This window comes from Solanum stenotomum, chromosome 7, assembly GCF_019186545.1.
Source record: "Solanum stenotomum isolate F172 chromosome 7, ASM1918654v1, whole genome shotgun sequence".
Classification (NCBI taxonomy): Eukaryota; Viridiplantae; Streptophyta; class Magnoliopsida; order Solanales; family Solanaceae; genus Solanum; species Solanum stenotomum.
Window position 1 is genome coordinate 59,644,981 of NC_064288.1, and position 72,089 is coordinate 59,717,069.

Genomic DNA, 72,089 nt, shown 5'->3' on the forward strand with positions numbered 1-72,089 from the left:
AATGTTCTGAAATTATAATTCATTGACTTAAAAGACTAAATAAATCAAAACATAAGTTTGTCACAGTAAAACAACCAAAACAAAGTAAAAATAAATTATGTCTTTTTTGAGCAGGGTAATTTGAACATGTCTTCTTGTTGTGTCCCTCCCGAAGACATGTACTGCACATATCCTTAGACCTCTTGAATTTCACATTAGCAAAAACTTTCCAGCGTTCAAGTTGTGGTCTCCCTACAATTTTTTTTGAACCAGACGATAATAATTTATGCTCCGACACTTTTTGAATTGCATACTTTTCTGTTCCATCATAAATTATTGTGTTAGTATTATAGGATACAAAAGTACAAATAAATTTTATACATATGTTATATCAGTATACAAATTTCATACCATTTTTATGCATACTTTTTATATCTATTTCATGTCAAAAGTAAACACTGATTCATTCCAGATTCATGCCAAAAAGAATACAAAATCATACAATTTATAACTGGTAATTGTCTTTTCTTAAGTATACCAATTTCATCCCACTATTATGCACAATTTCATACCAATATGATGCCAAAAATGAAAATTGAATCATACCAGATTCGTGCCATAAAAATTATAAATTTTTATACAAATTTGATCTTACTATTATACAAATTTCATACAAAATTTACGTCAATTTTTATACCAAAGTCATATAAAAAAATCAATAATGGTTCATACAAAGAATGAAGAAATTTAGTTGTAGACATTTTAAATCAATATTTATTCACAAATTAATCAGTAAAAACATTATACAAAATTCATATTTAATCAGTATTCATTCGCAAAATTTATTGCATTTTCCAGTAACCTTTTCCCATATCAAAATTTTAACTTTTTATTTATATATAATTAGAAAATATTCATTCACAAATTCATCGCATTGTCACTGAATAGAAAAAAATACACAGTATTATTTATATAGCCAACACAAAAAAAAATCTAAATAAACACTAACCTGAAGAATCTCATCGACCACCATACTTTATTAGTATTGATAAAGATACCTTCCATGACAATATGAACTAATTTTTTTTCCTAATAGAACAAAATGAAAACGAAGCAGAGAGAATATTGAAAGAAAGAGAAAGTTACAAATACTGTAAAAAAAAACTGTTTGAAAGCCAATTAACAAGTGAGAGAAAATGCCAATAACTATCTTGAGCTAAACAAGGAAATAAATATTTTTTTTGTTATATCTTTCCTAATTTTATGCCTCCTATTAATTATCATTAAGATTTTCAAATTTTCTGTTAATTACATTTCCGTTTTTAATGTTTTTTTTTAAAACAAATTTGTATTTGACATTTTTTTAAATCCTTTTTTAATTTATGTAATATGTTATAACCCGTAATTGTTTATTGTTAAAATTTGAAAGATAAAAAGTAATGTCATAACTTATAATTATTAGTCCTATAAATGTTATATATAAATTTTTGACTAATTAATATACTAAAACAATACTGAAATCACACTCGTGGGGGCTTGGGGAGGGTAGAATATATGCATACTTTATCATTACCATGTTAAGCTGGTGGAACTATTTTCAGAAGACTCTCGACTTGAGTACATGAAAAGGAAAAATGACAGTGAAATAAATATATCACAATTACTACGAAAAATAATAACAACAACAACAAAATAATGTAATTATCGAAATATCAATTGTTTTAACTTTGTGTCAAGTTAAGACATCGAATATCGGTCTAGCTCAAAAATTAAAAGGGAGAAAACAAAGTGCTATGTTAAATATGCTTATTAATGGGCTTGGGCTGTATTTGGTCAAGGGGGTCAATATCCAGATCATTTATGGGCCTTGATATATATCCTTTACATTTGCAATTTCATATTAATTAATACACTTGCAATTTCTTGCAATTAATTAATTTCATTTACAATTTCACATAATTAATAAACTCACAATTTCGTTATCATTATTATACAACAACAATATTGAGATTCCACGTGTGGATTTCGAAAGGATAGAGTGTACACAGATCTTATTCCATACGTGGAGGTAGAAAAGTTATTTTCGAAAGATCCTTAACTCGCATACGACAAATCAGTATCCTACGAAAATGAAAAATCACAATAAAGAAAATATAGTAGTTACTACGAAAACAGTAACAACTAGTGTGAGAAAACATCAACTATATTACGTAATATGAATTAATATAACTTACCGAAAAAACGGAAATCCGTTTAGGTAATAAATAATAATTTTAGGCGTTACGTTTTCGATTTTTTAACAAACAGTAGTTTTTCGCGGGAGACTCGTTATGCTAAAGACGGAAATTTGGCGGTAAAAAACCTAACAGACAAAACACGTGTCAAATTCTAATTGGCTATCCCTACAACTTTGTCGGCTATGTATGGACATAAACCATATGACATACACTTTATGTATTTTCCCGCCCTAAAGTTAGGGTTTATAGCTAAACAGAGCAAACAAACAAATAAAAAAAAAAGAAAAATTGGTCATAGAGATAGAGAGAGAAAGACGAGGGAAAATTAGGGGTTTTTTAGTTTTTGAAGAATTTGGATCTAATTATACAGATCTGAGAAATTTGTAGAATTTGGGTTCTGGGTTTGGTTTTTTTTAGGAGTTGTGGATGAATATGGAGGAGCTGAAGAATTATTCGAATTCTGAAGAGAATGGTTCTGTGGACTCTCTTGAAGTTCGATTTACTGATTTCTGCAAGGTACTGTTAGTTTTGTTGAGTTTGATTTTAGCTTGTAAATACTTCAGCTGAAAATCCCGTTTTTTTAGGGCTTGATTCAGTTAAGAAAGAAGAAAAAATTGTTCGTTGTTGTGTTTTGTTGGTTATTTTCTTAAAAAAATTCATTTTGTGAAACCCCATGTATGAAAAATTTGTTCTTTAACAGTTTCTGTTATGGGTTTGGCGATTTTAGTATTTTTAACATTTGATTTACAGAATGAGTTTCTTGTTTTCTGCATTTTTTTACTTGTAGCTTAGAGACCCCTGTATGCAAATTTTGTTCTTTTCCGGTTTTGTTTATGGGTATGACGATTTTAATTTTTTTTACGTGGATTTTTTTTTTCGCTTGTTGTTTGATTTACAGAATGAGTTTCTTGTTTTCTGCATTTTGAAATTGTAGCTAAGAGGCCCCCATGTGTGCAAAATTTGTTCTTTTTCAGGTTTCTTTTATGGGTGTTGCGATTTTAATTTTTTGTTTTTAGGCGGATTTTAGTATTTTTTCATTTGTTGTTTGATTTACAGAATGAGTTTCTTGTATTGCATTTTCTATTTGTAGCTCAGAGATCCATGTATGCAAATTTTGTTCTGTTACTGATATGGCAACTTTGGATTTTAGTATTTTTAACATTTGTTGTTTGATTTACAGAATGGGTTGTCGATGGGTGAGAGTTTTATGGTAGAAGCAAGAAAGCTGTTTATGGACAGTAAACATCTTTTACTGTCGAATAATGCTGCTATTGGAGCTATAACGGTAAGTCGTCATGATGCTCTCTTTTGTTGACTTAGAATGAAATGATAAGTTAGGTGGTTTTAATATGGACTAGAATTGATTTGAGTGTGTTCTTTATCAGCCGGAGGAAGTTGAACGGTATTGGTTCGCATTTGTTCTGTTCTCGGTGAAGAGATTAAGTGAGAATGAAGCGAGGAATTCGAGTAATGCGAATGAAGGAAATGGATTTGATCTATGCCAAATTCTGCGAGGGGCGAAACTCAAGTGCGTTTATCTAATGTTCTTTGTGTTTCTTGTAAAAGTTGTGATTTTATCTCTGTTCTTATGAATTTTGTTTTGTTTGTTATAGTGTTCTAGACTTCTTCAAAGAATTACCTCAGTTTATTGTTAAAGTTGGTCCAGTATTAAGCAACCTATATGGTTCAGATTGGGAGAAGAGACTTCAGGTAAGGATGACGTGGAGGGTTAATCTCATGTTCTGCAGCTATTGTTGTTTCTATTGGCTCCCTTTGTCCTAACGTATGTGGCACAGTTTGTCGTGACACCGTTTTTTTAAAGTTAAGTTATTTCCAATTATAGAATGTGACATTCTTTTTTGGACGGGCTAAAAAGAAAAGTGTGCCACATGAATTGGGATAGAATATTATTAAGCATTTATTCATCCACTTAAATTTATTTGAACTGTTGTATTAGGCAAAGGAATTGCAGACCAACTTTGTGCATTTGAGCCTTTTAAGCAAGTGGGTACTCTTTTCAAGCATTAATTTCCTCTACTTATATTGCTTTGTGATGTTCATTCCTTTAATACTCAGGATGTGGCTTTTTGTGGTGCATTTGATAACATTTTTACTGCTTTTAGGTACTACAAGCGCGCATATCAGGAGCTGTTTCTGTCAAGTGATAACAATGAAGACAAGCAGTCTGCAACTTCTAATTCGATTATCCTCTTGCCACAATATTATCGTTTTGGCTGGTTGCTTTTTCTTTCACTTCGCGAACATGTATTTAGCCGCTTCAAGGATCTTGTGACATGCACAAATGGTTTAGTTTCTGTGCTGGTCAGTATCTATACTATTTAGTTGATTGCTTGGGTTCTGTCTGGTTTATTGTGTTATATGTGTATGTTGTATTGGGCATGCTGATAATAGACTCTGTATAACTTGTGTGCAATGTTGTAAAGGTTAAGTCAAGAAGCTAGGTGCACTTTAGGTTTGGTGCTTAGCGTCCCGTAAATGTTTAGTACAGGCACTAATGTGCTTAAGGTGGAACTCAATGGAAACATCATTGTTTTTTTCAAAATTGGTAACTTATGAGGCCAGTGGGTTTTTTGTTCATCTGCACATTTTCTGCACCAAAATGCATACTTCAGCAACACTTCTCATTTAAACCAGCTCAGCTGGGACATTTATACTCCTTTTTGTCTTTGATATAACTAGCACAGCAGTTATGTATTCAAGAACTAAATGCGGTGCATCTAATCATCTTTCCCATCGCAATTCTATGGATTGGATCCTACCATTTTGCTCTTAAGAAATAGGTGACGTATCTGACTACTGTTTCATAACCATGGTGCAGGCAATCTTAATAATACATGTGCCTGTCCGCTTCAGAAATTTCAACATCAATGACTCCCCGCGATTTGGTAATTATCCTTACATATTTTGCATTAAGAGAGTTGGGGTTTTGGTCCACTACCTCTTCAACTTTTCTTTTCGGAGATGTGATTGCATTGACCTTGTACTAAAGCTGATTTTCTTACAGTTAAGAAAGGAGACAAAGTGGACTTGCTTGTTTCATTAAGTAGCATTTATCAGACCTCGATAGATGACTTAAGGGAGACCATGGACAAAGTTAATAATCTAATAACAGTAAAGTTGAAGAAGGAACCTTGTTTGGCTTCAGAATGCAGGGCAGAGAACCTGGACAACATCGACGCAGGTTTGTCTCGACATCAGCAATCTCTTGCTTTAGTTAATTTTGATTTTTCTGAAAGTTAGGATGTTTGTTGCAGATGGTTTGACCTATTTTGAAAATTTACTGGAGGAATCATCTTTATCGTCAAGTATATGTATACTGGAGAAGGATTACAATGATGCAATTCAGAACAAGGGTGAATTGGATGAGAGGATTTTTGTCAATGACGAGGATAGCTTGCTGGGGTCAGGGAGCTTGTCTGGAGGTGCAGTCAATATGAACGGAATCAAGGTTTGTTCTCAGGATATCCTCATTTGGTTAAAGCCATCATGCAGTAAATTGAACACTCTTTGAAACCATTTGTGTTTGTCTCCTGTTGTGCAGAAGAAATTTGACGCAATGGCTTCCCCAACAAAGACAATTACAAGCCCACTCTCTCCTTACCGTTCTCCTGGTGCATCCAATGTTAATAACAACCCAAATTGTGGTAACTCAAAGATGGCAGCTACCCCTGTAACCACAGCAATGACAACTGCCAGGTGGCTGCGTACCGTCATAGCTCCACTACAGCCAAAACCTTCACTTGAGCTGGAGAGATTTTTGTCCGCCTGTGATAGGAATGTATCAGCTGATGTGATCCGGAGGGCTCACATTATTCTGGAGGCTATATTTCCAAGTAGTGGTCCTGGGGAGCATTGTGCAGCTGGTAGCCTGCAAAGCACGAGCTTAATGGACAACATATGGGCAGAGCAACGTAGATCTGAGTCTTTGAAGTTGTATTATAGGGTTCTGCAGACTATGTGTGTTGCAGAATCCCAGATTTTGCATGCGACCAATTTAACTTCGTTGCTAACCAATGAGAGGTTTCATAGATGTATGCTTGCCTGCTCAGCTGAACTAGTTCTTGCCACTCACAAGACAGTTACTATGTTGTTTCCAGCTGTTTTGGAGAGAACAGGAATTACATCTTTTGATCTCAGTAAGGTGATAGAGAGCTTCATCAGGCATGAAGAAAGTCTTCCTCGAGAACTGAGACGCCATTTGAATTCACTTGAAGAACGACTCTTGGAGAGCATGGTTTGGGAGAAGGGCTCTTCTATGTACAACTCTTTGACTGTTGCAAAACCATCACTTTCTGCTGAAATTAATCGCCTGGGCCTGTTGGCTGAACCGATGCCATCCTTGGATGCTGTTGCAATGCACATTAACCTATCTTCCGGAAATTTACCACCAGTGCCGCCTTTACAGAAGAGCGACTTGGCCCCTAATGGTATCCAGTTTGCCCCTAATCTTAAAGCTTCGTAAATTTCATGAATGTTTAGTCCTGAATGGTGTGCCTTCTTAGATTTTTGGGAGGAAAACTAACCCAACTTTAATCTTAAATTATTAATCTTACTAGGTCATATCTGTGATATCCGGTCACCGAAGAGATTGTGTACTGAATATCGTAGTGTGTTGGTTGAGCGAAATTCCTTCACATCACCTGTGAAGGATCGTTTTCTGGCTCTCACCAATATAAAGTCAAAGTTTCCTCCACCTTTGCAGTCTGCGTTCGCAAGGTACTTTTGAGTTACAGTTGGATTCTTAAGTTTTTGTTTGCTCAATAATCTAAGGATCTGTATTTTGCTATGAAGTGTTAATCTTTTGAACTTTAACAGTCCAACAAGACCAAACCCTGGTGGTGGAGGGGAAACATGTGCTGAGACATCAATCAATGTATTCTTTGGCAAGGTAAAACTGTCAATTATTCCATCAGTTTTTATGTTGATTATGCTGTGTCAATTTCTTTTTGAAGTGGTTATGCCAGCACATATTTACATTGTTCAAATGCTCACATGCCGGTTAGCCATTTAGTGCCAAAAGTGCTCCTCTGGGTCAGAAATTTTCAACTTCTTTTTGGAAAAAAACTTGCATCTCCTTAACAACCAACTTTTTATCCAATAATTTGACATATGAGATCTTGATTTTAATCTTCTAGTAGCTCCTTATAATATTTAAGTAAATGTGAGCTGTGAATGGCAGATGCAAATAGTGGGATCTAGCAGTCTGAATGTGGATTTTCTGGATTCTGATTCTTCTGTTAGATGCTAATTAGATGTTTTTTCTCGATCAAGTTCCTTGGTTTAGCCTGCTGCTGATTATTTGACCTTTCTTTTTTTCTCGTATGTCATGTTCCACCTAGATTGTGAAGTTGGCTGCTGTCAGAATCAATGGCATGATAGAGCGGCTACAGCTTTCTCAACAAATAAGAGAGACTGTATATTGCCTTTTTCAGAAGATTCTCAATCAGAGGACAAGTCTTTTCTTCAGCAGACATATTGACCAGATCATCCTTTGCTCTTTCTATGGAGTTGCCAAGGTAAATTTTCGGGGAAAAGGGGGATAGTTGGAGCAGATAGTCTGTAATTCTCTAATTTCACCCCTTGTTTCTTGATTATATGCAGATTTCACAACTTAACTTGACCTTCAAAGAAATTATATACAACTACCGGAAGCAACCTCAGTGCAAACCACAAGTTTTTCGAAGTGTTTTTGTTGACTGGACATCAGCGCGTCACAATGGGGTAATGAGATCAGTCTTTAGATTGTTGACACGAGTTTCTTACGGTTTCTAGAATCACTGACCAATTTTTTTTTGGATTTAAAACAGAAAACAGGTTCAGAACATGTTGATATCATCACGTTCTACAATGAAATGTTTATTCCTTCTGTTAAGCCATTATTAGTCGAGCTTGCACCTGCTGGAAATGAACAAAAGAACAACCATGTTGAAAAAACCAAGAATGACGGTGAGTTCTCTTTATTATGTGGTTGTGAAGTAATACCTTTCTTCTAGTTTGGTTTCTATTATATGATTTCTTTCTCACGTACAAATGTGTAACCTGTGGCCTTTTTTGTTTTCTTCATTTCATTCAGGTCAAGGTCCAGCATCCCCCAGACCATCTTCATTTCCCAGTCTCCCTGACATGTCTCCAAAGAAAGTATCTGCTGTTCATAATGTTTTTGTCTCCCCGCTGCGATCATCTAAGGTAGTGTCTATGTTTTTCCAATGTGACTTGAAGTTGTTCATACCTCGAGTGTTTCAAAGTTGAGAAATATAGGATTTTGAATGAATATACCACCTTTCATGACCCCTCTTTGATCCATTATTTCTTGCATTCATCTTTTATTTCTGATTTCAGATGGATGCCTTGATTTCCCATAGCTCTAAAAGCTATTATGCTTGTGTGGGAGAAAGCACTCATGCTTATCAGAGCCCTTCAAAAGATTTGACAGTAATCAACAACCGCTTGAATGGGTACGTGGTTCTTTCACATATCAGCAAAACTCCTTTATCTAAATACAATTCAACTCAAATCCTCTCATCTGCAGCAATCGGAAGCTCAGAGGCGCTCTCAATTTTGATGATGTTGATGCTGTGGGCTTGGTTAGTGATTCTATAGTTGCCAACACCCTTTACCTTCAAAACGGGAACTGCATATCATCACCTCGTGCAGCTGTGAAGACTGAGCAGCCCGAGTCCTAATACCTGCACAAACTTGCATGTAAATAGGCTTTCGGATTATGACATTTCTTTTTCCTAGTTTTTTAAGGGTATCTTAAACGTAGAGAGATGTATAGGGGTGTTGAATGAGCGGTATGTTTATGTAAAATGCCCGCCACCAACCCGATGCTTCTTTTTTAACTGTTGATTTCTGATTCTGGGAATATATATACAGATAGATAGTCTTGTTCCTTAATAAGAGTACTGGTGTTTTTCTCTGAATTTTCTGAACAACGATGCTCGTTCTTTTCGATGTTTTTTCGAGGAAAAAGAAAATAGCCAAAAATCTGCAGATGTTCTTGCTGAAGCAATTAAACTTGTTAGTTGTACTGATGATAACTGGAAAACAATTGCAAAATGTTAGACGATAGTTAATGTTTCGTCTAAATAAATAAGCAATAGATAATCAAATATTAGATTTGTGTGTAACAATATCTGAATTGGTATTTTTCAAGAGCTATATGTGCACAATTTCTAAAAATAGTATATATTTTGGTCTTACCTGGCGTAGGTATTCACATTGAAGCCTGATTAATTTGAATTCATGTCGGGTAGAGCTCCATTGGGGGTAACACTCTCCTATCGACGATCTTTTTTATATCGGAGCCTGATTAATTTGGATTCGCTCTGGGTAGAGCTCCATTTTGGGGTAGCGCTCTCTACCAATGGCATTTTCATATCGGAGCCTGATTAATTTGGATTTGTGGCAGACAGGGCTCCATTCGGGGGTAGCATTTCACTCGGGGGTAACATTCTCTATCAAAGAACTTTTTCATATCAGAGCCTGATTAATTTGGATTCGCGCTGGGTAGAGCTCCATTCGAGGGTAGCGCTCTCTACCAAGGACATTTTCATACCGGAGCATGATTAATTTGGATTTGCGGCAGGTAGGGCTCCATTCGGGGGTAGCATTCTCTACCAAGGACTTTTTCATAACTTTTTCATACCGGAGCACGATTGATTTGGATTTGCGGCAGGTAGGGCTCCATTCGAGGGTAACATTCTCTACCAAGGACTTTCATGACTTTTTCATACTAGAGCCCGATTAATTTGGATTTGCGTAAGCTAGGGTTCCATTCGGGGCTAGCATTCTCTACCAAGGACTTTTTATAACTTTTTCATATCGGAACCCGATTAATTTGGATTTGCGGCAGCTAGGTTTCCATTCGGGGGTAAGCATTCTCTGCCAAGGACTTTTTATAACCTTTTCATATCAGAGCCCGATTAATTTGGATTTGCGGCAGCTAGGGTTCCATTCGGGGGTAGCATTCTCTACCAAGGACTTTTTATAACCTTTTCATACCGGAGCCCGATTAATTTGGATTTGCGGCAGATAGGGCTCCATTCGGGGGTAGCACTCTCTACCAAGGACTTTTTCATACTAAAGCCTGATTAATTTGGATCCGCGCTGAGTAGGGCTCCATTCGGGGGTAGCGCTCTCTACGAAGGATTTTTTCATACCTAGAACTCGAATCCGCATCTTTTGGTTAAGGAAAAAACAATTCCATCCACCGCACCACATTAAATAGTGACCTTAAAAAAGAGCATTTACGTTATTATTGTCTGATTTAGTTTCTTTTCGTAGTTCTATTATTGGAATATAATAAAATGAATAAATCCTTTGCTATCACTAATTGATTTCTATATTAATTCATTTTCTTTTATAAATTACTATCCTATTAATTGAAATACAGAAAAATCATCCCAAAAACCTTAATTATCTTACCTTAATTCAATGCATTGCAAAAATCAACCAAAATAAAAAATATTATTTTTGTATAAATCTCAAAGAACCTTGGAAATTTCTTATTATTTTTCTCACTATGGCTAATTCATTAATCTACATTTTCTTATTTTTACTAATCACTCCTCTTGAATTATCAACAGCAAACAAATGTTTCTTTACACCAAAATATGAGATCCACGTTATCAACAATCTTCCTAGTGATTCCCCACCACTAAAAATTCATTGTCAATCTGGAGACGATGATTTCGGAGAATATTTTTCATCGATAAATGAAGATGTCAATTGGTCATTTTGTGGGAATCTTTTTGGAAAAAGTTTGTATTTTTGTCATTTTTGGTGGGATGTAAAAAATAAAACTTTTGATGTTTTTAATGATAAAGAAACTTGTGTTAAAGATGGACAAATGCAATATTTTTCAAGAAAATGTGTATGGATTGTGAAATCAGATGGTTTTTATTTGGGACATTATAATGATAATGGAAATATCGATATGTATCGATATACTGATTGGTCTTAAAGGAATATGATTTTTTTCTTTTTAAATTTTAGAATCATGGTGAAAATATATTATCAATTTTATTGTGGTTGTTCTAATTGTACAAGTCAGAAATAAGAATGAATTAAGTGGTTAGCTTGCTTATTTGATTGATGTTTACTTTAATTGTTTGGTCGCTTAAATTATTTACGTGATCAGTGGCGAAGCTATATTCATTTAAAAGTGGTCAGTTGAATCTTCTTTGTCAAAAAATTAAGTCTATGAGTGTGTTTGGTATGTAGCATACTATTTTCTTGAAAAGTAAGTGTTTTTTTTTATTTTTATAAATGAAGTAATTATGTATAATTGATGATTAAATATTGTCATAATTCTAGTAACTACTGGAAATGAAAATTCATTGATATGATTGTTATGATATATTTAAACAAGAACACTAATTATAAACACCATATTGATAGTTGAATGATTTTTTTTTTAACACAAGTATGAATTGACTCAAAATAATGCATCATCCAAACAAGGTACGAGGTACATGTTATTAACAAACTTCTTGTTAATTCTACACAATTAAAACTTTATTGTGCGTTAGGAAATGATGATCTTGGATATCATTATCCTGCCGTAAATGAAGACTTTAATTGGAAATTTTGCAAGTTCATTATGAATAAAACTTTGTTCTTTTGTCATTTTTGGTGGGTTTCAAATGACAGAAGTTTTATTGTGTATAATGACCCAGTCTATTGTGTCAAAAGAGGAAAATTTACAAATTATCTACACTATTGTAAATGGGAGGTGAGGGCAGATGGTTTTTATTTGGAAAATTATAATGACACTAGTAAAACATATTTTATGGATCACATTTTTGATTGGAAACTTTAGGGAATATGATATTTATAATTTGTATTCTTGTTTAAATAAATTGGATTGGATTTTAGTGTGGCTTTCTTTCTCATTTATCCTTGTGTTTTTATTTTTATATATATCACATAAATTAGTAGTAAGTAAACTTCATCCTTGATAAAGATATTATGCTATTCAATTTTCATTGTAAAAATTAGGCAGTGTGAATTATTCACTTTTTTCGGAATATTTTTCATTTTATTTTCAATTTGACCAATTCAAAGATAAACCTAATTAAGTCTATGGGTATTTTTTTTGTTGTTGCTTAGAACGGAAGAATTTTATATATAATAATTAAGGATCATCCACACAAAGAGGAACTGATCTGTACGAAATAGTTCTACGAGCATCTATTTCAAGAGTATTAGTAACAAAGGAAGGAGATGCTACAAAAACATTTAACTTGTTTCATAACATAGTTGGATCCTTAGTTTTCCTTTCGTATTTTGCTAGGATATCAACTACTCTATTAGCCTTCCTCGAGATATATGACATTAAATCCTATAGCCCCCATCACAATCCTAGACTCAACCCAGCCCGACCCCAGTTCGAATCTGACCCTAGGACAATAGCGGAGGCAGAATTTTTATTAAGGGTGTCCAAGAATAATGGTGTGTGACTGTCAAAATAAAACAAAGAAAATTGGGCAATTTGGAGTTTGAACCTGAAACTCCTTCATTCAAATGGACACATATTACCACTACACCAAAGATATAACTTTTATCAAGGGTGTCCAACTTTAAATATATATATATATATAACGTAATTTTTTCAATAAAGGGTATTCAGTTGGACACCTTAGGCTGGATCTAGCTACGCTAGGAACCGATCTCGGGATCGGGTGTCGGTTCCTGGGTTAGAGTCGAGTCTTAGGTCGGAAGTAAAGGTTGGAACTCTTGATTGGGTTTGGGTTGAATCCGGGTTCGAGATTAGGTCGACTTCTTGTTAGGGCATTGAGTTAGGGTTGGGAGTCGAATCTCAAGTCCCCAATCAAGGTTGGGAGCTGAGTCTCAAATCGAGGTCGGGTTCTAAATTCTGATCCCAAGTAGGGAGCGGTGGATTGGACATTGAAGTCAAAAGTTAGATCCCGAGTCAAGTCTTGAATTAATTTTCAAATCAAGGTCGAAAGTCGGAAATGGTGTTTTGGCTCATCTCCAAATCTCAATGGTGTCAATATACCAAAATTGATTTTTAGCGGTAATTAATTAAAAACAATAACTTTAATACCGCTGAATATGTGTTTTTAGAGTTAATTAACTCTCTTTGTAAGTGTCCCTAAAACATATAGCGACATTGGATTTAATGATGCTTAATTAATGTCGGTAAAGACTTTAACACTCTTTATTAATGTGCATATTTATAGTCGCTAAAAACTATTTTTGTCAAAGGGAGTTTTGATATTAAGATATGAACCTACCATTTTTATGTATCCCTCAACTTATTATGAAGTTCCAATTACACGCTTACATAATTTCGAGGGAGATCTATTAAACACTTTTTTGGTGATCCAATATTTTGTGATGTTGCCTGACTATTTATAATACTATAAGTCAATTTACANCCCCCCCCCCCCCCAAAAAAAAAAAAAACAAAAAAACATTAAAGACAAAAGTAGGCAATATACATTAATGGTAATTCAAATGCTTTTGAAAAGGTACAAATAGTTGACCACAATTTTGTTTAGAAGCACATATTTAATTAAATGTTATAATTGTCCTTAATAAAGCTTAATTAATTTACATTTGAAAATAGTGTTAGTGAAATGATTGATGGAGGTACGAAATGTTTTAGTCATTTTTAATATGCTAAGGATATTTTTTTATTCAATAAGTAAATTGAGGGGTAGGTTTGGTCATTTTTTTTTTTTTTTAAATTCATATTAGGTGCTCCCACCTTTTTGGTTCCTTGGTCCCCTGGTCGATTCGAACTTACAATCTTAGAACTGAATGATGAGGGTTGTTACCATTTGAGCAATCCTCTCTTATCGACAAATTTAATGTAATAGATGGAAGACGGACATTTTTAGTCATTTTTAATACGTTAAGGACATAGCTTGACATTTTTTTCAAAAAAATAAGGGTAACTTACAGAAATTCCACTAGTTTAGGAGTTAAATATTTTGATACACGCTAGTTCACAATATTATGAATCTTACCAGATTTTGGTGCGTCCAGATACATGAAGGTATAATTAGATATCATTTGTTCTAGATACATCATATCCAACTGGATTAGCATGTATCTGCGATACATAGACAAATCTCACTTGCCTCTTGTTGTTCTCGCTCGCCTCTCTCCCTATTTCAATGTATTTGGTAGTAAAAAAATATGTATCTAGATGTATCAATCTGACTTAAATTTGGTATGAAATTATTAATTAATAATATAAATTGTAATTATTTTAAACTATAGGGAGAATCAATAAATATGATAGAAATATTTGTGTAATTAACTAGTTTTTTTTTAAAAATAAATAACCCCCCACCCACCCCCACAGAAAAGTACAAATTGTTAGAATCCAAATCAAGACTTTGTCAAGTTGACTAAATTAACTTTTTTTTTGTCATCTATAAAAACAAGAACCCCTCTCTCCCTTTTCATTTTCAATACTAAGCTTCTCCCAAATATGGCATTCTCCTCAATCGAAATCTTCTTCTTGTTGTTGTTATTGATCACTCCTCTTGATATTTCACTAGCAAAAAAAAGATGTGTTATTCAAACAAGGTACGAGGTACATGTTATCAACAAACTTCCTGCTAATACTGCACAATTAGAACTTCATTGTGCGTCAAAAAATGATGATCTTGGTTATCATTATCCTGCCATAAACGAAGACTTTAATTGGGAATTTTGCGAGTTCATTATGGATAGGACTTTGTTCTTTTGTCATTTTTGGTGGGGTTCAAATGATAGATCTTTTATTGTGTATAATGACCCAGTCTATTGTGTCAAAAGAGGAAAATTTATAAATTATCTACACTATTGTAAATGGGAGGTGAGGGCAGATGGTTTTTATTTGGAAAATTATAATGACAGTAGTAAAACATATTTTATGGATCACATTTTTGATTGGAAACTTTAGGGAGTATGATATATATAATTTGTATTCATGTTTAAATATATTGGACTGAGTTTTAGTGTGGCTTTCTTTCTCATTTATCCTTGTGTTTTTACTTTTATAGCTTCATTTGCTTGCATCTAACGAGGATCTGAATCTAAATAATTCAGATCTAAGTCTATTATGTTTATTTGTTTTTCCTAAAAAAAATATCTTTTAATAAGTCTGACGAACAAATAATTAAATCTGTAAAAGTTTTTTTATTTTCCTCAAAGCAACTTCTTTTTCTTTGTCTCTTTCAACTATCAATCAATCATATTAATATTGTTTTATTAGGAAAATATATTTTGGACTGGTTTAGAGTCGCCACTTAATTTTTAAGAAAAATCAAGAAAACTATTATTTTCAAAAGACTAAAACAGTAAATCTATTGAAAACTTGAAAAGGGTTCGAGGTTCTTATTAACATTCTAGGAAGGTTTTAAAAGCACCTAGAATGTCCACTAATGTGGTTATCCGACAATCGATCATTTGGCTAAAATAATTTAACTTAACTTGATTGAACAAAATTTGTAATTAGGACCATTTTAAGGAAAACAGAAAAATGTCGCAATATTATTTAAATGAAGTATTTTGTAAACTTACGTATTTATTCATTTATTTATTTAAAAGTCGAATGAGAAACGGCTAATTTAGTTAGGTGATTAATTCAAAAATGGGTGTCTTTTGGGGATTTGAATATTTTCGACCTTAAGGCTAACAACAAATATTAACGAGTAAATAAATATAATAAAAAATGAATAGGGAAAGAGACTTGGGCCCAAATCTGGTTTTCCTGTCCGCCTGGGCCAGTATTTGGGCCCATTTTCGTTTTGGGCCTTTGGCCCATTTAAGTCATATGCACCTGTCCTAAACTAATTTTCGAATTTTGCCTTTCTTTTGGCTTTTGGCCCAATCCTTGTCTTCTTGTACCTGTCTTAATAACTAACAAATAATAATAACTCAAATAAAATAGGCTTAGGCCCAAAAATAACAAAATACAAATTTCTTTCGTGCGAAAGTGGGCCTTTGGCCCAATCTTTCATTTCTCTTCTGCTTCGAATTCTTTCCACTCTGACACCTGTACGTCAATTTTTATAGTTGGCTGACTCGAAAGAGGGGAAATTGAGCCTTTACGGCTCTCCCGAAATGCGAAGGGAATGTGATTGGAGCCCATGGAAAATTGGACAGATTTCACATGCAACGAGAAAATGAGAAAAAATAATAATAAAAATTTAGTATCCAATAATAATAAGATCTTTCAAACCTTAGCTCTTAACGATAACGTGATTCATCAATTATAAAATAGTAAATAGTAATGTATCCAAGAGCACATACTCAAGCGTGTTTCAAGTACTAGATGATGGCAATTTATGCTAATAATATTTTCTTATATATATGATTGGAGTGTGTATATCACAATATAAATGTAAGCAAGTTAATTATAAATTAATATGATTAAGTCCAATAGACTTTCTTATAAATTAATGTACATGGTTTTCGAAAAATAGTCACGTAGTTTAAATAAAGAGGTAATTCACTAGTCTCTTCGCTTCAAATACTTGTCATAAATTTTTGGAATTAAATCAGATTAAAACAAATCAATATTTAAATTTAAAACAATAGATATTCAAAACATATATAAAAGATACTATTTAAACAAACAAAAGCTTTAAACGGTTAGTCAAAATGCGTTTTAAATACTTTAGAATGGTTTATTATTATGACTTGTAATATTTATTTATCTTTTGCGTGGTTTTCAAACACGTAAATTTACTATTATTATTATTGCAAATTTCATGTCAAAAAATTATTCAAAATTAACTTTCCAAATTCAAGAGGTGCCATATAAATTCATTTAAGACATAATATGCTAAGCTAACTCAAATACAAACAGTAAAACAGTGTACGAAACTCTTATGCTACAACATATTTAAACTAGCATTGAAGAGACAAGACAAAGTATCCTATAATGAACAGGGAAAACATCTGGACCATAATTTGACCAATACAAAAATAATGTAGATCAAAATCTTTAGGCCTAGGTGAGACCTAGTCTATATAATCTTGAAAATAAGCATAAGAACTATGAGTTACCCTTTTGGACATTGTTAATTTATTAGCAAAATTAATTTTAAAAAAAAATAAATAAATCAGTAAATAAATGTATAAAAAATAAATAAATAAAATAAATAATTACCCTTACATTTTAAATTTTAAAATAAAGTAGTTATTAATTTTAAAATTCATAAAGAAAATATATCACGTTAGTTTATTTGGGAGAATTTTGAGGAGTAACTTTTTCATTTTTTCATTTCTTTCTTGCATGATTATACCAATCTTTTTAATTTTGATTGAGAAATTTTCTTCCTTTAAAAAATTTATAGTTCAAATTATTTTTTGTTTCAAATTACGGTGGTTTTAAATCAAGTCTTTTTATGATGTAGGGTTTTCTTTTTTTAAAAAAAAAAATAAAAATTATTTATTTATTTTTTTTTTAAAAGAAAAACAACGACAATTGACCAAATTTCTCTTCTTTTTTTTAAAAAAAGATTAATTAATTAGTAAAATTGTACATGTCTAAAAAATAAAAAATAAAAACTACACATTGAATGCTTGTAAATATTACAGATACTTTATTGTTATATTAACTTTTCGAATTATAGATATATTTTAGTTATATTTTCATTTTTTTTTAAAAAAAGCTACAGCTTCTACAGCTTTCTTTCATTTTCTCTACCCTATTTGTTTAAAAATCAACAACAAGTTCCACAATGTTGAACACGAAAATTCCATCAATGCTCTCTTCTATATCGAAAGATAGAGTATTACGTCATGACCATACACGTGAACAAACAACAATACAAGTGAAGCGGCCACAAACTCGAGAAGGATACAAACAGGGAAAATAAATCAAAACGAGCATTATGCTATCTTAGAGTCTAAACATACAGTATTCACTAAAAAAAAATGAGGATTAAAAGCTATCGCTTAGATTCGAACACATCCCGCAAAAGCATCTCGAGTCTCGTACTATTTTGCAACTCACATCCAAGCTTCTACTGGAAACTAAACAAAATAGAAGAGAAAATAAATTAGAGTTGTTTACCTTTCGATGGGCAGCGAGCAAGGACGGGATGAGCAGGAGGAGATGAGTTTCCACCACCACAAACACGAGTTTAATCCTGAGCAGCTAACAAAAATGCAAACCAGACTCGGACAAGATTTCCTCACAATTCAGAATTAGAGAAAAACGTTTTAGAAGTTCGTGAGTACCGAATGATTGTTCCCAAAATCCCACCTTTCTTTTTCCTAAGTTTTCCAATATTGATCTCTAATTTTTTATCCAACTCAAAATTTTCCAACTTTTTTTTAAAAAATCCCCCCCAATACTGAAACGAAAAAAGGAATATATAAAAGGAGATTAGGGTTGACGAGTTGGGGGGAAAATGGGTGAATCCGAATTCGAGGCCCATTTTTCGAATTCAAAACTCCCATTTCTTTCACCATTAAGGAAAACATACTTTTCTCGCAATTTTGAACCATTCCAAAAGAGGAAAGGGGAGATGGACGAGCTCGATCGATCTTTCGTCCTTGAAATGCCACGCGGCTCAATCTCATGGCTATAAGGACGAAATTGCAGATGTCTTACCTGCTCCGTGCTGCTGCGACTGTTGGAAGATGATGTTAACGTTGGAAGTATTTGCTGCGTACAGCTGTTCCTGGGTTTCTTTTGAGGAACAGAAGAGTTGGGCCGGGTCAGGATAATTGTTGGTGGGCTGCTGGTGATGATTTGCAGCATATTGGAGAAGGGAATTGGTGTTGGGCTTGGGAGCAGTAAAGAGCTGCTAGAAAATTAAGGGTAGAGGGCCCATTACTTGATTTATTAAGATGGGTTGACTAGAATGTTTCATTTTGGCTAAAAATTGTAACCAAACAATAACTCAAATAAATTTCGGAGGTAGCCAACTCGAATTTGATTGATGAAATTGGCCTAAATTTACACAAGATGAATTAATACAAATTAATTAAAGAGCTTCTTACTCTTAACGAAATAAAATAATCAACTTAATTATAAACTAATTACCTTAACAATATACACGACTAAATAACCAAATATTTAAATAAAGCTAAAATCCTTTCGAGGAAATTTTTGAACATTCGTAAAATATACTAATTAGACACATAATTATATAATAATTAACTTAATTATAAACTAACTACTTAACTCGAAATCGTAAACTATTAGATAACTAAACAAACTAACAAAATATCTAATTAAACAAAATCTTTTTGAGACGATTTTCCAATATTTATAAAATACACTAATTATATACATAATTATATAAAAGACATATTATTATTTAAAAATTATAACAAGTGACAAACTATTTGAAACAACTTGCAAATTATTCTATTATATTATATTTTATTTTTTTCAAAATTTCTAAAATTAATTATTTTAAAAAATTTGAAAATTAAGAAGCTCGAAATTAATTATTATCGGGGAGGGTTAAAATTAGGTGTCAACAAATATTTTTCTCTTAAACCGGTAAATTTTCAAATCTCATTTGAATATTCTCGAATTCGATTCTCCATAGTTATTTCATATTTTTAATGCTAGTTTTTAGTTGAGAAATAAAGGTTTAAAATGATTAAAAAGATGTTCACAACTTTAGCCAAACAAAAAGGAAATAAAGCACCAAGGTTTCTATTAATACGTTTGTTTTATTAATCAAAATTATAATATTTAAAATTAAGGAGTACTTATTAAGAGCAGAATATTTCTAAAAATTATGGATTTCAAAAATAAATGACAAGAGGAAAATATATGGTAAAATATGGTTAATAAGAAAATATATTTTAAAAATTAAAAAGTCCTAAAATATTTGATAAGAGAAATATATGAGGTAAGTGGTATTAGTATAATTAATGATTAAAGAATCCTAAAATATATAAAATATGCAAAGTTGTCAGTAAGGGCTAAGTCTGTTGGCCTAAGATTTTTAGAGCATTTAACAATTTTTTTTTTGGTTAATCTCTTATAAGAAAAATTGTTGCATTAGTTCCTTAGGTTATGCCAGACAAGATAAAAGTTCTCTAAATTTATGTAGAATAATTTTTTTTAAAAATATTTATACCTTGTGAATTAGACGTTACACAACTTATGTCAGACAAGACTTTAATAAGTTAGGTCATAATTAATAATATTTTGACCCACGATTTTTTATTAAATGAGAAACATACACAAAAATAAGAAGGAATTTACAAGGTTCTTTAAAATTTGTACAAAATTAATATTTTTGATTTTGGTTAATTCTTGCAATGCATAAAAATCACTTTCTCTATATATAATTCTACTTAAGTTTATAACGATTTTGCTGTACTTCAAATGATTAGGATGGCAATTTATATTATAATAGAAAATAAATCAATAAGATCAAGAGAAATCAATTAGTGATGGCAAAGGATTTATTTATTTTATTTTTATTCCTATAATAGAAAAACTAAGAAAAGAAAAAAACTAAATCAGACAATAATAACGTAAATGTCCCCCCCTTTTTTTAATGGTCAGCATTTAAAATTATCACAATTTAAAAAAGTCTTCTTGCATATATAGCTCTTGAAAAATACCATTTTAGGTAATAAATAATATTATACTGTTATCTGACGTTTGTAATATCTTTTAACTTTTTATTCTGATTTGACTAAACTTAGATTTTTTTCTTTGTATAAAACACCAAAGTCTATCCCTTTTCTTTTCATTTTCAATACTTATATTCTCCCCCAATATGACTCTCTCATTCATCAACATCTTTTTCTTGCTAGTGTTAATGATCGCTCCCCTTAACCTTTCGTTTGCAAAAAAATGTATCTTTTCTCAAAAGTATGAGGTACATGTTATCAACAAACTTCCTACTAGTACCCCGGAGTTGCGAGTTCATTGCGCGTCGAAAAATAGAGAAGTTGGAGATCAAATTCTTCCCATAAATGGAGACTTAAATTGGTCATTTTGCGAGTCCTTTCTCGATAAAACTTTATATTTTTGTCACTTCTGGTGGGGTTCAAAGGACAAATCTTTTGATGTGTATGATGATCCATCTTATTGTGTCAAAAATGGGAAAAATCCAAATCTTCTAAAGTATTGTAAATGGGAAGTGAGAGATGATGGTTTTTATTTGGAACAATATGATGCTAGTACAAGTACTTATTATATGGAAAGGTTAGAACAATGGTAGGGAATATAATTTTGTAATTTGTGTTACTATTTAAATAAAGTTGGACTGAATTTTAGTGAATTTTTGTCTCATTTTATCTTTTAGTTTTTAATTTTATATTACTTAGTGGTAGATAAAAATCTTATCTCTTGGTACTTTATATATAGAGTCATCGATTTGGTGTTGCTTGATCATAATCATCTTCAAACAGGATTTGAACCGAATATCTCAATCTACATTATTATTATGTTAAGTTTGGTAAATTGTTTTATCTAAAAGTTTAATCAGTTAGAAACGTAAATATTAAGTTTTTAAATTTTATTTTAACGATTAATCTAATTTATGAGTTAGTTTGCTTAGATAGACTCATCCATCAAGAGGTAATAATAGCCTTTTTGGCTAATTTTGTGAAAAGTAAAAAAAGGTTTAAGTTAAAAAAAATATTATAGAGGATACAAATGTTTAAGCAAGATTTTGATGAAGAAATAAATATTTTTTTAGTTAGTTGGAAGCAAAATTTATTTTTCTTGAAAAATTAAGTTTTAGCACACTGATTAATTAATAGTAACTTAAAAACACTTTTCGAATATATTTGACCAAACATAAACTACAAACAAGATCGTTTCTTAAATAATTTAACCAAACACAAATTGCTAATTAATCTCTTGAAGAACTTTTTCGGTAATCTTTTGATAATAATTGACCATAATGTACAAGGCATGCAAGGTTGGTGACTCAAACTTACAACCTTCAAATTAAAACTGAGGAAATACTTATCATCCGAACACCTGAGGTTGGTGACTCAAACACAACCTTCAAATTAAAATTGAGGAATACTTATCATCCGAACACCTAAGGTTGGTGACTCAAACTCACAACCTTCAAATTAAAACTAAGAATACTTATCTTCCGAACACCTCGTGAAAATTTAACAATCTTCACACAAGTTAAAAAATATAAATATACATAGAGAAAAAGAAAAGGCAAAAGACATTCAATGCTAATTAAGTGCTTTTGAAAAAGGTACCAAGTAGTTGCAAACCCAAATGATTTTGTAAAAGTTGACCAAACTTAATTTTTCGTTCTACATTATATAAGATTTCATAATCCCCAATTCACCTAATAAAATACTTAATTATTTATTAATTTCTAGACGCTCTCCTTGATCAACATCTTCTTTATATTATTAGTATCATTGATAAGATATAATATATAAATATGCCATTTAATTTGATCGAACTGTCATTTATGTCCTTCAATTAGATGTGAATAAGTATACACTTAAATTTAAATAAATTTGTGTAAAGTTGAATATAATAGTCATACACATCTTTTATGGCATAATACACGTAAGACACGAATTGCCATATAGGATGTCAAGTAGGACATGTGTCTACTAGTTCAAATTTATACAAGGTTAAATATCTACTTGTGCATACCCAATTTTTTTTTTCTTTTTACTTAAGAACGGAAGGATTTTATTTATTTAATAGAAAGGTTTATCCATACAAAAGTGGAACTAGTCAAAGAGAACTTAAATTTGTGTTTATATTATTTATTATACAAGAGTTTGACATTGTATACACTTGAAATACACATATTCATAAACTAGTTATTTTGAATATAAGAAGACCAAGTTCTTCAATAATGATCGTAATCGACAAAGTTTCGTTCATGAAAAATAGCAACAAAAAAATAAATAAAAAATAGCAACAAATAATGATATTTATATTTTAAAAATTTAAGCGAAGGTTGTATACAATCTTTATAAAATTTAATGAAAAAGATATAATCCTCTGATTCTTCTCTGATTGTCAATTCAAGAACTTTGCTTTGTTCTTAAATCGATAAAATGCTTGTTGGAATTTGTCACGACCCAACCGTCGTGATTGACACCCACACTAACCCTCCGGTGGAAGAACCACTACAACAACCCAAACTAAGCAACTAAACCAAAAGCTAAGGCAATTAAGTTACGGAAGCAAGTTAATTAACTAAACAAATGCGGAAATTTAATACCTAGAATTTGAAAGTCAATGTACCAAAACTACTATGAAATAACAAGTCTAAACAGGAAGGGTCACAACCCCAACTAATGAACTAATCAACTAACTAAAACAAATGTCTAAGTCCGAAAATGGTGGACATAAACGAATGAGAACTCCATGGTTGCCCGGAAGATGCGGCTCACCCTTGAATTCGATGCGATAATCTCTAATGTCCTAAGCAAGGTCTGTCAATAGCCGCTTGAAGATGCCCTGTACTCAACAAAAATAAGAGCAAGTGCAGAATCAGTACACAACCACAATGTACTGGTAGGATCGTGCGTCTAATTCACTAGCGTAACACAAGTAAGTCAAGCAACATTATAATCACATGCATATATATCAATATCTACAATATCATCAACATGCTTATCAACAATAACAACTTCACATTTTATATCACATCATTGGTCCTCTCACGGAACCCAAACTCAAACAGTTAGTATACCGGAACGTGATACCCGATCCCATTTTTATGCCGGAACGTGGCAATCCAATCCTATATTTATGTCGAAACGTGGCAATCCGATCCAAGTTAGTTATGCCGAAACGTGGCAATCCGATCCCAAGTCACACACCACAATCACAATCACAAGTACATTATCAAGATCATACATTTACATCATGATTTCATGGTAACATCATTCATCTATCTCATTTACATAAAGTGTGATCAACATTGCAACATTCATACATATACAAGTATCATAATGAAGCAAGAACAAACAAACATCACACAATCATAGAATCACAACCATCACTTACCTCGAAACAAGCTTGAAACCCTAAGAAACTTGATTCTTCCATTTCTGGATTCGTTCCGCTTGTTCTTGGTCTACAAACAATCAATATAATACGGGAATCAATAAACAATTTTTAATTATCCGAATTACTAACAATTCTAACAAACCCTAGATCAACCCATGATCCCAAATAATCCAAATTAGGGTTGTTTCCACCATGGATTCAACATCAAAACCCTCCCCCATCAATATTGACCCATTCTATTACGTTCTACGGATCGAAAAATGGATTCGGGAAGTTAAAAGCTTACCTTTAGCCTCAAGAATGGTGAAAAACGAGTAGAAATCGCCCGGGGGTCGTTCCTTAGCTCTAAAAGTCGAAAAGTGCCAAATAAGGTTGTTTAGGGGTTTTATTTATGACTTAATCCGCGCCTGTCCTGCTACAACGACCCTCATCCCGCTGTAACGGCGGCGCCACAATGGCCTAAAATCCCGCTACAACGGCAATTCTAAAGCAATGAACTCCCCTCTTTTATCTACGATTTTAAGTCCCGCCTCGTCCGCCACAGCGGCCACTATCCCGCTACAGCGGCCCCGCCACAACGGCACAAATCCCGCTACAACGGCATAAAGTGGACCAGTGAGTCCCTTGAAGAAATTCCAAAACCTCATTTCACAACACACCTCTAACCAACGACGCACAAAAAATACCCTTCACGCTAAGATCAATTCCCGGAGATTTACTAATCCAAATTCAATTCCGTAAAGTCGTACGGATTCATTAACGAGTTATCTAACCACTCATGTAATCGAAGCCAAAATTAATTCACATGATTGATACCAGGTTTCCCTACACTTCAACTACTTCGATTTCGTACAAATCTGGACAAGATTGGAAAAATTTAATTACTACAAAAAAGTTTTTCCGGCCCCAATTTTTCCCCGTTGGCATTTCTATAACGACGAAATCCGGTCATTATAGAATTTCACCACGAATGTGGAGCCAATCTTTGATCACAATCACAGAGATATGAAAACTTGTGACTAACAACTTGGGGACGAAAACTTCTTAGTATGCAGAAGACTCGCAGATCACCACTGAAGTGCAGAGTTTTTCTATATATTTCCTTATATTCTGGTCTTCCGAATACCCCTTTATATAGGCGTGAGTTAGGATTTCGGGGTATTTTCGTCTTGAAGTAATTTTAGAGGACCTTGGTCTTGAAGAGCATGCGTTGGGCTTGTCTTTCCAAGTTAACAGGTTGATCCAAACATAATTTGGATTTATTTAAGCGATGCAATTTTAACTTTAATAGTAATTCAACTTTATTAACCAATAATTTGACTTGATCAACATATCATTAATTTAAAAATGAAAAAATGATCAAATATGCCATTGAACTTTGAGAAAAGGTTCCTCTATGCCATTTCCGCTTGAGAAAAGACTAATCTATGCCATTGTTGTTAACGAAAAATAGTTCCGATTTTGCCATATCATTTTTTATACGTGATCAATTATGATTCGTTCACGTCATTAATTAAATTATATTTTAAAAGGAAAAAGGCTCAAATATGCCATTGAACTTTGAAAAAAGGCTTATCTATGCATCCGTTAAAAGTTTGGCTCATCTATGCCATTTCAGTTAATAAATAATGACATGAATGAGCCTTTTTCTCAAACGGAAATGACATAGATGAGCCAAACTTTTAACGAATAGCATAAATAAGCATTTTCTCAAAGTTCGATGATTTGAGCCTTTTTCCTTTAAAAATTAATCTAAAATTTATTATAAATTTATCATTAAAACTTCACTGTTTGCAGTGATTTAATAACCTCAAGAAATTATAAATGGTTGGATCTAATCAAATTAATTACACTAATGTTTTTTTCTTATATAACACACCATGATCCCCCTAGCCTCTTCCCTTTCATATTCAATATAATAATTATCTTTTCTGCCATATGACTCTCTCCTTCATCAACATCATCTTTTTGTGGTTATTGGTTACTCCTCTTGACCTTTCATTAGCAAAAAAATGTTTTTTTTCGAAAAAATATCAGGTACATATTATCAACAAACTTCCTCCTAATACTCCACCGCTACAAGTTCATTGTGCATCGAAGAATCAAGAACTTGGAAACATAAATCTTCCCATTGATGAGGATTTTAATTGGTCGTTTTGTGAGAGACTTTTTGCTAGTACTTTATACTTTTGTCATTTTTGGTGGGATTCGAAAGATAAGTCTTTTACTGTGTATGATGACCCAAATTATTGTGTCCACAATGGACCAACTCGAAATGAATTAAATTATTGTAAATGGGAGGTGAGGGAAGATGGTTTTTATTTGGAACAATATAATGCTAGTAATGACACATATTACATGCATCGTAATAATGTGTGGTATTAGAGAATATAATGTTTTGTTTGTGATCTTGTTAATTTTATTAAGTGAGAAGAGAAAATAAGACGGAAATTTTACTTCGATTTTCTTTCTTATTTATCATATATATTCTTGTTTTTTTATTATTAGAAAAAAACCATTTTCTTTTTTACTTTGCTAAGAAAGTTTAACTTCTTTTCCCTCGATTAAAGATTCGACTCATCAATATTCTCGCTGTTATAATTTTAGCTTGAATTTGTCATTAAATCACTAACAAACCAACATTATAGCTAGACTAACATGTCCAAATTAATCCTTGTGAATGGCTTAATTTTAAAAAATAAAAATAAAATTGGCGTGTAACTATTGATAATATTAAGTCAATTTAACCAAACAAACAAGTTAATTAAAGAGAAAAATAGTCAAAACACATTTAATGGTAACTCAATGCTTTTGAAAAGGTACAATTAATAGTTGCAATCCAAATCAAGATTTTGAGTGCAATATTGCAACACCCTAATCAATGGATAACTTAATTAGTGTGAATTTGAGATTCAATTTAATTAAGATTTGACATAATTATAGAATTAAAAATATGCAATAATATGCTTATTTTTGTGTTAAAACTTTAAGGGTATTAATTTTAGTCATTTTAAGGGAAAATAGTTCTTATTAATATCTTTTTATCGAGTACATCCACGACTTATGTTCAGTTTCAATACTTCTATCCAAAAACATAATTACTTAGGGTGAAGTTTCACCATGTTTTTGGCCATAAGTTTTTTGGGCAAATATTCGACTTTTTAAAAAACATATAATTTATATACATAAGTTCTATATAAACTAAAAAAAATATCCATAAATTTGTATTATCATTTAATAATGAACATATTTCATAATAAAAATTAAACTCAAAGATTATAAGCTCTTACCTCCTTATAAACAATTTTCAAATTTTAATTTAACAAGTTCCATGGAACAATACCATTACATACTTTGAGAGTCAAATAGCAACAAACACGTCATAAATAAAAATAAATTATATAAATTGAGTGAATCTCTTTATGGTGTGTTTCTCAAACTTGTTAAATTGGGATTAATAAATGATGAGATATTTTTATAAAATATAAAAGTTTAGGATAAATTCTAAATTTGTAAAAATTTCCTAAAGATAGAATTTGTCCCCAAAACTTATTTTTTTCTACTTTTAGGGAATTGGAATATTTTACCAAAAATATCTACACAAAAATGACAATTTATATGATCAAAACTTTTTGCCAAATTGTTTTTCTTTTCCAAAAACTACTTCTACCTTTTAAGGGTATACAGGTCATAAATTCATAAATTCAACCTCTGCACTTAAAAACCCCTTTTAATATTTCTTACCTTTTTTTTTTTAGTAAATAAACTTTTTTTAAGGGTTGAATTAATACAACGCAAAAAAAATCAATTCACTACAATAAAAACAACTTTTAGCGGTAATAAATATTGACATTAATAAAGAGTGCTAAACTCTTTACCGGCATTAGTTAAGTGCCATTAGAACCAATGTCGCTAAAGACTTTAGGGACATATACAAAGAGTGTTAATTGCCGCTAATGATCATTTTTGATGTAGTGATTGTACCTACTAGTGGGGTGGACCTACCATTACTTAATCGTCGAAACATTATAACGTATATAGAGGTCAAATTTTGATTTAATAAATATATATATACAAGTATTAACACTTCTTGACGCAAATTAAAAGTTTTATCTAGTGGTTAAGGCGTTGTAGAAATTTTTCGAAGTTGCATATTCTTGTCTTACTAGCCTCATAATTATGTTTTTTATTGCAACTATTGACACACCTTAATGACATCACACTACTTATAACTACAGGTATCAAAAACAAGCTCAACTATAGGTGACCTGTCCAATCCGTTCAAAATTTTAAGGGTTGGACTCAAGATAATTTGAATTGGGTTTTATCTCAACTCATTCAAGTCTTAACCCATTTTAAGAGAATCCTCAATTGAGCACAATTTAATCTCCAATTTCAACACGTTTTAAGACTTTTTATTTGTATTGATGTAATGTATATTCCTACTTCCTATATTGGATGTATAAATTACTATATGTTTTATAACTTTTAGGAATTTCTATCCATTTGTAACTTCTTTTTAAAAAATTTCTTCGGTTGAAATTCAATAATTGTGGTTATAAAACTTAACAATATATTAAAATTATTCAGATTAAGCGGGTCAAATTGGATAGGTCAAGACCCAAATCATTTTTAGGCCCATTTGAGCCCAAAGTAAACTTGAACGGATCAAGACCCAACCAATTCTATTTCAACCCAACCCGCCCATTTGACACCCCTACTTATAACTATATAAGCCCTCTCTCCCCTTTAATTCATTTGCAATACTTAGCTTCTCCCTAATATAATATGGCTCTTTATTTCAACATCTTTTTCTTCTTGTTATTGTTATTGATAACTCCTAATCTTGACCTTTCGCTAGCGAAAGGTTGCTTTTTTTCACCAACATATCAGGTACGTATTATCAACAAACTTCCTAGTAATACCCCACAATTGCAAGTTCATTGCGCGTCAAAGGATGACGAAATTGCAAATGACTATCTTGACATAGATGAAGATTTATATTGGTCGTTTTGCGAGTCATTTTTTGAAAATACTTTATATTTTTGTCACTTTTGGTGGGGTTCAATGAATAAGTCTATTACAGTGTTTGATGATGCAGGATCTTGTGTCCACCATGGTCTGTATGCAAATTATTTAAACTATTGTAAATGGGAAGTAAGGCAAGATGGTTTTTATTTAGAGATGTATAATACTACTGATATTAAGAATACGTCATATTTTATGTATCACAATAATTATTGGTCTTAGGGAAATAATATAATATGTTCCACTGATGTTTTGTTTATTTAAAGTTGGAAGGAAATATATTATGATGGAATTTTAGTGTGGCTTACTTTCTTATTTATCTTTATCTTTTTAATTTTGAAAAAAAAAACTAAGAAATTTGCATTTGTATTTTGTGAAAATTTAATTTTGACCTCTTTTTGTGGTTATTGGTTACTCCTCTTGACCTTTCACTAGCAAAAAAATGTATTTTTTCAGAAAAATATCTGGTACATGTTATTAACGAACTTCCTCCTAATACTCCACCATTACAAATTCATTGTGCGTCCAAGAATCAAGAACTTGGAAACATAAATCTTCCCATTGATGAAGATTTTAATTGGTCGTTTTGCGAGAGACTTTTTGCTAGTACTTTATACTTTTGTCATTTTTGATGGGGCTCGAAAGATAAGGTTTTTACTGTGTATGATGACCCACACTATTGTGTCCATAATGGACCAACTCGAAATGAAATAAATTATTGTAATTGGGAGGTGAGGGAAGATGGTTTTTATTTTGGAACAATATAATGCTAGTAATGACACATTACATGGATCGTATAAATGTGTGGTATTAGAGAATATAATGTTTTATTTGTGATCTTGTTTATTCTATTAATTGAGAAGGAGAAATAAGACGGAAATTTCAGTTCGACTTTCTTTCTTATTTATCATATTCTTGTTTTATAATATTAGAAAAAAAATTCATTTTCTTTTTTACTTTTCTAAGGCAGTCTAACTTCTAAAAGATTAAAGATTCGCCTCATCTATATTCTCATTGTTATAATTTTAGCTTGAATTTGTCATTAAATCACTAACAAACCAACATAATATAGCTAGACTAAAATGTCCAAATTAGTCCTTGTGAATGGCTTAATTAAAGAAAAATAAAAAAATTGACGTGTAGCTATTTATAATATTAAGTCCATTAAACCAAACAAACAATTTAATTAAAGAGAAAAATAGTCAAAACACATTTAATGGTAACTCAATGCTTTTGAAAAGGTACAATTAATAGTTGCAATCCAAATCAAGATTATTTTGAGTGCAATATTGCAACATCCTGATCGATGGATAACTTAGAGTGAATTTGAGATTCAATTTAATTAAAACTTGACATAATTATAGGGTAAAAGTTACCCGCAAAGGGTGTACACACCAAGTCAATACATGCATGTCATGTGTTTAAATTTATAGTTCATTTTTTTTTAACTGCCTCCAATGATCATTGATATGAAAAAATTACATTTTGAAGTTTGGTATACCAAACTTAATACAAGATCTTGGGGTAGAACTAGAGTTAGATAAACTCTACAAGTTAACACCAAAAGAAAGGGGGGAGTCTAAGTTAGCTATTACCCTACTAACGTGACTCCTTGACAAAGAGGATTCAGGGGGGTTCGTAAATAAAATTAGAAGGTTTAACTAGTTGCATTCTGAAGGAAGGGAGCTCCCATCTATCTGTGTTAATTAATCCCCTAACTTCCCTCGGGAGATCAGAGAAAGAGTTGAACTCGTGTATTGCATCAACACTATAACTCCTGGATGCTAATATATCAGCAGGTTTGTTGGCTTCCCTGAAGCAATGACTGATGATAAATCCATGAGATTCAACACTTCTAATAAAAAAATAATTACTTAGGATGAATTTTCATCATGTGTTTGACCATAATTGTTTTTGGAAAATATTTGACTTTTTAAAGAAATATAATGAGAAAATGGTCTAAAACCCCCTCAACCTATACTCGAAACTCAACTACACACTTATTCATTATGGAGTCCTATTACCCCCTTACACTATTTTAAAGTAGAATTATTTGCTCCCTAAATGATGAGGTGACAAAAAAAGTGTAGTTCCCTCTCTCAAAGAGAGTGAGAGGTAAAAAATAATAATTAAAACTTTAATTTTAAAAGTATTACTTAAATTTCATATTATAATTTTTTGATTCTTCAATAATCTTTCTGTTTCCTTTTATTTATATTTTTAATAGTCTTTCTTTTCTCTTCATCAAAGAAAAATCGACAGCTTTTTATCGTCTTTGTTCTTCTCTTCATCAAAGCAACATCGGCGACAACTCTGTTCCACCATCAAGTTGCCACCCTCACCAATCTTTCATCATAAAGTTAATTTTTATTCTCAAATCACAAATTTCTCACAGTTAATTCACTTCTCATCGGTGTGAAAAATTGACAATAACTCAAAATCAAAATCGAAAGTCATCGACGGTGGCTCTGCTCTACCACCAAGTCGCCGCCCTCACTAACCTCTCATCATTAAGTTAACTTTCATTCTCAAATCATAAATTTCTCATAGTAAATTCATTTCTCATCAGTGCGAAAACTTGACAATAACTCAAAATTAAAATCGAAAGTCAAGAGGATCGAACTTTAGAGTCATTAATGGAGAAAAAATCATCAAGTAACAGTTCCATCAATGGAGTAGAATTTATCAATGAAACCATTAGGTTTAATGGAAAAGACCCAATAATCGAAATGGGTTGCTCAACATTGTTAAATTCTAGCTTCAATAGAGAGCTTCAAAATTTTGCTAGTGTTCATAACTCCGGTGAAGCTCGAAGAAGATAGTGGCGATCATAGAATGTATCCTCAAATCTGGAAAATCAATTGTCAAGATCAAAATAAAAGAGGAATGGAAAAGAAAAGTGAAAGAAGGAAATATAGATGAAAAATAATTGCAGAATAAAGGATTTTTTTATTTAAAAAAGGGTAATATTACGTGGCAAGGCGCGTGAAATTCACTTTTTATATAAATCTGGGTGTGCGTTTCTAAGGGTGTATATATTTATACTTTTAAAATGTTCAGAGGTAATAAGACCCCCATAAAAAATAAGTGTGTAATTGAGAGTTGAGTAATAGATTGAGGGGTTTAAGACCATTTTCTCAAATATAATTTATATCCATAAGTTCTATATAAACTAAATAAAAAATTACCATAAGTTTGTAGTATCACATTTCATAATAAACATTAAACTCAAAGATTATAAGCTCTTAATTACCTGCTTATAAACAATTTTCTAATTTTATTTTAACAAATTCTATAGAACAATACAATTACATAATTGAGAGTCAAATAACAACATACACATCATAAATATAAATACATTATATAAATTGAGTGAGTCTCTTTATGGTGTATTTCTCAAACTTGTCAAATTGGGATTAATAAATGATGAAATATTTTTATAAAATATAAAAGTTTAGGATAAATTCTAAATTTGTAAAAGTTTCGTAAAAATAGAATTTGGCCCCAAAACTTTTTTTTTTAGTTTTTGAGAATTTAAATATTTTACCAAAAATATTTTTGTTTTTAGGAATTAAATATTTTACCAAAAATGACAATTTGTATGATCAACACTTTTTGCCAAATTGTTTTTTTTCTCCAAAAACTACTTCTATCTTTTAAGGGTAAACAGGTCATAAATTCATAAATTCAACCCGTGCACTTACAAAGCTCCCTTTAATATTTCTACCTTATTTTTAGTAAATAAACTGATTTTATTTATTATCAACTGAGAATTAATACAAAGCAAAAAAAACATCATTTGTATCTACTAGTGGGGCGGACCCACCCTTACCTAATCGTCGGAAAATTACAATGTATATAAATGTCGACTTTGATTTTATATATATATAAGTATTAACATCTCTTGACACAAGTTGAAGGCTTTGTCTCGTGGTTAAGGCATTGCATAAATTTCTTGAAGTTGTGTGTTCTAGTCCTACTAGTTTCATAATTATATGTTTTTTTTACCACAACCATTGACACACCTTAATGACAACACAATACTTATAACTAGGAGTGTCAAAAATGAGCCCAACTATAGGTTACCCGCCCAATCCGTCCAAAACTTTAAGGGTTTGACTCAAGATAATTTGAATTTCAATCTCAACTCAATTAAGTCTTAATCCATTTTAAAAGAATCCTCAATTAAGCTCAATTTAATCTCCAATTTCAACCTGTTTTAAGACTCTTTATTTGTATTTGATGTAATGTAGGTTCCTATATTGAAGTTATGAATTACTATCTATTTTATATCTTTTAGGATTTATCTATCAATTTGTAACTTCTTTTTAAAAAATTTCTTGAGTTGAAATTCAAGTTGTGGTTAAAACTTAAATAACAATATATGAAAATTATTGATATTAAGCGGGTCTAGACCCAACCTGCTTTAAGTCCATTTGAACCTAAAGTAAACTTGGGCGGGTCAGGACCCAACCAATTCTATTTCAACCCATTTTAAAATCTCCAATTTCAACCCAACCCGCCCATTTGACACTCCTATTTATAACTATATAAGCCCTCTCTCCCCTTTAATTCATTTGCAATACTTAGCTTCTCCCTAATATAATATGGCTCTTTATTTCAACATCTTTTTCTTCTTTTTATTGGTCACTCCTAATCTTAACCTTTTGTTCACAAAAAAAATGCCTTTTTCAACCAACATATCAGGTACATATTATCAACAAACTTCCTAGTAATACCCGCAATTGCAAGTTCATTGCGCGTCAAAGGATGATGAAATTGGAAATGAGTATCTTGACATAGATGAAGACTTACATTGGTCGTTTTACGAATCGTTTTTTGATAATATTTTATTTTTTTGTCACTTTTGGTGGGGTTCAATGAATAAGTCTATTACTGTGTTTGATGACCCAATCGGTTGTATCCACCATGGTCAGTATTTAAATTATTTAAACTATTGTAAATGGGAAGTAAGACAAGATGGTTTTTATTTGGAGATATATAATACTACTGATGGGAATATGACATATTTTATGGATCACATTAGTGATTGGTCTTAGGGAATATAATGTGTTCCATTGATGTTTCGTTTATTTAAAGTTGGAAGGAAATATATTATGATGGAATTTTAGTGTGGCTTTCCAAAAAAAAAATTTCTAAATTTACCCTTGTCTTTTGTCGAAATTATATAATGAGATAAAAATTAAATAAAGGTTTGTAGGATCAAAAGACTTATTTACTTGAGCCATGTCGAACTATAAACATACTAGGTCTTTTCATTTGTTATCATCGATCTCTCTATATCGATAATCAAATGAACTAAATAGGCGCCTTATATAAAGGTTAGAGAAGGACTTAGCTAATAAAAAGAAGAGGGGTCTGGGTTGATAGGTCTCCCACAAAACTTAGGTAAAACTTAAAACTTTGGGATAAGTTAATGAATGTAATTATATATTTTCCTAACTAAAATTAGATTATTATTTTTTCTATAAAAAACCAAAGTTCCCTCCCCCTTTTCATTTTCAATACTTATTTCATTTTTTTTCCAAATAAAGATTTTGTTGACTTGACTATATTCCACTTTTTTCCTTTTTACATTCAATGGTAATTCAAAGCTTTTGAATAGATACAAATATATAGTTGTAATACATCCACACCACATTACTTATAACCAAGAACCCCTCTCTCCCCTTTAATTCATTTTCAATACTTAGCTTCTCCAAATATGGCTCTTCCCTTTATCAAAATCTTTTTCTTGTTGTTACTGATCACTCATGATCTTGACCTTTCACTAGCGAAAAAATGTACATTCTTTACACCAAAGTACGAAATACATGTTATCAACAAACTTCCTATCAATACCCCACAATTAAAAGTTCATTGCGCGTCAAAGGATGATGAAATTGCAAACAAGTATGTTGCCATAAATGAAGACTTACATTGGTCGTTTTGCGAGTCAATTAGCCTTAGTACTTTGTATTTTTGTAACTTTTGGTGGGGTCCAAAGAATGCTTCTATTACTGTGTTTGATGACGTCATCTTCTGTATCCACCATGGACTATATGAAAATTTTCTACACTATTGTAAATGGGAAGTGAGACAAGATGGTTTTTATTTGGAGATGTATAATACTACTGCTGGGAATAATACATATTTTATGGATCATGATGGTGATTGGTCTTAGGGAATATAACATGTTCCATTGATGTTTTGTGTATTTAAAGTTGGAAGGAAATATATTATGATGGAATTTTAGTGTGGCTTACTTTTTTATTTATCTGTTTTTTTTTTTTAATTTTGAGAAGGAAAAAAAACACACTCTAGATTAGTCTTGTATTTTGCGAAAAAGTTCAATTTTAACCTCTTTTTATAAGTTAACTTGACAATCAAATGAACGAAACAGGCGCCTTATATAAAGGTTAGAGAAGGACCTAGCTACAAAAAAGAAGAGGGGGCCGGGTTGATCACATACTTTATTACAATAATTAAGGTAAAAGATTTAACAATTTTCACTCAAGTATATATAACAATATAAAGAGAAAACAAAATTAAGGTAAACGACATTTAATGGTGTAATTCAATGCTTTTGAAAAGATACAAATATATAGTTGTAATTCCAAACCAAGTTTTTGTAAGAGTTGACTAAACTCAATTATTTTTTCTCTATAAAATAAAATAAAATCATAACCCCCAATTTCACCTAGTAAAATCCTTTGCTATTTAATTCTCAAAATGACTCTCCCCTTGATCAACATCTTCTTAATATTATTATTATTGATAACTCCCCTTAACCTTTCAACAACAAAAGCATGTTTCCTTACTAATAGGTTTGAGGTTCATGTTATTAACAATCTCCCTTCCAACTCCTCACTTCTTAAAATTCATTGTGCTTCTGGTGATGACGATCTTGGTGACCATTATCTTACCGTTAATCAAGAATTTAAGTGGTCATTTTGTCAAGCACTTGCATGGACGACTTTATTCTTTTGTCATTTTTGGTGGGATTCGAAGAGTAAAGTCTTTAATGTGTTTGATGATCCAGTACATTGTGTTGAAGATGGATTACTTCCAAAGATTACAATACAATGTGCATGGGTGGTGAAGTCAGATGGTTTTTATTTGGGAACTTATGTAGGCCCCGGAAAAGTTACAGATTTGTATCGTTATTCTAAGTGGTAGTCTTGTTTATATATACTTCAATTTAATGGTAATTACAAGTAAATCTCTATGAATAATAGTTGTGGACGATCTGATAAAAATGATGCTCGATCTAGCTTTGAACTCCGTGTGGGAGTAAAGAAGGTTTAATTATAGCACGTTGTTATTTTTAGGTCTTTTTTTTTTTGCTTGATGTTGGATACTCAAATTAAAGCGCAACTAAATGCTATTCGAAATAGTGAAGGGTGCTTGATAGTATTTCATTCTTTGAAAGCCTGTGAATACTAGAGCCAGTGAAAATGATAGCTACTAAAGCGTAAACTGCTCGTTTTTCCTTCCCCGCAATACAAATTCGCGTTGGATTCATTTCTTACTTATTTACATTGTATGTCACCTTTGTCCTACTTAATTTTGAAAACGTTTTCTATTAAAGGAAAATGTTTGGTATCTTGAAAGTATTTGGTACGAAGAATATATTTTTTTTTATAGAAAATGTTCTTTTTCTATTGTTTGATAAGTAAGTAAAAAAATATTATCTCAAAAGTATTTATATGGTTATCGAGTAAAACACTATAGAGACAGGATGTGGTAAGGAATGGGCGTAGTGGGGTGGGGGTTCAAGGGTGACGGAGTGGTTGGGATGGTCAAGGGGTGGGGCCGGGGTTCAAGGGATTAGGAGACAATAAATATGAAATGTCACACACATATATATAAAAGACCAACCAAATATAAAAAAATATGAAAAACATTTTTCTAAAAAATGTATTTAATTTTATAGAAATAATTTGATTGTTTACTTATCTTTTTAATAAGAATTAGAACCCATAGAGTTTAAATGTAACGTTGAAACAAGTCAATTGTATATTATCCCTAAAGATGAAAAGTCAAAAAATATTTAATGATTTCAAACTAAGTTCAAATTGTCATAGTCCAGGTCAAAGATTTTGTATTTGGCTAAATTAAACTATTTTTTTTATATATAAAATTCCAAAACTCTCATTCCTTTTTAATACTCATTTACTCAAAATGTCTCTCTCATTGATCAACATCTTTTTCTTGGTACTTATCACTCCATTCAACCTTTCAATAGCAAAACATTGTCCATTTGGCTCAAAGTACACAGTATATATTACCAACAAACTTCCTTCTCACTCTCCGAAACTGACATTTCATTGCGCGTCAAAGAATGATGATCTCGGATATCATGATCTTGCTATAAATCAAGTGTTTAATTGGTCGTTTTGCGAGGCAATTCTCAGTAGAACTTTATTCTTTTGTCATTTTTGGTGGGGTTCAAAAGAGAAGGTATTCGATGTGTTTAACGATCCATATACATGTGTCAAAGGTACAGGAAATCCAAATATTTTAACTAATTGTAAATGGGAGGCAAGGGCAGATGGTTTTTATTTGGAATTGTTTAATAGTACAAGTGAGACATATTATATGTATCATTATTTAGAGTGGTCTTAGGGAATTAAGATGTTTGTGTTATATTTGTTTTAAATAAAATGAGAAGTAAAAAAAAAAAGAATTCTAAAGTGTATTTCTCAATTTCTTATCTTGTTATTCTCAACTTTCTCCTTTCTGTGGGAACATTATAATGTCTCCTATTTATTTTTTTCTTTATAACAATTACTTTTACGACTTGAATCATATATTAACACCTCGATACATGGAGGGATCCATCGATATATGCGAGGGTTTTTTTCACAGTTAAGGGTGTTCGACATTTACCAGAAAGCACGTGAGAACTTATATACTTCCTTCGGATAAAAAAAGGGGCAAGTGCACAAATATTCGATTTTAGTACTCCTATTTAATTTAAGGGACAATTATAGTGCGTGTATATATATATATAATATAATTTTAACCATTTTAGCCCATATATGACTGAATCTTTTTAGCCCCAAGTAGTTTTTGGGTGAATTGATATATAATTCGGTCATTTGTTAATTTATTTTATTTTGATTGGTCTAAATTTTGCTCAATTCACTCATTTGACTTTATTTTGTGTTTGTAAAACTTTAAAAAATAAATGCATTTGTGATAGAAAAGGAAACATTTTGCTAAAGATAAAATGTTTTTTTAAGGAAAACTGTTTAAAAACATTTTATTAGGCTAAACAAAAACGTAGTTAGGGGCATGTTTTCAATTTTAATATTAAATATAAAAAATATAAGATGAATAATAGGTAATTTGTATTGAATATTATTCCTTTAAAAACTTGAAGATTATTTTTCAAAATTTATCCACTTAATTATGTCATGATCTTTATTACTTCCTCTATTCCATATTAACTGAATTTGTGAGACAATACATAATTATTAAGAAACACAATCAATGACATAATTTATACTATACTTTCCACTATTATCCTTTGTGAAATGATGAATATAACTTTACAAATAGTGCAATTTATCTCCTACAAAATATCATATCATTAAAGGAAAATGACAAATATGGAAAAGGATTTCAAACATCTTTCTTGAACTTTGAAATATTAACTTACTTTGAACAATGAAATGAAAGGATAGAATCAAATCAAAATCAAAATCAAAATATTAAGGAATTTACTAAAGTAGAATATCTATTATTATTATTATAATTAATTATTATACTATAGTTGAGGAGTTGACTAAATTAGAATATTTATTATTATTATTATTATTATTATATATTATACTTATTATATACATATTTTTTTTGTATATAACTCTAGAACCCCTTTTACCTTTTCCATACTTCTTTTTTCTCCCTCAATATGACTATCTCCTTGATCAATATCTTCTTGTTGTTACTAATCACTCCTCTTGACCTTTCAATTGCTAAAATATGTCTCACTACCGTCATGGAGGTACATATTTTTATCACCATTGACTTATATACATTGGCAATAGGGAATAGGACCAATGTTTGTGTTAAATAAATAAATAAGATTTCATAACTTCTTTTGTGTTTCACTACAATACTTAGAATATCATTTATCTTTCTTATTTATTATTATCCAAAATAAGATCTCTTTATCCAAAATAAATACTCCCTCCTCCGTTCACGTTTCAAAGTCAAATGATAAGAACTTTGTCTAACATTTTATGATATATTTTTTCATCATATCGATGTTTAAAAAATTGCAATTTATAGTAATTTCCGTATAGTTTTTAAATATCTAAATTTTTAGTTTAAAATATCGAATTAATGTAATCTAATTTAACTTTAAAAATTAGTCAAATTGACTTTTGAAAAATGTAACATGACAACTAAATAGAAATGGAGAGTGTATGATTATTTTTATTTTTTTATTTTGAATTTTGGGTACACACAAAAGAAAAATGTAATATTCATACATATTTGCTTAATTAAGTCAACTTTTATTGAACTAATTATTTCTATATGAATGCATCATTATTTTCCTTATCTTTTCTCTCTTGTTTGTCATAAATTGAAGATTTTTTTTTTACAAAGGTGGACAAGATCCAAATAAAAAATAAAAATGAAAAAGATAAGAAGTGAAGAGGAAGGGGTGGGGGGGGGGGGGTGAGTTTAGAGAGTAGATGCCTAACTTTTTTTTTTAATTTTTAATTTACTATGAAATTCAAAATCAAGTCAATTAATTATGTGAGCTTATATATTAAGTAATTTCAAATTATTTTAACGAAAAATGGCCTAAAATGCCCTTATTTAAACTATGAGATTTGGTGCAATATTACCCTTCATCCACCTTATGAATATGGATCCATGAGGAGATAGGAGAAAGCCATTCATTCCGGTCATTGAGCCCGGATTGAGGATTGATTGATCTAAACCAAAGACTTGTTTATATCTAGGAGAAAGGCGTTCTCATACCCTGATACTGCTTTGTGGAAACCTAGAACAGAAGAAAGTCTCTTTAGGATGGCTCTGTCCTAGCTAGACCGAGTCACAACTGCTTATTATAGAAGACTCAGGCACATTTCCCTATACTTCTCCTAAGTGACATCAAAATACTCTTTTAGCCGATTCGAAAGCAGCAATAGATGAGATTGAATCAGACAGAAGGTTCACCCCTCACCCTGGGGATTGGGGAGTTGAGACTTCCTTGCTCTTAGGCCCGCTGTAAGGCCAATAATATCAGGAAGAAGGGGATTGGATTCTTCCTTTTATCCGGACTGACTCTAACCGTGATTTTGACTCTATTATGATACGTTAGACAGAAGGATATTTTTGAGCCAAAAGATTGACGTCAAAGATATAATTGGGGACCCAAAGATGGATGAAGGGTAGTTCTATAACAATTCAAATAGTTGAGGACATTTTAGGTCCTTCTCCGTTATTTAAATCTATACTGACTTGTGTAAATGGAAAAATTAACACATGAAAATACTACCCCCCCCCCCCCCTGGACCCCCTCTAAGTTCGTGACCTGCTTATTTATTTGTTCAATCGATCAGAATTGGGCTGATATGTAGACTACCTGTCTATATATGGAAGTCTTATCAAATACTTTTAAAAGTATTTAATATATTATATATAGTCATAATGAATAAATTATTATTATTCTGATCAAGTCATCTTATTTTAATCTGTCTAAATTTTGATCAATTCACAAATTTTGACTCCCTTAATTTTGTGTTTGTAAAACTTTTAAAAACAAATGTATTTAATGATTTGAAGATTTTTTTTTTTCGATATAAAAGGAAACATTGCTCGAAAGAAGATAAAATTGTTTTTTTAAGACAACTGTTTATTAGGCTAAACAAAAATGTTATTAGGTTCATGTTTTCAATTTTATATTAAATATAAAAACATAAGATGAAATTAATAGGTAATTTATGTTGATTTTTAAATTATTTTTTTAAAGATTTTCTCAAAATTTATAACTTAATTATAATTATAATTTTTATTAATATTATGTTGACCTTTAAAAATTAAATAATTAAGATACATGCTTATCTGTCATCTAATGCCAAAATTGAAATGATAGAATCAAATCCAAAGTAATTAATATTGCTATCCCAAATCAAGACTTTGACAAGTAGACTAAACTAGAATATTTGTTATTATTATACTTAGTATGTAATTTTATTTATTTTTGTATAAAACTCTAGAACCCCTTTTACCTTTTCCATATCTTTTTCTCCCTCAATATGGTTATTTCTTTTATCAAAATCTTCTTGTTGTTATTAATCATATCCCCTCTTGACCTTTCACTTGCTAGAGTTTGTCTTACTACAGATCTTCAAGTACACATTATCAACAAACTTCCTGATCAGAGTATATTACCATTGCAAATTCATTGTGAATCAGGAGATGATGACCTTGGAATTCACAATCTTGCTATAGATGAAGACTATAGTTGGCGATTTTGTGAGGCATTTAGTGAACATACTTTATATTTTTGTCGATTTCGATGGGGTATAAAATATAAAATAATTGATGTGTTCAACGATGCGTATACTTGTCTCCATGGTCTAAAATTTCCAAATCTTCTTAATTATTGTAAATGGGAGGTGAGATCAGAGGGTTTTTATTTGGAACAATATAATTCTACTACTGATACATATTTTATGACTTATATATTCGAATGGCATTAGGGAATTGTAAGAAATAAATAATTATAAAATTGTTGTTTATTGTCATTTATCTTTATCTTTCTCGGAGTATCATTTATCATTCTTGTTTATTATTCTATCATTTTTAGCATTTTGCACTTTAGTTTCTTGCAAAATCATAAAAACTCGATTTTTTGCAATAATTTCCAAAGGACAAAATCGGAAATCAAATGTAAAAAATATGTATCACTGAGACCATTGAGGTACATATTTTCAACAAACTTCTTACTAATTTATCACAATTAGAAATTCACTGCGAGTCGAAGGATGATGACCTTGGAATTCACTCTCCTGTAGTAAATGAAGACTATCACTGAAGATTTTGCGCGGCATTTACTGATAGAACTTTATATTTTTGTCGATTTCGATGGGGTGACAAATATAGAGTATTTGATGTGTATATCAATGTACTTTATTGTCTTAAAAGTCTCACAATTCCAAATTTCCTTGGCTATTGCAAATGGGAGGTGAGATCAGATGATTTTTATTTGGAACAGTAGAATGTTGTTTGTGATATATATTATATGACTTATATACATGAATGGCAATAGGTTATAGGACCAATGTTTGTGTTATTGTTTAAGTAAAGTGAAAAATAAATAAATAAATAAGATTGTATAACTTCTTTTGTGTTTGACTACAATACTTGGGATATCATTTATCTTTCTTAGCTATCATATTATTTTCCCAATCTTGTCTTGATTAGTTAATGGCTTAATTATAGATCTCTTGATCCAAAACATGTGCAAGGGGACATAGAATTTAGTGAAAATATGCAAAAAGGATTTACTGAATTGCTTTTGTTATCCCTAAAGATAAAAAGTCAAGGAATATTTAATGTTTTTAGACTATAAATAGGAAAATGATAAAAACTTACAATAAATATAATCTTAATTTAATAATGTGTAAGATACATCAATAACGACTTTAGAGGATATGACATATCACAACTCCTAAGAAAATCAAAACAATTAAAATCCTTTTTTTTGCCGATTCAATAAAGTTTAGACATTTTGTCAGATACATAAACATGTAATCAGATACCTTGATAAAAACTAGATATATATAATCTTAACACATTAATGTATCAAATACATTAATAATATGTCAGATATAACAATAATGTGCCAGATACAATAGTGGTGGAGGACATTGGGTGGGAGGTTAATGAGAGAGAGAGTTGATTGACATTAACACGTGAATAGGGGATGATTTAATTGTGTAGATAACCAATTTAGGCTATTTTTGGAATATGTGTATCTGGATGTATTTTCCTTAATATACAATATAAAAACTTTTAAGTAGTGATAATATATATAATTGTTTGAAAGTATAGATAAAATTAGTATATATAATAGTGGGTATGTCTAATAAGGTATTTTTTTTCAATTAATAATTCGTCCATTTATTAACTCATTTTATTTTAATGACATAATACTTAAATATGCCCTTTAACTTGGCTTCATTTCACATTCATGCCCTACAACTTTGGGCGTATACAAGCAGACACTTAAATTTATATAAATTCGAACAAATAGTCACATATATTCTACATGACAATTTATGTCATACCTGATGTCCTACATGTATTATGGAGCATGGTTTCACCGTCAATCACTACCTCAAAAAGGCAAATCAACCTGCAGACAAACTTGCTTCTTTTAGTCTCTCAACTGATGTTCACCATGTCTTCAACTCCTATGCTAATCTTCCTAATCTTGTTAAGGGCCTTGTAAATTTAAATAGAATGAATTTGGCCACCTTATTTGTGAACGTCCACTGGCCTTTATATAGGCTTATATTTTGCTAAGTGCTCCTTAAGCACCAAAGTTACAAGTTTGGTATGGCAAACTTCAAAGTGTGTATCCTTATCTCATAAAAAAAAAGACAAGTTTTTGTTTTAGAAAAAAAAGTGTTTAATTGTGTAGACCTATAGTTGGAGAGTATAAATGTAAAATGAGATCAAGTTAAAAGACTTATTTATATATGGAAAAAAAATTTGGCTAGAAAATTTGGCCAGAATGATATTTTATCTATGTTATTTTATCTTTTCAAACATTTTTACCACTTTAACTTTAATACTTTTTAACTAAAAAATAGAAAAAAGATCAGTTTGTTTTAAAATAAAAAAAAGATTATAATTTTTTTAAAAATTTTCTAGCCAAATTTTTTCCTTTATATATTATGTCTATTTTAATTTGTCTAAATTCTATTGATTTCACTCATTTTGACTCCCTTACTTTTGTGTTTGTAAGACTTTAAAAAATAAATGGCATTTAATGATTGAAGAAAAAAAAGTTTTGTGATATAAAAGGAAACATTCTAAAGATAAATTATTATTTTTTAGGAAAACTGTTTATTAGTTTAAACAAAAACATTGTTAGGTTTACGTTTTCAATTTTAATATTTAAACATAAAAATATAAGATGAATATAATAGGTAATTGTGTTAAATATTATCTTCTTAAAAAAAAATTAAAGATTAACTTTTATTTTTTATTAATATAATATAATTTTTACCTTTAAAAATTAAATAGATACATGCATATCTGTCCTCTAAAATTGCACTTAACCAAAATTGACATAATAGAATCAAATCTAAAGTAATTAATATTACTATCTCAAATCATGATTTTGACAAGTAGACTTAACTAGAAAATTTATTATTATTTAAGGTATGTAAATATTTTTTTTTGTATATAACTCTAGAACCCCTTTTACCTTTTCCATACCTTTTTCTCCCTCAATATGGCTATTTCTTTTATCAAAATCTTCTTGTTGTTACTAATCATATTCCCTCTTGACCTTTCATTTGCTAGATTTTGTCTTACTACAGATCTTCAGGTACACATTATCAACAAACTTCCTGATCAGAGTTTATTACCATTGCAAATTCATTGCGAGTCGAGAGATGATGATCTTGGAAATCACAATCTTGCTATAAATGAAGACTATAATTGGCAATTTTGCGAGGCATTTTATGGAAATACTTTATATTTTTGTCGATTTCGATGGGGTATAAAATATAAAATAATTGATGTGTTCAATGATGCGTATACTTGTCTCGATGGTCTCACAGTTCCAAATCTTCTTAATTATTGTAAATGGGAGGTGAGATCAGATGGTTTTTATTTGGAACAATATGATTCTACTACTAAGACATATTATATGACTCTTGTATATAAATGGCGTTAGGGTTTAGGACCAATGTTTGTGTTATTGTTTAAGTAAAAGTAAGAAATAAATAATGATAAAAATTTTATTTATCATCTCTTATCTTTCTTGGAGTATCATTTATTTTTCTTGTTTATTATTCCATCCTTTTTAGCATTTTGTACCTTAATTTCTTGCGAAATCATAAAAATTCGTTATTTTTCCATATTTTCCTAAGGACAAAATCAGAAATTAAATGTAAAAAACAAAAAATATATTTTAAATAAAGAAACAACATTTGAATTCATTAGATTAAAAAATTCAATCTAATGAAATTTTTGATAAAGAAACAACATTTGAATTCACTAGATATGAGGACAAGGAAAATTCCATGGAGAATATAATATGGACAGACTTGAATTCAGAAGAAAACAAAACTACAATATACATACATATATATATATATATATATATATTTATATATAATTGTTTGAAAGTATAGATAAAATTAGTATATATAATAGTGGTGTATGTCTAATAAGTTGATTTTTTCAATTAATAACTCGACCATGTATTAATTTCATTTCACATTCATGCCCTCCAACTTTGAACGTACACAAGTAGACACTTAAACTGGTATAAAATTGTATAAATACACACACATGCATGTCCTACATGACAATTTGTGTCATATGTGGTGTCCTACATGTATTATATATGGAGCATGATTTCACCATCAATCACTGCCTCGAAAAGGCAAATCAACATGCGGACAAACTTGCTTCGATTAGTCTCTCAACGAACCTATGCTAATCTTCCAAGTCTTGTTAAGGGACTTAAATTTGGATAGAATGAACAACATGATTACCTTCTCTATAAGTATTGTTGACACCAAATTTTGACCTTCCCTCCGTAAGATTAATTTTCAAGCTTCTTAATTTGCAATGGTTTGGAATAATTAGTTTTACCAAACTCAAAAAGATAAATAAATAATTTTCTAAGTTTTAAAGTAATTTTAGTCACTTTTTATAATTTTAAAAAAAATAAATATGTTTTATATAATTTTTTATATAATTAGTATATATTTTATAAATATTTCGAGAATCATCTCAAAAAAAAAAAAAGATTTTAATTTTAGTAAGTATCTTATTAAATTAGTTTAGTTTAAATTATGAGTTTGATTTTAAGTCATTTAAGTTTAATTGAGTTTATTATTTTATTTCGTTGAAATCAAGAAGCTCGTAAATTAATTATATTAATTCATCATATCTAAATTTTAGCCAAATTTTGCAAATCAACTCAATATGGTTTATTCCTTAAATTCAATTGGCTATAGTTTCAATCAATTTGGTCAAATCCTCAAAACCTAGTCTTTTATTACAATTCTAGCCTCTTCTTTACCTCACACTTAATTCATTTAAGACCAAAAATTGGGCCTGTTTCTAGTAGCCCAATCTCCTTTCAGCAGAAACCCATTCCCTGTGGCCCATTTCAGTGCAATTTCCAGATTTCCCAGCCCATAATACAACATACAATACATTCCTAGATTCAAACATACAAAGCAGCGTACAATATTTCCAAAATAACCCAAACCCGACCCCACCTTGCTTCGTTCTTTTTCCTCTCAGTCCAGCAGCGAACGCGACAAATTCCAGCAGTCCAGAATCGCTCCAGCAGCACCATTCCAGTCTTGAGCCTCTGCAATTTTTTGTCCTTGCTTTCGTGGGATGAAGACACGCAAGAGCTCAAGGACGACCAAGGACGATTGATCAATCCCAAGCGTCGATTCACCCATTCCTCTTTCGGAATGGGGTGAAATCGCAGGAAAAAGGGTGTTCGCCCAAAATGGTGAAATATTTTAGATTTGAATTTTGAATGGAGCCATTTTCTCATCTGATTTTTACCCTGAAATTTCTCCCCCTTTCTACCCGAATTTTCTGATATAAAAGTTTTTCTTGGCATTTAGTTTGGGGGCGGACAGAGAGTGGAAAACAGAGGAATTTTTTTTCTTTTAGAGTTGGATTTTTTTTACATTTTAGCAAAAACAATTCAAAGAAAGTGCTTGTACACTAGTATCTAAAAGCTGGAAATACGTTTTGGAGGCAGAGGATACAACATTTTTTTTTCTTAGGGTGTTTTTGCTCAGTTTCGGTTCAAATTTATTATCCACCATTCGTGTTCAAGTCCTGTGGTAGGAAGACCGTGGTTCTTTGCTTGTTTGTATCCAGTCGCTGCTCATAGAAAGGTAAATAACTCTCGGCCTTTTTCCTCTCATCACTTCGATTCCAACGTATGTTGAATCATGAAATATTCGTTGTTTTTATGAACTGATTTGGCTTTATGNGCAGTCCAGAATCGCTCCAGCAGCACCATTCCAGTCTTGAGCCTCTGCAATTTTTGTCCTTGCTTTCGTGGGATGATGACACGCAAGAGCTCAAGGACGACCAAGGACAATTGATCAATCCCAAGCGTCGATTCACCCATTCCTCTTTCGGAATGGGGAGAAATCGCAGGAAAAAGGGTGTTCGCCCAAAGTGGTGAAAGATTTTTTGGATTTGAATTTTGAATGGAGCCATTTTCTCATCTGATTTTTACCCGAAATTTCTCCCCCTTTCTACCCTAATTTTCTGATATAAAAGTTTATCTTGGCATTTAGTTGGGGGGCGGAGAGAGAGTCGAAAACAGAGGAATTTTTTTCTTTTAGAGTTGGATTTTTTTACATTTTTTAGCAAAAACAATTCAAAGAAAGTGCTTGAACACTAGTATCTAAAAGCTGGAAATACGTTTTGGAGGCAGAGGATACAACATTTTTTTTTTCTTAGGGTGTTTTTGCTCAGTTTCGGTTCAACTTTATTATCCACCATTCGTGTTCAAGTCCTGTGGTAGGAAGACCGTGGTTCCTTGCTTGTTTGTATCCAGTCGCTGCTCATAGAAAGGTAAACAACTCTCGGCCTTTTTCCTCTCATCACTTCGATTCCAACGTATGTTGAATCATGAAATATTCATTGTTTTTATGAACTGATTTGGCTTTATGAACTGATTTTGCGTGATTTGTTTTGAGCCCAAGCTTTCTCTTCATCATAATCTTTCCGAAACTAGTATGTGTATTTGGTATTCCGAAGTGATTTTACGCCTCTTTGAGCTCGTTTCCTCTGCTATGGATGTTCTTGAAATTCTCTGCCGATTATGTTCGTCTCAACTTTGGTTTACCCATTTGATAATCGCATCGGAATCGCGTTGTTGTCATTATGTTGAAATCACATTCATGCCTTCATTATGTGTTTAGAAAGTGTCAAAATGCATTAGGTCGTTGTACATTTGGCTTCTTATGAGCATGAGTTGATTTTTGTCGGAGTTGGATTCTTAAAAATAAAAATAAAAAATGTTTACAGGTCTGTTCATATCCAGTTTTGATGGAGATTTCCTCTGCATGTCCTCTTGAGTCATTCATTATTCACTACATTGGCTTTATGAATCTGTTCATGTCCATTTAGAGTCTGTATATTTTTTAGCATAGCTTGGTTTGCTTTGGTGCTATTAAATGGTCTGAAATCTGGGAACTTAGTCATTATCTTAGTCACCCCTTCATCTATGTATCCATTTTATGATGGAAGGCCCCTTTATAATCAGTGATTCTCCATAGCTCCATGTGAACGTGACTTTCATTTTGACTTAAGTTAACAATGTGCTCTTAGCATCTCTCTCTATGGGTTTTGTAAGTTGGCTATTATTTATTTCCGTATGTTTTTCTTGAATGATTACTTGGTACCTTACTGTAAAGAGTTCATTTGACCAAACCTTTATTTTTCTTGTTGGTTAATATTAGTTCCAAATGGTCTCTTGCCATTGATTATTCTAATGACACGTTTTAGACTTCTCCTTAAAATGCTTTATTCTTGCTTTATATTATTATTATTATTATTTTATTTTGGCTAAGTATTTGATTATTTGGGTTCTATGGGATCCTTATGATATTTAAATATCGAGTATTTATTTATTTTGTTTTCCAACGCATGAACTAGGTTGTCCTCCATTTAAAATTAAATGGCTTGCATCTAGAATAATTTAAATTATTTTGTTAAGGTTTGTCTCCTAGCAGTTCTTTCATTTGAGTAGTAGTATAATAAATAACAAAATATGGTAGTATGTAAATATTATAATATGGTAGTATATAAATTTAGAATAGAGTAGTATATAAATTTAGAATATGATAGTATAATAAATAATAAAATATGGTAGTATGTAAATATTATAATACGGTAGTATATAGATTTTAGAATATGGTAGTATAATAAATATTAGAATATAGTAGTGTAATATATAGTAGTGTAATAAACATTAGAATATAATAAATTTTCTTATATTATTCATAACTCTTACTTACTGATTCTCATTTTCGTATTTGCATGTGAAATTTGTCCGGGTCCTCACGGACTCTATCCTCGCATTTTCCTTTGGGCCACGGAGGCCCATATCCCCTTTTATCCGAGTCAGCCATATATTAAAATCGACGAACAGGCCTCAAAATTGAAAGAAAAGCGGAGCAAATCGGGAGTTGAAAAAATTGGGCCAAAGCCTACCTTTATTTATTCGGAATTGTATTTTATTATTATTGGGCCTAAGCCCTTGCCATTTTACTTACTATTATTTGTTAGTTCTTAGGACAGGTGAAAATTGGGCCTAAGGTCCAAATAATATTTTATTTCATGTTAGTTTAGGACAGGTGAAAAATTGGGCCAAAGGCCCAAAACGAAATTAGGCCCAAGTATTGGTCCAGGCGGACAGAAAAACCAAACTTGGGCCCGAGTCTCTTTTCCCTTTCTATTTTATTGTGTTTGTATGCTTGTTAATATTCGTCACTAATCTTAAGGTCGAAAAATTTAAATCCCCGAAAGACGCCTATTTTGATTTAACAAATCAACTAAATCGGTCAACTCTTAACAAGACTTAAAGAAATAAATTTCACGAGATAGCTCACGTAGACAAAGTTTAAATATTTCTCCTTTTCCCCTTTTAAATAGTTTCAACTATAAAATAGTTCAATTTCGCAAGTCGAGTTAAGTTAAATTTAGTTTAGCCAAATAGTTAATTGTCGGATAACCGCATTAGCGGGTGTTCTAGGTGCTTTAAACCCCTTCCTAGAACACTAATATGAACCCCCGAACCCCCTTATATTTTCAAATTGATTCCCTGTTTAATCGATTGAAAAAATAGTTTTCTTGATTTTTTCTTTAAAAATTAAGTGGCGACTCTTAAACCAGTCAAAATATATTTTCCAAATAAAACAAGTATGTCAACCTTATTTTTTTGGTAAGTGCTCCTTAAGCACCAAAATTACAAGTTTGGTATGCCAAACTTCAAAATGTGTATCCTAATCTCATCAATGAAAGGCAAGTTTTCTTTTTTTTTTTAAATGTGTTTAATTGTGCAGACCTATAGTTGGAGGCAGAAATATAAAATGAAATCAACTTGAAAGACTTATTTATATATTATAGGGGAAAAGGTTTGATATACTCTCAACTTTGTCATTTAGAGCTGATATACCCCTCGTTATGAAAGTGGCTCATATATGCCCCTAATTATATATGAATGGCTCACATATACCCTTTTCCTCTAACGGAAATGAAAAAAATTAATTTTAGTATAATTATTTATTTTTAAAAAAATAAATATATATTCCCATATGAACATATTTAATCCACCTCAAACATATTTTTTCGACTTTTTTTTTTTGTTTCAATTACTAATTTAGATTTATTATTTTGATGTCAAATTTATTTATGTTTCACTAATATTCTTGTAAGGGTATATATGAGCCATTTTCATAACAAGGGGCATATCAGCTCCAAATGACAAAGTTGAGGGGTATATCAGGCCCTTTTCCCTATATTATATCTGTTTTAATTTGTCTAAATTCTATTGATTCACTCATTTTGACTCCCTTAGTTTTGTGTTTGTAAGACTTTAAAAAATAAATGCATTTAATGATTGAAGAAAAAAAGCTTTCTGATATAAAAAGAAACATTGTTCTAAAGATAAATTTTTTTTTAGGAAAACTGTTTATTAGGCTAAACAAAAACGTAGGTTTATGTCTTCAATTTAAATATTTAAACATAAGAATATAAGATGAATATAATAGGTAAATTGTGCTAATAGTTTTTTCTTCAATAAATTGAAGATTACTTTTTATTTTTTTTATTAATATAATATAATATAATTTTTACCTTTAGAAATTAAATAGATACATGAATATCTGTCCTCTAAAATTGCACTTGCCAAAATTGAAAGAATAGAATAAAATCCAAAATAATTAATATTACTATTCCAAATCAAGATTTTGACAAGTAGACTAAACTAGAATTTTTTTTTTTTTTATTATACTTAGTATGTAAATATTTTTTTTTGTATATAATTCTAGAACCCCTTTTGCCTTTTCCATATACCTTTTTCTACCTCAATATGGCTATTTCCTTTATCAAAATCTTGTTGTTGTTATTAATCATATCCCCTCTTGACCTTGCAATTGCTAAAGTTTGTCTTACTACAGATCTTCAGGTACACATTATCAACAAACTTCCTGATCAGAGTTTATTACCATTGCAAATTTATTGCGAGTCAGGAAATGATGAACTTGGAATTCATAATTTTGCTATAGATGAGGACTATAATAGGCGATTTTGCGAGGCATTTAAAGAAAATACTTTATATTTTTGTCGATTTTGATGGGGTATAAAATATAAAAGAGTTGATGTGTTTAATGATGCGTATGCTTGTCTCGATTGTCTCACAGTTCCAAATATTCTTAATTATTGTAAATGGGAGGTGAGATCAGAGGGTTTTTATTTGGAACAATATAATTCTACTACTGATACATATTTTATGACTTATGTATACGAATGACATTAGGGAATTGTAAGAAATAAATAATTATAAAATTGTTGTTTATTATCATTTATCTTTATCTTGCTTGGAGTATCATTTATCATTCTTGTTTATTATTCTATCATTTTTAGCATTTTGCACTTTAATTTCTTGTAAAATCATAAAAACTCGATTTTTTTGCAATAATTTCCAAAGGACAAAATCGGAAATCAAATGCAAAAATATGTATCACTGAGATCATTGAGGTACATATTTTCAACAAACTTCCTACTAATCTATCACCATTGGAAATTCATTGCGAGTAGAAGGATGATGACCTTGGAATTCACCCTCCTGTCGTAAATGAAGACTATCATTGGAGATTTTGCGCGGCATTTACCAATAGAACTTTATCTTTTTGTCGATTTTTATGGGGTGACAAATATAGAGTATTTGATGTGTATAGCAGTTCACTTATTATCTTAAAGGTCTCACAATTCCAAATTTTATTGGCTATTGTAAATGGGCAGTAAGATTAGATGGTTTTTATTTGGAACAGTATAATGTTGTTAGTGATACATATTATGTGACTTATATACATGAATGGCAATAGAAAATAGGACCAATGTTTGTGTTATTGTTCAAGTAAAGTGAAAAATAAATAAATAAATAAGATTTTATAACTTCTTTTGTGTTTGACTACAATACTTGGGATATCATTTATCTTTCTTATCTATTATATATTAGGAAAAATTCTTTTGCCCAGAAAATTTGACTAGAATTTGTGCCTATGTTATTTTTATTTTTTTGAACATTTTTATCTTTTTAACTTTAATACCTTTTAATTAAAAAATGAAAAAAAGATCAGTTTATTTTAAAATAAAAAAGATATTATAAATTTTTAAAATTTTTAGCTAAATTCAGGCCAAATTTTCTGGTCATTTAGCATTACCCTATATATTATTATCCCAATTCTTGATTAGTTAATGGCTTAAGTATAGAATTCTTGATCCAAAACATGTGCAAGGGGTCATAGAATTTAGTGAAAATATGCAAAAAGGATTACTGAATTGCTTTTGTTATCCCTAAAGATAAAAAGTCAAGGAATATTTAATAATAGGAAAAGGGTCAAAAATACTCCTGAATTTTGTTTTATTAGTTGATTATGTCCTTACCTTTAAAGTGAAGTTAGTTTTACCCCTATCGTTGCTAATTTCATCATATATCTCTCTCTCATTTTTTCCGTTTCCACAGCCACCATCACCCACTTTCCGGTCAGAGCCAAACCCACTTGAAACCAGTCCACTTCGACGGAAAACAATCCGTAAACCACCTCACAACCAGATGCCAACTATGACGAACTAGACCACCCTTTACTGTCTCTTTTCTCCAGCCAAAATGTCACCAGAAATCATCCAAATCGACCCCACTGGTCGACTTCCCTCAACCCATATTCCTTCTCCAACCAGAAACTCATTCCACTCCAAACACACACATAAAGACCTGAGATTTGTCCATAATATTTTTTGATGAGCAATTGTTTTGATTTCATTCAAAAGTTGTAATCTTTTTCATATATAAGCATCATTGGATTAAGAGAAAATTGAGGGGGGGGGGGGGGGGTGGATCTTTGATAAGTTCGGGCATTTGGTAATAGTGGGTTCTTTTTACATTGCTACACTTTTTGGCGAGAACCCATCTCTTTATATTTATCAAGAACAATAACAAAGTGAAAATCTCACTCTTGATTCCAACCCCATTTCTTCAGATGTGTGCACAAGTTGTTGAGAGAGAAAGAGAAGTTAGGGGTTTGTTGTTGTTTGTTATTTAGTATTGTGGGTCGGGTTTGAGTTAGGGTTAAAATAGATAATTCGATAATTTAAGTTGAAATTGGATTAATTTAAGTTGATTTGGGGCATTCCGTCAAATAAGGGGTATATATGGTGAAATTAGTAACAGTAAGGGCAAAACTAACTTTACTTTAACGGTAAGAGTATAATCAACCAATAAAATAAAATTAAAGAATATTTTTGATCCTTTCCCCTTTAATAATTTCAGACTCGTAGCCAGTAACGCCCACTGGCCTTTATATAGGCTTTATTTTTTTGCTAAGTGCTCCTTAAGCACCAAAGTTACAAGTTTGGTATGTCAAACTTCAAAGTGTATATCCTAATCTCATCAATGAAAAGCCAGTTTTTGTTTTTTAAAAAAGTGTTTAATTATGCAGACCTATAGATGGAGGGATAAATATAAAATGAGATCAAGTTAAAAGATTTATTTATATATTATGTCTATTTTAATCTGTCTAAATTCTATTGATTCACTCATTTTGACTCCCTTAGTTTTGTGTTTGTAAGACTTTTAAAAAATAAATTCATTTAATGATTGAAGAAAAAAAAAATTCTGATATAAAAGGAAACATTGTTCATTGTTCTGAAGATAATTTTTTTTTTTTAGGGAAACTGTTTATTAGGCTAAGCAAAAACGTAGGTTTATGTCTTCAATTTAAATACTTAAACATAAGAATATAAGATGAATATAATAGGTAAATTGTGTTAAATATTTTTTTCTTCAATTAATTGAAGATTACTTTTTATTTTTTCATTAATATAATATAATTTTTACCTTTAAAAATTAAATAGATACATGAATATCTGTCCTCTAAAATTGCAGGCAAAATTGAAAGAATAGAATCAAATCCAAAGTAATTAATATTACTATCTCAAATCATGATTTTGACAAGTAGACTAAACTGGAAAATTTATTATTATTATACTTCGTATGTAAATATTTTTTTTTATATATAACTCTAGAACCCCTTTTACCTTTTTCCATATTTTATTTCTCCTCAATATGTCTATCTCCTTGATCAACATCTTCTTGGTGTTACTAATAACTCCTCTTGACCTTTCAACTGCTAAAATATGTATCACTACCGTTATGGAGGTACATATTTTCAACAAACTTCCGTTTAATTTATTACCATTGCAAATTCATTGTGAGTCGGGAGATGATGACCTTGGACAACACTCTCCTGCGATAGATGAAGACTATCATTGGAGATTTTGCGAGGCATTTATGGGAAATACTTTATATTTTTGTCAATTTCAATGGGGTATAAGATATAAAAAATTTAATGTGTTTAATGATGTGGAATATTGTCTCGATGGTCTAAAATCTCCAAATCGTCTTCACTATTGTAAATGGGAGGTGAGAAATGACGGTTTTTATTTGGAACAATATAATGTTTTTAATGACACATATCATATGACTTTTTTATATGAATGGCATTAGGGAATATGATTAATGTTTGTGTTATTGTTGAAGTAAAAGTGAGAAAAGAAATAAATAAAAAAGATTTCATAAGTTCTTTTGTGTTTGACTACAATACTTTGGAGTATCATTTATCTTTCTTATTTATTATATTATTATCCCAATCTTGTCTTTAGAATTTAGATAATGGCTTAAATATTTACTTCAACATAAGTGGGCGTTTGGTTCCGATTCGATTCTTTGGTTTTTAATTTTGAAAAAGTGTGCAATGAACATTGAATCGAATTAGTTCGATCTAATTCAATTTGATTTTTTCAACTTCAATTCGATATTTTTAAAATAATTTTTTGATACGGATTAAAGACGCTGATCTTTTAAATATGGATATATACAGCACTCCATATGAATTTTACATCGATAAAATATGAAAGAATTACTGAATTTATTATTATTGCCCCTAAAAATGAAATAATCAAAAAATATTTAATAGATTCAAACTAAGTACTAATTGTTGGAGTCAAAGTCAAGATATTGTGAATCTGACTAAATTGAATTAAATGTTTTTTTTTTGTATAAAGTTGTTGAACTCCCCTTATCTTTTCAATACTCATTTTATCGATATGGCACTCTCATTTGATCAACATCTTTTCTGATTATTTATCGGTACATGTTATTAACAAACTTTTTAGTTGGTCCTCAAAACTATAAATTTATTGTGCATCAAAGGGTAATGACTTCAGATATCACAATTCTACTATAAATCAAAATGCTTAAATTCAAGACCTCTGATTCAAAATAGAGTAGTCTCATCACAGTCCCACAATTCATAATTAATATTTGACTTTTCATTAAATGCAACTAAATAAGGCATAGAGTGATTAATGTGTTGCAATCCAAATCAAGATTTTGAAGACTTTTGGTTGAACAAGATTTTTCATATATATAAACACAAGAACCCATTTTACCTTTTTCCATACTTTATTTCTCCCTCAATATGTCTATCTCCTTGATCAACATCTTCTTGGTGTTACTAATAACTCCTCTTGACCTTTCAACTGCTAAAATATGTATCACTACCGTCATGGAGGTACATATTTTCAACAAACTTCCTTTTAGTTTATTGCCATTGCAGATTCATTGTGAGTCAGGGGATGATGACCTTGGACACCACTCTCCTACGATAGATGAAGACTATCATTGGAGGTTTTGCGAGGCACTTATGCAAACTACTTTATATTTTTGTCGATTTCGATGGGGTATAAAATATAAAAGATTTAATGTATTCAATGATGTGACATATTGTATCTATGGTCTAAAAGTTCCAAATCGTCTAAACTATTGTAAATGGGAGGTGAGATATGATGGTTTTTATTTGGAGCAACATAATGCTATTAATGACACATATTATATGACTTTTTTGCATGAATGGCATTAGGGAATAGGACTAATATTTGTGTTATTGTTTAAGTAAAGGAAAAGAAGAAATAAAAAAAAAAGATTTCATAAGTTCATTTGTGTTTGACTACAATACTTGATTTGGAGTATCATTTATCTTTCTTCTTTATTATATTATTATCCCAATCTTGTCTTTAGAATTTAGATAATGGCTTAAATATTTACTTAAAGGTGGGCGTTCGGTTCTTAATTCGATTTAATAAAATTTTGATTTTGATTCTTTGGTTTTTAATTTTGAAAAAGTGTGCAATGAACATTGGATCGAATTAATTTGGTTCAGTTCGATTTTTTCAATTTCGGTTCGATTTGATTCGGTGTTTTTAAAACAATTTTTCTGTGCAAATGAAAAAATAAAAAAATGACCAAATCAAAGTATAAGATACTTAAAAACTTAAAATCATGTTAAGTGATACTTAAAAACTTTGTTTTGTTTATGAATAGTTTAAATGCTAGTTAGGCTTCTGTTTTTTGGTTAAAGAAATGCCAAGATATATATATGATAAAAGTTCGATACTTCGGTGCACCAAATTACCGAAATCGTTCTACCGAAGATCAAATCAAACCAAAAAACCAAATTAATTCGATTCAATCCAATTTTTTGATTTTTCAGTATTTATTCCCACCCATACTTCAACATGCCCATTAAAATTTGATGCCCACCCAAAATGAACGGTTTGCTCCTCTTTTCTTTATTTTCTTTGTTTGTCTGTTGAAAAAATAAAATAAATATACTATCTAACTATTTTAAGACTAATAATTAATAGAAAAAAAAATTAATAATTAGAATGTAAAAAAAAAAGGGCCAATTTTTTTAGTATAACATTTAAGAACCGTATTTACACCAAAATAACAATACTTTTTTTTTTTTCAATTCATATAGCAATTTTTTTTTTCAAAAGTAGAATTTAAATAAATTAAAAAAAGATTTCCAAATCAGCCACGCTTATCACTATTCCCATAAATTTCTCCAATTATTTTACCTTCCTTATTTATTCAAATTTGTTATATATTATCTTCCAATAGAGGTTTCCTACCAAAGCAAAACTCTCCTTCTCTGATAAGAACAACTATCAAAAAATGAATACCAATAATTTTTCAATTCTAATTCAACACAACGGACGATGGGACTTATCAGGTAATTGTATAAAATAATTCGTATGATGTTTTATTACGTGGTTATATATGATTTATCACAAATATCTATTTTGTACTTTTTGAGAGTTATTCGTTTGGTTTAGTTTGTCTATTTTGGTGAAATTGAATTCATCTAATTTGGTTTATGTTCTGGATCCTCGAAATTTTGGTTTAATTACAATAACTACATATGATTTGGTTGTAAACTGAAGTGTCAATTTTTATTATATTAAAGTTTAGGTTTCATATGATTTGGTTCGAAAGTATGTTACATTATTGTCCGTATTATAGTTATTAAGTTGGTGTATATAATATAATAATTAAAAAAAATGGTTCATATGTTGATTGGTGGTATCCTAATAAAGGGTGGGATAGCGTCCGATTGATTGAGCGTCTTACAACCCTTCATGCAAACTAGCAAAGCCAGCGCAAAAAATTGAAAATTTTGGATTGGTGTGTGATCTGGTACATATGATGGTATATTTGTTGCTACGAACTGACACCAAGCTAATATCCTGATGTATGTGTTGGTGTATTTTTTGGTCCAATTTATATTGGTGTATTAGACATATGTTGTTAATGAGTATTTTTGTTATTTGCCACCAATTTTTTTAATTTTGACTAACAAATATTTGTAATGTCGCAGGAAAGTATCTGAATTTCAAGATTGAATTAGTGATATGATGTGGACACCAATTACCAAGACTTGATTAATACTACTGCTTCTCAATTAGGTGTGGACACGATCGTTTTTGAGTTAGAACTCAAATATGTTGTGACTGATCCGTTCCCACCATTGAAGATTCATAGTTTTGAAAAATACACCAAAGAATCAACTTTAGATACACCAAAGTGTTTTATGTATATTTGAGTATGTATTGGTGAATAAGACTTTGTAAAGGTTAAATTGAACTTTGTATATGAATTTTTGTGGTAATTATATTAATAATATCTTCATATATTTACAGATCGTGCTAAAACGTTTATGACATATGTAGTTGTGAAAAATTTCAACATGATGAAATTCCTTATAGTCATGCAATTGTTGCTATCGGATACAATAATAAACATGGTGAAAACTATTGTTCAACCTATTACAGTAATAAAAAATTTCAAAATATTTATGCAATATCTATTGATATATAGATTTCAACATGATGAAATTCCTTATAGTCATGTAATTGTTGCTATCGGATACAATAACAAACATGGTGAAAACTATTGTTCAACCTATTACAATAATAAAGATTTTCAAAATATTTATGCAATATCTATTGATATATAGTAGTATATTTAAAAGGTATAAAATAGTAATAATTATTGGTATAAAATAGTATATTTATATAAAGTAGTAAAATAATTATTGGTAAAATAATGGTTATGTAATTGATATATTTAAAAGGTATAAAATAGTAATAATTATTGGTAAAATGATGGTTATATATGTATGTCTATATATTACATGGTTGCATATTTGGTGAAACTACGATGCAGTTATAATTGTGAAAACACTATGCATACTTGATGAAACCTACATGTTTTTTACCTAGATGAAAATAATGGCAAAAATGTGAGAGAAGGCTTCCATTAATAATATGATTTGATTGAATAAAAAATTAAGAGAGAGAAAATCAATATATAGAAAAACAAAGTAACGTAAAAGAGTAAAACTGTGGTTGAAAAAGTAAAAAAAAAACAATAATTATCAATCCCATAAAATTAGCACATAACCTCCCCTAAAAAAGGTAATAGATATGGATACCAAATATATTTTTAACAAATAAAAAATTAAATATTTTGTTATGTTTGTAATTAAAAACTTACTTTTGTAAATAAAAAAGAGTATATGTATATATTGTTAACTAAAGTCTTAAATAGTATATTCTTGTAATTTTCTAAAAAAAAACAATTAAGAAAAATAAAATTCCTTCTTCTCTAATTTCATTTCGTTTTCAATTTTTCTCTTTATTTCCTAATTCTACACAACTTTGGTGTCATTTTAAAAAAAATATTTTTTCTATGTAAATTATCAAAAACGATATATATATTCTAGCAAATAGTATATCAAAACTTTGTGATAAGTTAATTGTATATTATCCCTAAAAATGAAAAGTCAAAGAATATTTAATAATTCAAGACTAAGTACAAATTATTGGTCCAGTCAAGATTTAGTGAATCTAACTAAATTAAACTATTTTTTTCTATAAAAAACCATTTTACTTGTGTCATACTTATTCTCTCCCTTTTCTCAATATGGATCTTTCTTTCATCAACATTTTCATATTATTGTTGTTATTTATCACTCCCTTTGATCTTTCTCTAGCGCAAAATTGCTTTCTTTCGGAGAAGTATCAGATACATGTTATCAACAAACTTCCTTTTAATTCTCCGCAATTAAAAGTGCATTGTGTGTCAAAGGATGATGACTTTGGAGATCATTATCCGGCTATAAATGAAGACTTTAATTGGTCGTTTTGCAATTTTTTCGATCGAACTTTATTCTTTTGTCATTTTTGGTGGGATTCAAAAGACAAGAGTTTTGATGTGTTTAACGATAAGAATTTTTGTGTTAAAGATCAAAATGTCCCCAATATTTTGAATTCTTGTACATGGGAGGTGAGATCAGATGGTTTTTATTTGAAACAACTTAATATTACTGATGGATCATACTATATGCATCACTATTTGGATTGGTCTTAGGGAATATATATGATTATTGTTTATGGTCTTGTTTATCTTAATTATATTATATATTTAAGTGAAAAGCAATAAAAGACTTGATATTTCATAATTTTTTTTCCTTATATATCCTATCTTGTTTTTTTTTTTAAGATATAGAATATGATGCTATTTACTTTGTTATACGCATTCCTATAACAAATATGTTCTGTTTCTTTGATATACGCCTTTTGAACAAATATTGAGTTGAAGGCTTTTTATTCTTAAAAAATAAATTATTTTATCCTTATTTATGTCTCAAAATGTAATTTCTCTTGAAATATTAGTAAAACAAAAATTACTATTAAAGATAAAATAAAATAAAATATTTGTTAAGCTTATTGTGTCATCTTTCTTGGTGTTATCAAGGGAAAAGAATATGATATATTCTTCAATTTTGCAAGTTAGAGCTGATATATCATTTGTTAAGAAAATGACTCACATATACTTTTTTCAATACATAAATAATCATGCTATATTCTTTTTAGTTGACAGAAATGAAAACAATGATATTATTTTAAATTATTTGAATAAAATTCATATAAGAATATATTTTACCCTTTTTCGTATTTAGGTACTTTTTTTTTCTTATAGTTTGTGTATCATCACTAAGAATATGTTACTTGTGCAATTAAATACGAATTGCAATATTCGTCCCAAAAGTTGAATATAAATGACAATTTTCTATCTTAACTAATAATTTTGTAGATTAAATGGAGATATTGTGTATGATTTCACGAATTATATATACTATTAGTGACAAAATTAAAGTCACAATATATATAAGTTTTTATATAAAAAAGTTTACACCATTTAATTAAACAATTATTTTTTTCGCATTTTCAACTACACACTTTTAGTGACAAACTCTCATCGTACTATTTTTTAGAAAAATAATAATTTGTCATAAACTGTCTATAAAATTAGTGATGAAACTACTATGTCACTTTAATTTTGTTGCTAATATTACTCAATAATTGTTGCTAATCCATATTTTTGACGAGAGACTTTGGTACACTTTTGCTACAAAATTTGTGTATTGTATCCAAAAATATATATGACTCATGCTTTTAAGTATGACTAGAAGGCTGTGCTAGCACGGGCCCAACAGACTCTCACAAGTAATATTTCTTTTATTAAAAAAAAGGATCCCTCTTTTCCATTTCTCTTCTCTCCATTTTCCCCAAGTTCTAGCTTGGATTGGAGACATATGTCATAGTTTAAAATTAATTATTGAGATCTAATTGATTAAAGTAAAGTCCTAACCGTAGTTATTTGCTTCCATATATTTGCTTCTTAAATATTTTTGCAATCCAACAATCCTAGATTTACATTATATTTTTCCTAAATATATTTAAAAGAATTTCTTTTCTTAATTACTTGAGTAATTTTTTTGCTGATTTTTATATTTTTCCCTAACGTTTGCCATTCTCAAATAACATTTGTCAAATAAAAAATTAAAAATTGTGACCTAACATTTTTTTTTTCTAATTTTAGGAGTAATATAAATTTTGTTACTCAACTTTAAATTCTTTCTTACTCCCTAAATGGAGTCCATATTGCTCTATAGGCATTGTAGCTCTTAATACTCTATTAGAATAATAAAAACGTTTTAACTTTATTGTAATATTTTTCAAAAAAATAAAAATATTTAGTAAAAGTTTTATATGTATATGCAGGGCAGTAAAGAATTTTTCTAAATATATTTAGAAAAAATATAATGAATTGCAAAAATATTTAAGAAGCAAATAACTATGGTTGTGACTTTACTTTAAAGAATTAGATCTCAACTATTAATTTTATACTATGACATATGTCTCCAATCCAAGCTAGAACTTGGGAAAAATGGAGAGGAGCCGGATCCAAAAATAATAATAGTGACGGTAACAAAAATTAGTAAAAGCTTACATATCTCAATGAATTATATAATGTAGCAAAGGAGGCATTATAATTAGGAGCTGCTAGAAGCAAATTGCACACGTCACATGTCTTCTTGGTTAACTTAACTTTTGTTGAACAATTCTTGTACTTGTTTACATAAGTCAATCTTGTAATGACAATTCTGGCTGGATAAAACAAAGAACAACCTTCGTAGAAAAAGTGTAAAATACTTAGATCTAAGTGAAAAAATATCACAACCTATTACAAGAAAACTCAATGTTGCAACATGTATACCAATTCATATGCCATCGTCACACTTCATCTGGCTTCAAGCCGTGACCATAACCCAAGTGTTTCTTACGCAGAGACTGAAAAACACAAAAATGCACAAGTGAAAAACACAATTTTACCAAAATATAAGCATGCACTGCCACATGAATGTCTTTTTTGAAGATTAAAAATTACATTGAAAAGTTATCTCATTCTAATAATAATTAGGGGTCGTTTGGTTTGAATTCAAGTTATGATGAGATTAATTATGATGGGATAAGTTATGATAATATTTTTTTTTTATTGAGTGTTTGATTTGTTGTATTCAAAATATTTTAAGAACAATTTATTTTTTTACAAAAATGCCCTTCATGAATATAAAAAGTAATGTATAAAAAGGGTTGAAAGAGACATTTTTTTCATTTACTTATTTTATCCTGGAATAAGTTATCCCGGGATTACTATACCACCCAAGGGGAAGGATAACTTATCCCGGTACTAATTATTAATCCCGGGATAAGTTATCCCGGACTTGCCAATCAAACAACAAATTAAGTGGTACTATAATTTAATCCCATGACTATTTGGTATTATACTTCACACCAAATGACCCCTCAAGTTATTGATCTAGAAATAAAGAAAAAATAAGCAAATGAGATTTCAAAGAAAGCAAAAATTATTTATGCATTACTATATTATAAATTTAATCAGCTAGATAAATGGCTAATCAATGAAAAAACTTATGAAACATGTATATCTAGAAAAATTATTCTCCGAAAAGAGGCAGAGAATGAGCAAGAGAGAAGAATTACCGTCTCTCAACAACCTTAGACTCTTCTGATATTTTACTCTCAGAATTCTTCTTTGTACTCTTATTTTAAGTAAATCTTCTCATTAGAATTATCACCAATTGTCATGCAAATGATAGGCAACAATTGCAACTTTTCATGTTCAAAGTCAAAATTCAATTTCCTTGTTTTCTTCTAACACATAACGCCAAAGAAAAATAAGTTAGCATAGCATGTGGATCTAGTAACAATTGTTATATCATTATTTTAAGGGACAAGGGTCTGAAAAATACCCCAACTTTGGTCGAATTTGTTGTTGCGATACTAAACTTTCATGAGGACCTATTACCTCCCTAGACTATTTAATACCGTATTTAAAACATATATATTTTCCACGTGGACATAAAAAATAATGCAAAATTATAAATAGTAATATGTTCACGTGGGCACATATATACCTTTAAAATACACTATTAAATAGTTTAGGGGATAAAAAATACGATATTAAATAGCCTAGGGAGGTAATAGGTCCTTATGAATGTTTAGTATCGCAACAACAAATCCGACCAAAGTTAGGATATTTTTCAAACCATTATCCCTTATTTTAACAGAGTTCTACTTTGAACAATATTATCGAAATACCCACATCGCTTAGAGCTAGCACATTTGTATTCCGTATCTTCCCTACAAGCTCATTTGCAGTGATAATAAAAGATTAGATGTAACCAGATATCAGTGTTTACACTGGATATCGAATCACATGAATCTTCTTACAGAAAGAAGTAGAGTTTCCAAGAAATGCACAACAAGTCATAGGAAGATCAGTAGCATTAGCAAGTCCGACTCAAACTGAATTAAACAGACTTTAAAAAGGCTGAAAATCACAAGTTTTTATTATTTCAGTCGGAAACACTTACTTTGAGGAAATGCATGAGAGAGTTTCCAAAATCAACAAAAAAAGCCTTCATAATGACCACGCCATGCTCCCTGCCTCGAAAAAGAAAGCATGTGGAGTAACCTTGAGCCACATTCATGAGGAAAATGTAGTGGTTCAAGGTTCAAAAGAGTAGAATCGTCTCTCTATGACCAGAAAATAGTATGTGACATACCTCCACTTTTAACTTCTGCAATAAGTTTTCCGCTATCAATGTAACAGATTATGTAACTGTAGGTGTATTCATTCTCTTAACTAATGAAAGAATTCACCGCCTGCCTTAGTAGTTTCAAATATGCCATTAACAGAATTTACATTCTTCATAAAGGCCACCAAAAAGAGAAAACAATAGGCACATACTGACATGTGATAACATGAATAGAGTAAATTTAAGAATGATATTATTTTGGAAAACTTCACAACCCACTCATGTATAGAGCAAATACCAAGATTTAGTACAAAGAATGGGTAATACAACAATAATAAAAAACATAAGTCAACATTTTTCTTTTGATAACTGTAAAATTAAGTTCAAGATTTTACATCTGAAAAATTCAAAAGAGAGTCAAATAAAGTTGCTATCTATCTTTAGGACTTGCTAATTTTTATGCTAAAAAAGAATTATATCTCTAAGAAATCATGTCACATTGAGTACCCAATAATTCAATTCTTATGATATTTGTAGGAATAGTTTTGTTGTATTTAAGATCAATTTTATTTTGAAAATCCCAATTCAATGTTTCTTTTGACATTCAATTTAGGTCTAGCACTGATGGATGATTTGTTGGGGGAAATTTTTAATGTCACAAGTATAAATAAAATGAAGAAGAAAATACCATACCAACTCTATATATGACAATCAAGAAGTGACATCTAGTGGCAAAGAGAAGTACAAGCAACCTTAACATGAATCTCCATTGCAGGGAAAAAGTATATTAAGCAACTTAAAAAAGTGAATAAAATTAATTCTCTTAAAATTGTCGGTGAATAAGGTTCAATATGTTTTATACGTAGTTTATGGAGAAGAAAAATAGTACACATCATTAATCATAATGCAAAAAACATGTTTTTTTTCTATTGAGAGACGGCAATTACAAATTTAGGTTGAATTAATCATCAATTTTAAGGCAAGTGTTTCTATAACTTTACATTAAAATTAAGTTGCAAATCTAAATTTTTAATATACATCCATGTATGTAGGTGTTAGTAGGGGTTGAAGCAAATAAATAGGCTACATGTAAATGGTCCCTTGTATAGATTCACCAAGATGGTGAAACTCAATTAGTGTTTGCTTCATACTAATGACAATATACATACAAATTAAGGTGGGGATTTCTGTACATTACCTTTATTTGATTTTACCTCTGTCCAATCTAGTAGTCAATCTACTATACAACAAAGACACACAAAGATAAATGACGAAGAGCTCTCCGACCAACCAGAAAGAAAGACCAATTTGTAGCAAAGGTATATAACAATCTGCAGAGAAAGGAGAGAAGTCTGGAAAAAAATGGATTAGTAGAAGTCAAAATGAATGGGGAAATTAGTTGTCTCAACACAGATGTAATACGTGTCTGCCGGAAAAAAAAACTAGTGAACTCAAATGCCTACACGTTGCTAAACGAGAAGAAATAGAGTGGGTCCAAATTCACAGTACAATTTACATTACTTTAAGTACAATAATGGGATGTTGTGTTCGTCCTATCAAGTCCCATTTCTATATAGTAAAATAGTAAAGTAAAGTACAGTAAAATGTCAAATATATTCGGAGAAACTATAGAATTAGATATGCTCCATTACCTTTTATATTATTATGATTATTATTATCTATATGTATTTTAAAAATATTTCGTATCTTATTACTAATTAAAAGTTACTTATCATATATTGAGGAAGATACAATTAGATACATGTATTTTTGCTATCAAATACACTAAAATAGGGAAAGAGGCGAGCAAAATTTGTTATGTATCCCAAATACATGAAAATCACACTAGATACATGTATATGTATGTATCTGGTGTGATTCACATCTATTTGGATACCAAATACATAATAGATTGGTGAGCGAGATGGGAGGGAGGCGAAAGAGATATGTTATGTATCCCATTTACATGTGAATGATACAATGTATTTAGAATAAATTACACCTATTTTTGACCCATGTATTCCAAGGTACATGTATCTGGACGCACCAAGATCTGATAAATGCTTAATATTGCAAACTAGAATATATTTAAATAATTAGCTTCTAATCTAAACTATATAACTTTTATCATGGAAAGTGAATAATTTAGTGACAAATTTATATGGTAGCTAAACAATTCATTCATGGTTAAGATCACATTTTAGTAGTAGTTTTAATCAAGATTTTCTGGATCAGATTAAATTCATTTTTTTTCTATATATAGTATTTTCCAAAAATCTCCAAAAATCTCTTTTACTATTAAGGGAGAAAAAGTGAATAAATATCCAAATATCAAAATTTTATGGATTAAACTAAACTCATTTTTTTTCTATATAATACTTTAGAAAACCCTTTTACTTGTGTCATACTTATTTTCTCCCTTTTTTTCGATATGAATCTTTCTTTCATCAACATCTTCTTATTGTTGTTATTTATCACTCCCTTTGATCTTTCTCTAGCGAAAAAATGCTTCTTTTCGGAGAAGTATGAGATACATGTTATCAACAAACTTCCTTCTAATTCTCCACAACTAAAAGTGCATTGTGCGTCAAAGGATGATGACTTTGAAGACTATTATCCTGCCATAAATGAAGATTTTAATTGGTCGTTTTGCAATTTCTTTGACCGGACTTTATTCTTTTGTCATTTTTGGTGGGATTCAAAAGACAAAGTATTTGATGTGTTCAACGATAAAGGATTTTGTGTTAGAGATCAAAATGTCCCCAATTTTTCACGTTCTTGTAAATGGGAGGTGAGATCAGATGGTTTTTATTTGGAACAGCATAATATTACTGATGGATCATACTATATGCATCACTATTTGGATTGGTCTTGGGATTATTATATATGATTGATGTTTATGGTCTTGTTTATGTTAAGTGATGAAAAGTAATAAAAGACTTGATATTTCATAAGTTTATTTCCTTTCTTATATATCCTATCTTGTTCTTTTTTTTAAGATATAAATATGATACTATTTACTTATATAAATTATCAAAAACAACATTTTCTAGTGTATAGTGTATCAAATCAGTAGAATATTACTGCAATAATATTATGTAGGGGCGTACATGACTTGGGTTAATTTGAGTTTTTCAAAAATCAAATCAAACTATTTGTGCAGAATTTTTAAATTTATAAATCAAATCAAACTAATAAAATTTAGGTTTTTCAACGGGGGTTTTCGGTAAAGTATCATACAAATATATAATTAACTCGTGCTCCAAATATTTATTTAGTTCTATCAAAATATAACTATCTAAGATATTTCTTAAGAAAATAACACAAATATGAGATGACTGATGACATTAATATATTCAACAAAAAAATAATAATAGTGAAATTGCATAAAATAAATATTGCAAATTAATAAGTCATAATGAAAATGATCATAATCTAAAAGTATTAAATTGTGTTAAAATAAGTCTAATAAGTATTAATTACATGGTTAAATATTAAAGAAAAATTAAAATTATGTTATGTTTTAAATGTCCAAATCAATGTAATACTAAAGAACAAATATTCAACATCATTGTCATTCTTAGTGTGAAGGGCCGTCGGCAAGCACCACCGGCATCGACAACGGTAGTACGATTCTATCCGTTCAAGTCTTGGTCTACCGGTGGGTCGTCCTATGAGTAACTCTCGCAAACAAAGAAGAAAGAAAGTGTGGACCTAAGCCAAGAGCCCAGTTTAGATTCATAACATCTTCCACCCTCTGAATCAAGGATTTACTCACTGAATTCTGTTTCTGTTCTCAGGGGGCTTTCGGGGCCCTCTCGATCTTTTTTGTAGTTGAGAAGGGGGAAGGAGTCTAAATCAATGGACATTAGATTTTTTTTTTTTTTTGCATTAATATTGATTTGAGTTTTATTGGAATAACTAAAATCTATGGATTGTAACTTTTATTGGACCATTCAGAATTTTAAATCTAAAAAACTTGAAATAATATGTTAAAGGATAAAAAATATGAAAAAGTATAAGAAATAATTAGAAATTATGTCAAAGTAAACACTTTTATATGTAAAATAAATTTAAAAATTATATATATAATGTCATGTTGGTGTTGTGCTAGTTTGATTTCGGATTGACTTCTTTTAGTTAAAATCAAGCCAAACCCAAGTATAATCGAATTTTTTTCCCAATACCAAATTAAGTTAAACCAAACCATTTTGTGAAGGGTATGATAAAGTCATTCCTTCAAAGTAAATTACTTAATTCTCTCTATATTGTATGTGCACTTGAAGCTTTGAGACAAGTTAATTGTATATTATCCCTAAAAATGAAAATGTAAAAGAATATTTAGTTATTCAAGACTAAGTAAAAATTATTTGAGTCCAGGTCAAGATATTTAACTAAACGACCCCAAATTATTGGAGTTAGGAATATACATGATCGATGTTTATGGTCTTGTTTATGTTAAATATAAAAGGAATAAAAGACTTGAGATTTCATGATTTCCTCCTTTTTTATATATCCTATCTTGCTTTTTTTTTTATAAGATATAGAATATGATATTATTTACTTTTTTATACGTCTTCGTATCAAATTATTTTTTGCGCTTCTTTGATATACGCCTTGCAAAAAAATGTTTAGTTGAAGGTTTTTTATTTTTAATAAATAAATTATTTTATCCTTATTTATATCATAAAATGTAATCTCTCTTGATTGCAAAAGAAAAATTACTACTAGATATATCCTTTTCAGCTGACAGAAGTGAAAAACAAATACTTTTATAATTTTTTAGTTAGTACTAAATAAATTCATATAAGGATATATTTTACCCTTCTCGCAATATTTTTTAAGAATTTTTTTTTCTTATAGTATCTATAGCATTAATACGAATATAAATGACAATTTTCTATCCTAACCAATAATTTTGTAGATTAAATGGAGATATTGGGTATGATTTCACGAATTATTTATACTATTAGTGACAAAATTAAGGTCACAATATATATATATATATATATATATATATATATATATATATATATANTATATATATAAAGTTTTTATGGAATTTTTTTTACACCTTTTAACTATAAATTCAATTTTATTACCTTTTCAACTACATACTTGTGACAAACTTTTTTCGTACTATTTTTAAGAAAAATAATAATTTGTCATAAACACTCTCTAAAAGAGACTTTGGTACACTTTTGCTACAAAATTTGTGTATCGTATCCAAAAAAATATGTGACTCATTCTTTTATGTATGAAATGTAAAATATAATCGGAGAAATTATATAATTAGACATACTCCAAAATTATATATTATTATTATTATTATTATCTATATATAGTTTCAAAATATTACGTATCTGACTACTAATTAAGAGTGCTTTATCATATATTGACGAAGATACTACTAGATACATGTATTTTTTCTACCAGATAAACTAATATAGAGAGATAGGCGAGAGAAATTTGTTATGTATCCCAAATACATGCAAATCACACTAGATACATGTATCTGTATGTATCTGGTGTGATTCGCATGTATTTGGATACAAGATACATAATAGATTGGTGAACGAGATGGGAGGGTGAGAGAGATATGTTATGTATCCTAGATACATGCGAATCCACTTGGATACAATGTATTTAGAACAAATTACACATAGTTTTGACTCCATGTATTCCAAGATACAAGTATCTGGATGCACGAAGCTGATAAATTCTCTTAATATTGCAAACTACAGTATATTTAAGTAATTAATTAGCTCCTAAACTAGTGAGATTTATGTAAGTTTTTTTTATATAATTTTTATCATGGAAAGTGAATGATTTAGTGGGAAATTTATATGGTAGCTAAATAATTCATTCATGGCTAAAGATCACATTTTTGTAGTATTTTAATCAATTCCCCATAAATTCAATGACATTAGGGGGGAAAAAGTGAATAACTTACCAAATCAATTTTTTCTGGATCAGATTAAATTTATTTTTTTCTCTATATTATACTCCAAAAATCTCTTTTACTATTAAGGGAGAAAAAGTGAATAACTTACCAAATCAAAATTTTCTGGATCAGATTAAATTTATTTTTTTTCTCTATATTATACTCCAAAAATCTCTTTTACTATTAAGGGAGAAAAAGTGAATACATTTCCAAATATCAAGATTTTATGGATTAGACTAAACTCATTTTTTTTCTATATAATACTTTAAAAACACCTTTTATTTTTGTCATACTCATTTTCTCACTATGGCTATCTCCTTCATCAACATTTTCTTGTTGTTGTTATTATTCACTCCCTTTGACCTTTCGCTAGCGAAAAAATGCTTCTTTACCGAAAAGTATGAGGTACACATTATAAATAAACTTCCTCCTAATTCTCCGCAACTGAAAATTCATTGTGCATCGAAGAATGATGACTTTGGGGACCATTATTCCGTCATAGATGAAGACTTTAATTGGTCATTTTGCAGCAAACTTTTTGGCGATACTTTATACTTTTGTCATTTTTGGTTGGATTCAAAAAACAAGACTTTTGATGTGTTTAACGATAAAATTTATTGTGTTCATGATCAAAAGGTCCCCAATTTACTTAAGTATTGTAAATGGGAGGTGAGGTCAGATGGTTTTTATTTGGAACAATATAATCCTGTTGATCAAACATATTATATGACTCACTATTTGGATTGGTCTTAGAGAATATAGATGTTTGTGTTATTATTTATTATGTAAAATAAGAAGGAAAAATAAGATTGAGATTTCACATTTTCTTTCTTATATATTTATCCTTATCTTGTTTTTATGATATAAAATATGATGCTATTTATTTTTCGATTGTATGGATGTGTCAAAATCACTTGTCATCTTTCTTGGTGTTATCAAAGTTACAACCGAAAAAAGTTAAATCTGTAATTTAGACTTAATATATTTTTATTAAGAAAAAATGACTTACATATATCATATTATTACACACATACTCATATGTATTCTTTTCAGCAAACACAAGTGAAACAAATAATTTTAATTTTTTTTTTTTACCTTTTTATTAAAATAAATCAAAGCTCATATAAAAATACATTTGACCCTTCTCGTAATTTTATTTGGAAGTTTTTTTTTTTTTGGGCTTATAGTATGTGTATCATCACTAAGAATATGTTACTTGTGCAATTAAGTACGAATTGCAGTATTCGGCCCAAAAGTTGAATATAAATAAGAATTTTCTATCTTAACAAATAGTTTTGTAGATTAAATGAAGATATTGTGTATTGATTTTACGAATTATTTGTACTATTAGTGACGAAATTAAGGTATATATATAAGTTTTTATGGAAAAAAGTTTACACCATTTGAATAAATTCAATTTTCTCACTTTTTCAACTACATACTTTTAGTACAAACTTTTTTCATACTATTTTTAAGAGAAATAATAATTTGTCACAAACTGTCTATAAAATTGGTGATGAAACTACTATATCACTTTAATTTTATTGCTA

General features: G+C 30.1%; 3 protein-coding genes across 3 annotated transcripts; all 3 read left to right on the forward strand.

Moving 5' to 3' along the window:
• Positions 1-2,461: 2,461 nt before the first annotated feature.
• LOC125870617 (retinoblastoma-related protein 1) lies at positions 2,462-9,147 on the forward strand. Its single transcript, XM_049551086.1, has 18 exons — positions 2,462-2,732; positions 3,397-3,501; positions 3,602-3,744; positions 3,830-3,926; positions 4,174-4,220; positions 4,340-4,538; positions 5,056-5,122; positions 5,242-5,418; positions 5,492-5,685; positions 5,779-6,664; positions 6,794-6,953; positions 7,053-7,125; positions 7,577-7,753; positions 7,839-7,958; positions 8,045-8,183; positions 8,311-8,423; positions 8,577-8,692; positions 8,767-9,147. The coding sequence occupies exons 1-18, from the start codon at positions 2,643-2,645 to the stop codon at positions 8,918-8,920; spliced, it is 3,057 nt and encodes a 1,018-aa protein (XP_049407043.1). The 5' UTR covers positions 2,462-2,642; the 3' UTR covers positions 8,921-9,147.
• Positions 9,148-28,995: 19,848 nt separating this feature from the next.
• On the forward strand, positions 28,996-29,457 carry LOC125871844 (S-protein homolog 2-like). Its single transcript, XM_049552527.1, has one exon. It carries the CDS (start codon positions 28,996-28,998, stop codon positions 29,455-29,457), a length of 462 nt encoding a protein of 153 aa, XP_049408484.1.
• Positions 29,458-34,960: 5,503 nt separating this feature from the next.
• On the forward strand, positions 34,961-35,419 carry LOC125871953 (S-protein homolog 5-like). The gene has a single exon (XM_049552671.1). It carries the CDS (start codon positions 34,961-34,963, stop codon positions 35,417-35,419), a length of 459 nt encoding a protein of 152 aa, XP_049408628.1.
• The last annotated feature ends 36,670 nt before the right edge of the window (positions 35,420-72,089 follow it).

Coding starts and splice junctions, on each gene's coding strand:
- LOC125870617 (XM_049551086.1), top strand. CDS start 2,643: ATGAATATGGAGGAGCTGAAGAATTATTCGAATTCTGAAGAGAATGGT. Junction 2,733..3,396: donor GATTTACTGATTTCTGCAAG/GTACTGTTAGTT, acceptor TTTGATTTACAG/AATGGGTTGTCGATGGGTGA. Junction 3,502..3,601: donor CTGCTATTGGAGCTATAACG/GTAAGTCGTCAT, acceptor GTTCTTTATCAG/CCGGAGGAAGTTGAACGGTA.
- LOC125871844 (XM_049552527.1), top strand. CDS start 28,996: ATGGCTCTTTATTTCAACATCTTTTTCTTCTTGTTATTGTTATTGATA.
- LOC125871953 (XM_049552671.1), top strand. CDS start 34,961: ATGGCTCTTCCCTTTATCAAAATCTTTTTCTTGTTGTTACTGATCACT.